The sequence below is a fragment of the Elgaria multicarinata genome, chromosome 1 (genome assembly GCF_023053635.1).
Source record: "Elgaria multicarinata webbii isolate HBS135686 ecotype San Diego chromosome 1, rElgMul1.1.pri, whole genome shotgun sequence".
Taxonomy (NCBI): domain Eukaryota; kingdom Metazoa; phylum Chordata; class Lepidosauria; order Squamata; family Anguidae; genus Elgaria; species Elgaria multicarinata.
Window position 1 is genome coordinate 178,912,060 of NC_086171.1, and position 58,521 is coordinate 178,970,580.

The following is a 58,521-nucleotide window of genomic DNA, read 5'->3' on the forward strand; positions in this document are numbered from 1 at the left end:
AGGATATTTGCTTTATCAACAAATGTTTTGCTCGAGCAATCATTAATGACAGTACTGAAAGCGGCTTATGGATAGTCTAGTGTAACTTACAGCAGAGTTGTATTATGCAAACAAAGTGTGATAACACAGCATTTATTATTAGAGGCAATAGATGCAGGCAAGAGCCAGTCTAGAAGAAGTTCCAATCAATTTAGGGTGCAATCCTATGCATGTTTAGACAGAGAAAAATCCCCAGGCTGGCTGGGAAAGCTGGGAGTTGTGGGACTTTTCTCTGTCTAAACATCAATAGGATTGTGCCTTAACTTTATTAGTGCTTTTATTCACATAACTGAAGTAGACTATCTAACACTATGCGTGAGTATAAGTAAGAAATATGGTTACTTGCTTCTATCAGGGAGAGAGCACATGTTGCCTGTTGCAGAGGCAAAGAGAAACAGAAAGGGGAGGGAATAGGAGATGAGAACTAGGGCTGTGCACCACCTTAGATCCAAACCCCAAATCTGAAGTGGATTGGGGTGGTTTGGACCCTTCCGAACCGGATCTGAGGCAGTTCAGGAGAAGGCCGAGGTGGCCCAAAGCCGAAGCCAATTGGCTCCAAAGCTTCAGACCCCGCCCCCCCCAGTCTCCTTACCTGCTGCCTCCATCTCCATCTTTCTTCTGGCAGCTTCCAGTGCTGCCAGAAATGAAAGGGAGTAGGCTGCACGATTTTAAGTTATCGTGCCGCCTACTCCCTTTCATTTCCGGCAGCAGCACCAGAAGATGGCGATGGAGACAGCAGGTAAGCCCCCTCCCCCTTTACCTGCATCCGCCGCTGGACGCAAGCTGCTGGTGATGGTGGTGGACCCAGGAAAGCCCCCCTACCCCCTTCCCTACTTACTTGGGTCCACCGCTGGCTTGCGTCCAGTGGCTTCCATTTCGAGGACGCTGAAGCCTGGAAGTAGGCCAGGTGTGGTGTCTCCCTGTCCCACTTCATGGTAAGCAAAGCCTATTTTTGTGGAAATGAGGGCACTGCCTCTTTCATCAGTGGCTTGCTGACTGCCCTCAAATGGCAGCAAGCATCGTTTTTGTTCATCCACATTCTGAAATCAGAGATCAGAAATAGGACTCGGATTTACATTTACCTCTTTTTTTATAAACAGAAAGTGATGCCCTCTGTCAGTCAGTGTATTCTACTTCTGACACAGGAGATAGGAATACAAATTGACTTGTTATGCAGGTCATACGTCTGGCTCCAAAAAAACAAAGTTTGGTTGCCTGGCAGCACTTCCATGCGTCAGACCCCTATTACAGCTCCCAGCTGTTGTCTCAGATAGTGTAGTCCATAGGAGTGAGGTGGTGATGGGTAGCTCCTTCCCGCTCCATCTGACTAGCTTGTTTCCCAAACTTGAATGGATGCATTTGAGATTCACCAGATCAAGAGAAAATACAACAGCTTTAAGGACAGACCCCACTCAGTGAAAGATTTACAAATCTTTACTAAACGTTTGGGGCTTCAAGAATTAATATATGGGTAGTGATCCCTGAAACTTCTCTCAAATCAAATAACACAAAGCAGGACCATGAAGTGTACATTTATTGCTCAAACAGTATTGGAGAATAACAAATGTTTGTAACGATGAAATGACCAAAACACATTAATACATACTATGCAATTAGGACTATTAGAAGCATAACAGAAATCGTGGCTAGCATATTCTTTTGTAAAATTAAAGTTCTATTCCTCTCAACCAACAAAGCAGTCTTCATTAAGATCTTATAGTTATCTATCTGGCAAGCATGACTTGCAGAGCTAAGGTAATCATGTTTAGTATGCTTCTCATTCTCCCAGGTTCTCTCTGGGCAATCAGATCTAACTAGGGTGACCATATGAAAAGGAGGACAGGGCTCCTGTATCTTTAACAGTTGCATAGAGAAGGGAATTTCAGCAGGTGTAATTTGTATATATGGAGAACTTGGTGAAATTCCCTCTTCATCACTACAGTTAAAGCTGCAGGAGCTATACTAGAGTGACCAGATTTAAAAGAGGGCAGGGCACCTGCAGCTTTAACTGTGGTGATGAAGAGGAAATTTCACCAGGTTCTCCATATACACAATTGACACCTGCAGCAATTCCCTTTTCAATACAACTATTAAAGATACAGGATCCCTGTCCTCCTTTTCATATGGTCACCCTAGATCTAACTCTTGCTTTTATAACACTTGTGTTGATGATGACCTCATCTTAAGTTTTAGAGGTGGTCATACCACTATTCCTATTTCTCTTGCAGCCAACTTCACTACTGACACTAGTAACACCTAGATGAAGGCATCTCTGCTAAGTGAAGCATCTTTCTGGTTCCAGTACTTGACCAACCCATTTGTGGCAACCTTGCTCTGGGCCGATCTATACCAAGCAGGATATAACACTTTTAAAACAGTATTAAAACAGTATATGTAATGTGTCCTGGGCCTGAACAGTTGTCATAACCCTTATAAATCGTTATAAGCAGTAGTGTAGATCCTGCCTCCATTTCCAGGAATGTTTTCTCTTATTTCCAAAAATGCATTCTATTACTCATAGTTATCTCACAACACACACAGAACTAATCACATCTGTTGGCACTGGCCTACTACTTTGAGATTATTATCTCGCAGGCCTGAGCAACACCAGGTATATCAGCTAGTCTCCAATAAACGGCAGTCTTTGAGGATTACATCCTGTACACTACAAGGCTCTTGCGGAGTACTTTTGAAATAGATGCAATTTTCAGAGCATGCATCTTAGAAACACGATCCCACGAGATTTAGAAAACATCAGTAAAAGCAGACATCCCTCTATGAGTCAGTAATGACTCAAGTGCTTGCACGAGAGGTTCCTTTCCTTTCCAAACACCTATATGAATGAGTGTAGAGATTGTGAAGTGTGTGTTTCACCTACCTTATAGCAGGCTCATAGATGTCTCCTCCTCCCCCAAATCCTGATAGGAACATAGAAAGCTGCTTGTTCATCTAGACCAGTGTTATCAACACTGACTGGCAGCATCTCTCCAAGGTTTCAGGCAGGAATAATTTCCAGCCCTACCTGGAGACACCAGGATTGAACCTGGGACGTTCTGCATGCAAAACAACTGCTTTACCACTGAGCTATGGCCCTTCTCCATATACACTGACTTCTGGCCATGGGTGCCTTAATGGGAGTGATGGGATCAGACATCTTCCCTACAGTATGGACCAGAAGCCAAAAAAGCCAAAGGCAAAGAGGTGAAAACAAAGATGTAGTTTTATTACAAATAATTACCGACACATTTCAAACTCTAAGATCCTTCCTCAGGGTAGTCTAGAAGAAATAGATATATACCAGAATATTTCAGAATAATCAGGATATCCAGGGTTGCTTTTAGAATGGGATAACCAGGGAAAGGCATGGTAGACATGCAGGAGGTTGACGACATCATCTAAAGAACCTGAAAACTTCAGTGCATGGCCAGACATGAATATGCCATATACTGTTGGTGTAGAGATACTCTATAACTGAAAGTGATATCCTGCTGTATCATATTTCAGGGCAGTCATAGAACAGACAGGGGACATATATATGCAAGAAAGGTTTAGGCTGCAATCCTATATACATACATAGTTGAGAGTAAATCCCATTGAAGTCAATGGGGTTTACTACTGAGTAGACATGTAGAGGGTAGCCCTGTTCTACTAGAAAATCAGGCTGTGTCATAGAATATAGAGTTGGAAGCAAATTCAGAAGACATGTTGTCAAATACCTGCTCTATGCAGGATGCAATTACCTAAGAGATGGCTGTCCAGGCTCTGGTTAAATATCTACGATGAATGAGACATTTCAGATGACTCAGACTAAACCACCCAAACAATCCAAGTCACGTTTTTAATTTCAAAATATAAATATATTCTCACGCTCTAATATACTCCTTGAACTGAAGTACAAGGTCTGTTTTGATTTTCTTGAAGTTTGTTCTTTGTGAGATCTCATACTTGTATTCCTAATTGTTGATTCCTGCATCCCTTCAGCAGCTGTTAAATAGTTCTCACAAGACATCCATCACATAGCAAGAAACTTGTCCAAGCAGCCACTGACATTTTATTTTCCCCCTACAGGTTATTTTTAATGGTAAGTACCGTTTCCCGCTCTCATTTCCTCATGAATGTTTGCATTAGGTCTAACACATCCACATAATAGGTTTTTACATGTCAGTCATCAGGGTAAAATTAATTCCCAACAGAAATTATTTCCAGAGAAGACTATGTAACTTGTAGCAACTATATACCTTTGTGTCCTATGCTCAACGTTTTGAATTAACAGGTTTTATAATAAGTGTGAATATACAGTATTCTTACCTCTCTTCAAAAGAAGCTGGCTATTTGGGTTATACCAGCATTAAATATAATCTTTGTGGCCCAAGTCACTGTTGGTAAATAAACGTATGCTGTCTCTCCTATTTGTCTGCTGGAAGGAAATAATAAAATAATTCTCTGATTGCAGAATCACATGCATATTTACTGAGAAGTACAGTTAGTACATTACGGCTTACTCATGTATAGCATGGCTGTGCAATTGGGGGGGTCAGGGGGGCTTTCCAATGCAACCCCCTCCCCCCCACAAACCTTTCCCCAGAGACTACACTCTTGCCATTGCTGACATGGCAATGGCAAAACTTTTTGGCATTGTGCTATTGAAATTCAGCTACAAACTGCTACAGAGCCTTGGAGAGGCCAGGTTTAGCTTGTTTTCAATACCCCCCCCCCCCCGCTGCCATGCTGTTGAATTCAGTGGTGGCAGCATCCACAGAGTACAGGGGGGCCACATGCGGCCCACACACCATATATTGCTCACCCCTGGTGTATAGGATTACAATCTGAGATGTGGTGTTAAGCAACCTGGGCATGAGCAAAGTTTACCTTCAGCTTTGTTTGGAAATTATGGAAAGGAAATGGTAGAAGTATGGTAAAATAATAATAATGCAGCATTTTATTTGGGTAGGTTTTACTTTGGTATAATATTTATTTATATTAAAATTTATAGGCTGCTCTAAAAGGCCCCTCAAGGCTGCGAACAAGAACAAAATACAATCAAAAACCAATTGATGCAATACATAGAATCAATCAATCAAAATAATCATGAAAAGCAGCATATGCTGAAATTACCCAGAAGGGGTTTCTACCCAGAGAACATCACAAAATAGTGTGATCTGCTACAGAGCTAAAATTATGCAAATAATAATAATAATAATCAAGCACATTTTAATGACTGTTTAGTCATATTTGTTGCTATAGGAACTGCTTTCTGCATTTTCCCAACTTAACTTTGTGGATGTATTTTCTAGTTAATCTGTTCCTGTATCTCAAGGCATGTATTGGCAGCACAGAAGAAAAATCAGGAAGTTGAGCCCTAGGAGTAGTTCCATGAATACTACTGAGTTAGTGAGTTATCTAACAGTGACCCATGTGAACATTTTTGTTTCAAAGAATACCATTTGACTCCAACCATCTCCACAATCCAGTCAGATTCAAGAGAATAATCCCATTAAAGTAAATGGGTATCAGTTGGCTTGAAGCCTACTGTTTCAGCTGTACTGCACTATGAGTTATGTTATTAATAACTAAGATGTATGCAAAAGCGTATTCCCGAAATGCTGAGAACAGACTAGAATGCACTGTCTTACTACAACGATGATCTTCCAAATGATGGAGCCTGTCAGATTGCCCAAGCTCACACCTGCCATCATTGTTCACAAGTGAGGTAAGTGCGCAATTGTGTGTCATACGCATAATGAGAAGCTTCTCGGTTTATGAGTCCACCTGCTGGGTATTCAAGAGACTGACTCAGCCTGCCCTGAATGAATGTCAGGACGACACTAAGCCTGAAAATGCTACTTCTCAGAGCACAAGAGACTTACAAAGCGATGCTCGAAGGTGGCCTCGCATTATGCAGCATCTGCAGTCAAGATCAGTGAACATTTCTCATGATCTTTTCAATTTTGCATTGTTCTTTGTCATTAATGGGGGGAAAGGGGGAGAGAAGAGAACACGCAACACCCCCACCCCCCTGGCAAGGGATAAGAGTTCAAGCAGAAGGGAGACCTGAGGTGGATTGTGTGTACCAATCTGAAAGCGCCCTTTGATTCTTCAAAGGTGATGTGTCTTGTGAAACTCGGATGACTAAAAATAGCATGGTTTGGTAAAGGATGGTTTATGGGTGACATTTCAACTTTGTAGAGTAAAGGTAAAAGTTCTTAAAGGTTTGTTGTGTTGTATTTTCTCCAAAGTCCAGCATAATAACACATTTGTCACACATCGTCTTGAAAAAAATATCCCAATAAGTTAGGCTTGACAACCAAAACATTGACAGTGGTTTGTGTACTGGGCTCTAGGTAGGAACACCTTGGATAGCTCCCTTAGAGTTTTTCTGGCTGATTCTGACTGAAAGAACATAAGAGCATAAGTGGAGCCATGCTGGCTCAGGCCAAGGATCCATCTAGCCCAGCCCTCCATTCACACCCTGGCCAACCAGCTGTTGACCAAGAACCCACAAGCAGGACATGAGTGCAACAGCACCCTCCCACCCGTATTCTCCAGTAACTGCTGTATATAGTCTTACTGCCTATGATACTAGTGGTAGCACATAGCTATCAGGACTAGTAGCCACTGATAGCCTTCTCCAGGAATTTATCTAACCCCCCTTTAAAGTCATCCTAATTGGTGGCCATCACTGACATTGGAGCCACCAGCCTCCACTGGTTCTATGGGCCTACAGAGCACCATAGTAGCTTCCCAAGGATTCTTCAAAGAGAACTGCAATGGCAGGGAAGCCTTCATGAAAGACAGGTTGCCGACCACTAGTCTTGCTTGCCTGCACAATCCTCACCTGCAATATGAAGTCACATTGCAGAGAGTATTGGATGTGTTACCAGGGGGATGTCTATATGCTTTGAAAGCCCCATGGTGGCTGTGCGGTGGCGCTGCATCGGTTATATGATGCAGCAGCCACCTCACAGCCATTGTGGGGCTTTCACGCGAAGCTGTGAATTTAAAAAGTTGGGGACTTAACCTGACTTTTTTTTGCTGGAGCGAGGCAAGTATGGTGCATCCACCATCCAACCTCACTCCAGCATCGCGGTGAGGCATTCCCAGGTGAATAGCAACCCGATTGGTTGCCATCCGCCCAGGCAGGGGGCAGCCCAGCCACCAGAAAGCATGTGCCCTCCCTCTGCGTCAGGATTATCTGCTGTCATGCCACAGCAGAGAAAGCGCAGGGTTTCCTTAAATGTGATGGCAAGGTATGTTCTCACTCTGTATGGGGCAAGAGTGAGACCTGATTGGCCCCTAGCCAATGCCCTACATAAACTAACTGTACACCCAAGAACCATCACAGGGGTTCCATGACAGACCTACAGGGATATCTTGGGAGACAAGCCAATGTGGGAAAACTTCTCAACAGAAGATAGAACATTTGAAAACCACTGCAATTAGAGTTATCAGGTTCTTGACATAAGGATATCAAGAACCTGAAGTTATTTCAGATGGGGTTCGTAGTGCTGCTCAATGGTATAAGGAATCGTGGCTGCTGTATATTGACAACATAGCACAATTCTCCTGCTCTAATTTTGAGCTTCTCAGGTCAACTTTTAAAGATGTGCTACATGTCTCACAGGGATCTCATGTTTGTTCATAGGGAGATATTTAGCCTTGATGCCTGAAGACATTTAATACCTGCTTCCCTACAACATACAAAACCCCCTGCTGTCTTGACTATCTGGACCGTTGTTGGTATATATTAAAATATACATCCAAATTAAATGTAAAATAATTAATAGTTATTGAGCCTGTGCTGAAATGTATTTAAGAAAGCAACAACTTAACAACATAAAGTCACTGGGTTTTATCCAAAGAAGCTAGGCTCGAACCCTTTGACATTTAAGACCCCTATCCACTGCTTTCTCAAGCTACAGCAAAGTTGCTGGCTGTTTCTTAACTGAGTCACTGGAGATGAACATATATCAAATCAAATGAAACACCTGTTGGGGTGTTAGAGAAGAATTAGAACATATGCCCAGGAAATTAAGCACTGATTCAATTAAGCATGCCCAGGAAATTATGTACGGGGTGGGTGAGAGTCTACACACTGTAAGCTTCATAGGAAAATCAGCAGGCAGGTTAAAAGAAATGATTCCTTGTTTTTTACTCCATCAGGAACAATGCTTGGCCACAGGGTCAGGAGAACCATCTTGTTCAGCCCATCAACGTGGGACCTATCAGTACCAACACTGCTACAGGCACTCCTGCTGCCATTTGGCTCCTGTAGCCCAGCAAAGTTCAAACACCACACAAGGCAACTGTGCAAAATCAGTGGTGCAAACACACCCTAACAGTGGACTCTTTCCTAAACCCTTTTCCACACTCAGATCTGATAGCATTAAAGAGAAGTATCCCAAATGACTGTATTAGTATGCTGCCATCACTTTCACCAGCAAGAGAGGCTCAGTACTGGATCCTCACTTATGATGCAACCAGACTCCTGATTCTGATGTTGCAGAACTAAAAATCCCATACTCTCCTAATAAACTTAAACTTAATAAAGCTATCATATGCTTTAGTAAATATATCTTAAGATCGCTCCTGTTTGCTAAAACGTTCTCCAAGTTCAGTATTCTCACATTACTTCCAAGCCTCCCTCCATTTGGCAAAAAAGCTAATAGCTCTCTTTGCAATTTCATTATACCCTCTATATTATTTACTTACTGCATGATGATGGGTGATGTATAGATTTCAAGCTACTTTTAGTCCACAAAAGATTACGCAACAATAAATCTGTTATTCTTTAGAGATGCCACATGTCTCTTTATTGTTTACTGGCATGTGTGCTATGTGAGGATGCCTTTGAAGATGGTTCAGAAGCTGCAGCTTGTGCAAAATGCAGCAGCCAGATTGATAACGGGGACCAGAAGGTACAAACATAAAAGACCGATTCTGCCCCACTTGCACTGGCTGCCTGTATGTTTCCAAGCCAATTCAAGGTGTGGATTTTAACCTAAACAACCTTACATGGCTCAAGACCATGTACCTAACAGAGCACCTCTCCTGACACAAACTTATCTGTACACTATGTTCAACATCTAAGGTCCTCCTCCGGGTGCCTCCACTGAGGGAGGCTTGGGAGACAGCAACAAAGGAGAGGGACGTCTTGGTGGTGTCCCCCCAACCATGCAATGATCTCCTTGATGAGACCAACCTGGCACCAAGATGGTTATCTTATTGGTGCCAGGTCTAGACTTTTCTCTTTTCGCAGGCATTTGGCAGCATATGATAAGTTTTAATTGATCCTGGATTTGTCTTGCAGTTTGGCTGATTGCTCAAAGTTGTTTTAGTATGTTGTTTCTGTGTGTATCGGCTGTCTGTGGGTTGTTGTTGTTTTTATGTTTTAAAACTTTGTAAACCGCCCAGAGAGCTTCGGCTATGGAGTGGTATAGAAATGAAATAATAAATAAATAAATGTTTTTCTTGCAGCAGACTAACACAGCTATCCCTCTGGAATATATATTTTCATTTTTTAAGAGAAGTTTGCTGTTCTTCATATTTCAAGGTATTTTGTCTTGGCTGCTTCTCATTTTTACTGGATGCTCCCCATAATAAACCTATTGCTGTGGCTTTAGATGTGCAATCAGGTCCGTGCGTCATGTGGCCCAGAGCTACCCCCCCCCCCACGCACGCATTAGTCTAAACCTTTCGTCTGGGGGTGAGGAACCTTTAGCCCTCCAGATGTTTTAGGGCCACAACTCCCATAATCCCTTACCATTGGCCATGGCGGCTGGGGCTTCCGGGAGTAGAAGTCAAAACATCAGGCGGGCCAAAAGTCCCCCATCCCTGGTCTATATGGAGGAGGTGTGGAATCATGGTGCTGACAAGGCGCTTCAGCCCACACCAATAAAAAGACACACAAACATCTACCTAACACAATACATATTTGGGAGGTGGGTGGGTATTGCTTGCTTCATTTCTGGTTTAATTCCCAGCCAGCTTGAGTGGCTTTTTCTGGGGGAAGGGGGGTACAAATCAAATCAATAAAATAATTACTTTTGTTCTGACTTTTATACCGTTAGTTTTACTCTACCCTGTGCCTGTTTGGTGCATTCTCTTCCCCTTCTTATTGTTTTATTATGATTTTATTAGAATGTAAGCCTATGCGGCAGGGTTTTGCTATTTTATTGTTTTACTCTGTACAGCGCCATGTACATTGATGGTGCTATATATAAATAAATAATAATAATGAATAATGTAAAAATGCTGAACTGGAAAATGTAGAGAGAAAGGTGCAGGGCTCAAGTTTATGTGGATATTATGCACCTTAAAGTGCAATCCTATGCATGTTTACGCAGAAAAAAGTCCTACAACTCCTGGCACCTGGGAAATAGTGAAAGCAGTAGGACATCCCCGCCCCCCCGTCTAAACTTGAAAAGGATCGTACCCTTAATCCCCCAAATCAGAAGTAGAGGGGCTCACAGAGTTTACTCAAGGATGAAAACACAGTCTGCACATGCTCCCAGGCATCAGTTATCTGCTTCGGGGCCGTCATTTAATACAAAACAAAGCAGTTAAAGCCTAGCAGGCCTTGCTAAAGCCTGGCTCACGTTAAGCCCCGCTTTGGTGACGGATAGATCGCTCTGCTTACTGAGAAATGTAGGAAACTGCCCGAGGGCTGCTCCCGCGGTGTCCCACAGACCGCAGCGACTCCCGAGGAGATGCTGAATTTGCAGCTTGCAGCTGCTGGACAGCTATTCCTGGCTCCCCCACCCGCCCAGACAGGTGGGCCTACGCGGAGAGGAGAGGAGAGGAGGGGGCGGACCGCAGGGGGACCTATAAACCCCCTCCCCTTCCCCGCGGAGAACAGACGGGAGAAACTCCGGCCGAGCGGAGCAGAGGGGAAGTGCCACCCCGGGGCCACTCAGCGGCAGAATTTCCATTCGCGGAGGCTCAGCTGGAACCCGCGCAGCCCCTCCACCGTCGTCCACCACCCCGGTGCAGAGAGCGGAGCCCCCAAACTCGACTGATGTCCGACCAAGAGGCGCCGCCGTCTGAAGCCCAACCGGCTGCAGCAGAGGCTGCCCCTGCTCCCGAATCGGACGTATCAGTAGCAGCAGCCGCTGCGCTGGAGCCGGCCCCGTCTCCCCCCGCGGCACAGAGCGCCCCGCCCGCAGTTCCAGCTTCGAAGAAGCAGCCCAAAGAAGGTGAAGGCAGGCGGTGGAAGGAGGGAGGGGACGCATGCCGCGCGCGCCGCGCCTCTGTCCTCCGAGCGCGGCGGGGCCACGTGGAGAGCGTGGCGGGGCTCAGCGGGGGCGGCCTGGGGAGACCATGTCTCTGGCCGACGTTTCCGTAAGGGGTTCTCACCCATCCCTCCCCAAACGCCTGGGAACCTTCTTCCGGCAGGCTGCAGGCACTGAAAGTGGTTGGGTGAAGCGTTGGTGTCTGTGGTGTACCAGTCTTGCCTCTGGGCAAAGATGACTCTTTGGAACAAAGCTTCTTGTCATGGTGGAAGTGGATTGAGCCTATACACTATGGGCAATAAACCTCTATGAAACATGCCCGTGCCCCACTGCTCTCTGAGGAAATCACACCCACAATTGTCTGTCTTGAGCCTCAGGGACTGGTGCCTCTGTGCCAGGAGGGCAGTTAATGGGCCTGTTCACATGATACGCTAAGCCATGATTAGGCCGCTAACCCTTTTGCAGCAAATGGTTAGGGAGCGTGTTTAAACTGCGGTTATGTAGTCACCCTTGTTAGGAATGGTTCATATAACACACTAAGCCATCATGTTTAGCTCAAAATCTTAGCGTGTCAACTGAACAGGGTCAGTTAGGTGTGTGCAAGGTGTTATTTCATCTAGCATAAAGGAGGTGGGCCTTTTGGTAGTTGTTTTTCCTTTGTTTCTTTGTTTCTTTTGTTTTTAAACAAGCACCCACCCGGAACCTTACTATATTAACATAATCTCAGGCCTGTTTCTAATTTTTGAGCAAGATGTATGGTGACTTCTCAGCTCCGGGGATTTCTGGATGAGACAGATTGTCTAGATCAGTTTCAATCTGGCCTCAGGCCTGGTTATGAGAGACTGCCTTGGTCACTTTGGTGGATGATCTGCATCAGAAAATGGGGAGGGGAAGTGTGTCCCTCTGAACTCTGTTGGACCTTTTGGCAGCTTTTGGTACTATCTATGATGGTATCCTGAGGCATCTGTTTGAAGTGGGAGTAGGAGGCACTGTTACACGGTGGCTCCATTCCTTGGAGGGGCGATATCAGAATGTGCTACTGGGGGATTCCTGTTCAATGCCACGACCATTGGCCTGTGGTGTCCCTCAGGGTTCCATCTTCTCCCCCATAATGTTTACCATGTACATGAAACTGCTAGGAGAGATGGTCCAGAGTTCAGGGATTCAGTGCCATAGGTATGCCATTGACACCAAGCTCTATCCATTCCATCTAAATGTAAAGAAGCAGTTCTGGTTCTAAATTAGTGCCTGATGTCAGTAGTGGAAACTTCAGATGGTCCAGAATGCTGCAGCCACACTATTGACCAGGGCCAGTTTCAGAGAACATGTGACTCCCTTGTTACAGCAGCTTTATTGGCTACCGGTCTGTTTCTAGGCAAAATCCAAAGTGCTGGTTGTGGCCTATAACACTCTATATAGCTTGGGACAAGGCAACCTGAAAGATTGCCTTCTCCCATACAAGCCTGCCCAGTTCTTAAGATCTTCTGAAGAGGCCTTTCTTTCAAGACGTCTGTCTTCAGAGCCACATTTAGTAGCAACATGAGAGAGGACCTATTCAGTGGCTGCTCCCAGGCTATGGAACTCCCTGCCAACGGCGGCTAGGTTTTTCTCCCTTTCTCCTGATAGTTTTGGCCTGGAAGTGGGTCTATTGAGTTGGATGCTGTTGTTGTTGTTGTTTTTAAAATCCTGTAATTGTTATGTTTTTATTGTATTTTAATGTATTGCTTTATTGTTTTAATCCATTTTAATTGTGCCTGTAAGCTTTCTTGAGTGCCATTTTTTGATAGAAAGGTGGGAAACAAATAAAATAAATTAATACCTTTTCAGTGATCTGTGATATTTACCCCCAGTTTACAGGGTCAGGGCAGGCCCAAGGCATTTTGCTGGCTGAGGCAAAGGATGAGATCTCCTCCACGCATTCCATCTACAGAAGCTAACCAAATGTGCAATTGAATCTTACTTCCACACTGGTAGCAGGACAACGTCCTCCACAGTATCTGAAGGCAGCTTAGTGGGCAAAGGGCAAATCACATGGCACATCCAGTTCTATCCAGTAGATCACAAGCTGAATATGAGCCAACAGTGCGATATGGCTGCAAGAAAGGCAAATGCTATTTTGGGCTGCATTAATAGAAGTATAGCTTCCAAATCACGTGAGGTACTGGTTCCTCTCTATTCGGCCCTGGTTAGGCCTCATCTAGAGTATTGCGTCCAGTTCTGGGCTCCACAATTCAAGAAGGATGCAGACAAGCTGGAGCGTGTTCAGAAGAGGGCAACCAGGATGATCAGAGATCTAGAAACAAAGCCCTATGAAGAGAGACTGAAAGAACTGGGCATGTTTAGCCTGGAGAAGAGAAGATTGAGGGGAGACATGATAGCACTCTTCAAATACTTGAAAGGTTGTCACACAGAGGAGGGCCAGGATCTCTTCTCGATCCTCCCAGAGTGCAGGACACGGAATAACGGGCTCAAGTTAAAGGAAGCCAGATTCCGGCTGGACATCAGGAAAAACTTCCTGACTGTTAGAGCAGTGCGACAATGGAATCAGCTACCTAGGGAGGTTGTGGGCTCTCCCACACTAGAGGCATTCAAGAGGCAGCTGGACAACCATCTGTCAGGGATGCTTTAGGGTGGATTCCTGCATTGAGCAGGGGGTTGGACTCGATGGCCTTGTAGGCCCCTTCCAACTCTGCTATTCTATGATTCTATGATTCTATCCTCCCAACACTATTCCACCACTCTCCACCAACCCCAGTATCCACTGCCTCAGGCGGATGCCTCATTCTGCCCAATAATAGGACTGTTCCTGTATAGGTTTGAAAGGATTGCTGCTGAGGTACTGTTTGTGAAATTCTTTGTGTTTCTACGCAAAACACTATACCCTTGTTCAGATGAAATGTTTACATGCCAGCCACATCCTAGTTGTTTCCCACTGGCTATATTTCCCCCAGCCTGAACCTGCATGTCCAGTTGAATGTGTAAAAGGAACCTCTACATGCATAGACCTGTACATGTGTAGGGGCTTCCATGCAGTGGGAATCCCAGTGCAATTGGCGTTCCTGGTAACATAGAAATTCTTATGTGTCTTTGTGTATGTAGAGCCCCCTTCCATGCGTTGTTAACTAGCACAATCTCATTCATTGCTTATATGGTTGCTAAACATGCGAGTGCTTTGTCTGACCTGGGAATTTACATAGCTATCATGCAACAGCTAAAATATGGTTGAGACATGCATCCTCTGATTGTCTGGCTAAGCACTTCATCAAGGAGGAAAGTCCTATGGGTTAGTACAGCATAAGAAGGATTGGATTGGAGGGGATGGGAAATGCCTTATTAATGCCTTTGTATTTGTGGTGGCAGGAACACCTGGTGCTCCACTGAATCTGACACTGGATGATGTGAACGACAACTCTGTGACTCTAACATGGGATGCACCGGAGAATGTGGGCCCCTCTGGCCTGGATGGATATGTGGTTGAACACTGCAAAGATGGAAGTAGGCTTGGGCTTTACTCTCTTGTAAGCATGAAGAGCTGCATGTGTTGATGTGGAAAATAGCATAGCATAGATTGCTGATCGCTTCTCCCTCTGTAGACATACCTACAACCACAGTCTGATGGGAAGGAAAGCTGGATATTTTTCATTAACCTGGAAAACTGCTAATCAGGTGTGCGTACTATTGTTAGCACATTCCCTTCTTTGCACTTGATCAGCAGTTTACACGCTTGCTGTTGTTGGTTTGTAATGGATATACTCTGGGCTCAAGTTGAGGAAGGCTTAGCATGCAAGTCATGGGGCTGTAAACTCTAGAATTTTGATGTGAGTCTTATTCTTTAGGAGCTCTGAAGGGGGCAGATATTCCACAGGTGTAGCTTCTCCTTTTCAAAAGTTGCAGTGGTTCCAGCCAACTGCAGAGCAACAGAACTGGCATGCTGGGACAGAAAACACTGTGATTGGCTGCAGTAGAATAATTCAAACAGGGGAAGCTGCTTCCCAACTACAAAATGACAAATTTGGCCAGCATTTTCAGTGCAAGGTCATACTGGCTGTGGTGGGTGGGAATTGTAGTCCAACATACCAGTTGGAGAAAACTGATTTTGGCACTCAGGCCACATCTAGACGGGGCGATATCCCGGGGATTGCCCCGGGATCATCCCTGTGCATGCACATGACGCACAGAGGATCCTGAGAGCAGGGAGGGATGATCCCTCCCTTTCCCCAGGATATCGCCCTATAGTTGAAGCCCACTTTTTTCACAGTCTTTGGCTGATCGCAAGACCGCGGAACATTTGGGCAGGCATCACAGTTTGTCCTGGCTCCTCGCAGTTACTCGCGAGGAGCTGGGAACCACACACGGGTTGGTTGGGGTGGGTGGAGCGGGAAAAATTGTTTAAAATAAAAAAACTAACTTTTTGCACATGAGCGCTAGTGCGCTTTTCTCCTTTAAGTAAATAAAAAACAAAATGGCGGATGCAACATCCTGTTCCTCCAAGGCTGTTGCACGCCATGTGTAAACAGAGGGGGAGATCTCATGATAACAATATCGTGAGATGCTCACCCCTCCGTCGCGCTAGACCCGTAGGTCTAGCTGAGGCCTCCGACTCTTATATACAACAATAGCGGAGGTGTCTTTCTGAATTGGGAAGTAGGGAGGAATGGTATTTTCCCTTCTCTGTCTAGACTTTTGCCAGCTTGAATCCATTGTGTAGCAGTCATGGAACTTCCAAAGACATCCCTCCTGACCAATGCTTTCCTGAGCATAGCAGGTTATAGAAGGCACACTAGAGCAATATTAAGGTGGAAAAGGGTCACAGAGTCTATGAAATATACTTTTTAAAACCTGGAAACATTAGGAACTAAGAGATGACAACTGTGAGCAATTTAATTTATAGACCAGTGATGGATTGACCATGTCATACCTTGAATGGGTGATGGTGGTGTTTTGCTTTGTTTTTACAACATTTGTCTTGTACATTAATTCTGCTGTGATGATGATGGGTGAGACCTGCTAAGTTCCTCTGTCATTGGTGGCATCCCTATTGATTTGCTATGAACAATTCATGTTACCCATTTTCATTTTGAAAAGCTGATGAATGTGTTGGTTATTTGGCATATCTGGTGAGCCACAGCTGGATGAATAATTTCTCATAAATAAATTGTTTTGAGTTTAGCTTTTTTTCTCGCTTGGAGATTTCATTCTGTATTCCAAATTGTTTGTTGAATATTTAATATGGGATGGTTTCAGCTTGCACGAATGAATTCTTACATACTTCTCATTCCAATGCTGCATAACATTTCTATCCCTGATTTGTGATTAGAAGCTCTTGACCTTGAGCCAAGGAACACTTGTTGTCAGCATGACACAAATGTTCACAAAAGTTAATCAAAGCACAATTGTAGCAGAAACATGTCCAGGTATCAATAAAATAACGTTCCACTCCAATATGAATAGATTGAATGTAAGAATGAAGCTGTACATGGCCCTTTTAGACTATGGATTGTATCCAATGGGCCCTTCTGCATGTGGCCAGCCCCACAGGTCCTGACCCACAAGCAGCCCCTACTGCTTGTGTGTCGTCCAGGGACAAGTCCCAAAACAAGCAGAAATTGTTCTTTTTGGAAGGGGCAGGGCTCCAGCAACCTCCTAGCTTCCAGAAATGAGCATTTCCACTAGTTTCAGGGGCTACCCCCGGAAGTGCTATATCATGTCACGCAAGCAATAGGGGCTGCTTGTGGACCAGGACCAGTGGGGCTGGCCACATGCAGACTGGAGCCAGCAAGGCTGGCTGTGCATGGAAGAGCCTGATTAGACACTGCTCAAAGTTACTTTAGCATAAGTTCCACTTTTTTCCATCGGTCTACTTTAAGTAGGACTATCATTAGATTCAACCCATAGAAGGCTAGAATGGACATCTTGCAACCTCACATTTGGTTAGACGTGCATGTGTAAGTTAGCAAGGCATGGCTTATAATTAAATTGTTTTGAACAGCCAGATCTTATGAATGTGTATGTGGAAATATTCACAGGACTGTTGTGATCAATGGGGTTTATTCTGAAGCAAAGTGTGCTTAGGAATACAGCCTTCATCTCTTGTTCCAAAGAAAGAACTTGAGTGGGCTCTCTAGAACAGGCTTCCCCAATCAGGTGCCCTCAAATGTGTTGGACTGCAATTCCCATCATCTCCAGCCAGCATGGGATGCTGAGAGATGTAGTCCAACACATCTGTTCTAGACAGATATGTTTTAAAGGTTTTATCCTCATTGTCCACTGAATTGGTTTCAATAGTTCTTTCTCAGGGAGCTGTTTGCTTCTAATCATTTACTTTATCAATCATATATTTTTGTTCTAGCCGCAGACTGGGTGGCTGCCAACAACAAGCCCTTCCTTTCCACACGTTACGTTATCCGCAATCTAACAGCCGGAGATAAACTTCACATTCGTGTGAAAACTGTGAAAGGTGATGGAGTTAGTGACCCAGCAGTCCTGGACCAACCCATCCTCATCAGAGAGATTCTTGGTATGTATCTTCAGTGCATTTAATGTAACAGATGGTGTACATTGATGCTGATTATTCAAAGAACATGTTTTAGCAATCAGGGTAGCAGGGGCAAGAACTCCTCAAACTCCATCGAAACTACAATCATAAGTGGCCAAACTATATATTACTGGGAGTTCTCTGATGATGGTGATGATGATTTCTATTTCTATACCTCCCAATGGCTGAAGCTCTCTGGGTGGTTCATAAAAATGCACACTGCAGTACAAGATAATAAAAACAAAATATAAAATCTTTAACATGCAGAATTTAAAACAATTTAAGGAATGGTCTTGTGGCCCAGACAGCACCTGAGAGGCCAAAGGAAAGTTTGGATTCCCAGATCTTGGTCAGAGATAGCACTCCAACCTCGGAGCTGGGAATCAGAGCTCCGCCCACCTCCCCATTGCAGCTGGTGTGGGGAGAACCGCACTGGCTGCCTCTCCCAGGTCGGGAACACAACCTCAGAGAGGGGGAAAGGGGATGTTTCAGTGTTCTGGGAGGGGAGAAGACTGGAGAGGTTAGGATATGAGCTACTCTGAGGCCTCTCCAGCCACTTTTCCTCCCTCTCATTTCAAATTACAGCAAAGGTCCATATGACCTTCGCTGTGTTTGTGAGTTTGAAAGAACCTTCACCCTCCCCAAGATATAGCTTCCCTGCTTATGTGGTCAGTAAGTATTTTGTGTGGAGTGTGAAATGCCAAGACCCTGCATAACCTGGACAGAAGGATCACGCTCCAGACTAACCTAATTTCTGTTTGCACTGCAAAGAGGTCTTATATTTAGATGAACCTGTTGATGGAAAAGGATGAACACTGATGATGAACGTATTTCATCAGCCAGCCTGTAAGTGGGTTCTTTAATGCAGCATGTAACCGTGATGTCCACCAGTATGGACTCTGGCCACATTTACAGAAGAACTATCTTCCATTACTTATGCACCGCTAACAGGAGGTATAGATAGAATGAGTGGGGCATCAAGGCATCTGCCACTTCGTGCAAAATCCATAGCAGTGCTTTTTAACCTAGATCTGAATAAACCTAATGAAGGATGACATTTATTGTATTGGCAGTACATATTACCTTCATGCTGTCGGAGCTGAGCAGATGGACGATTTTAGCAAAATGCCCTAATATGAGCAAGGCATGTGCCATAGCTATATTTGATGAGCTGTTATATAAAGATGCCATTTCTTTGGTATATATAGTGCTTTACTGGGCAAGCTCTGTTTCATATTCTCACAATAATAATAATTCTGGCACCATTCCATGTAATACGGTGCATGCAATACACATTTTGACTCTGATAATGCTAATGTTTTTATTGGAACCAAATGAGAACTGGGGCTTATCTATATGCCCTGTGTACCCCGTGGTGGCTGTGCAGTGGCCCTGCATTGTTTATACAATGCAGCCGCCAACTGGCACCCACCATGGGATCCCCCCCCACCCAACTGTGCTTTTAAAAAGTTGTTGACTTACTGTGACTTTTGCCTTTACTCAGAGGTCACCATCTTCTTTGCTCTGTCTGTTGGTGGCGACCTCACTTTGAATTGAGGCTGGGGGCATTCCAGGGGTGGAGTGAGGGCCAGGGTAGGTCGGGGGACACACAAGAAGTCTGGGCAGGGGCTGAATGGCCAAGGGCACTGCATCTTTTTCGTTCGGAAAGCCCTTCTTCCCTCCTGCTGTGTAGATGTGCCATTCCCACCCTGCAGCTGCAAAGTGCTGTCGTCAAGACACACACACACACGTGACCTTGGTGAATGTTCACAGAATGTGGATGTCGTGCCATCTGATGATCCCAACTCAGGTGCAAAACTCTATTGTTCAATGGACAGGACTAAAGGATTCGAAGGTGAGAGGTCATATTATAGCTTATCTAGCTCAGCCTTCCCCAACCTGCAGCTCTCCAGATGTGTTGAACTACAACTGACATCACCCCCAGCCAGCATGGTCATAACAGTTACTGCAGCATCAAACTCACTAACTAGTGTTTAGCACAAATCAATAAATAATCAGAATCAGAATCCTGTGTTAACTTTGAAATCCATACAGATGTTGGGCAGTTCATCTCTCTTTGTTGTCACCGGTAAGTTAAATTCAAATTGGAATTGGAATTTGAATTTGAGAAAACTGTGATATTGTGGTAGGCTCTGTAGTTTAAGGGACCTATCTTTTGCACCATATAAAATCTAGGTTAGAAAGCAGTATTTAAATTGTTCTTCCATTTAATTCTGTTTAGCTAATGAGGTTGCTTTACGTACACTTTGGGGAGCAAATTCCAGCTTACATGTGTTCTTCTATAGTAACATATAGTCAAAAAGTGCTATAGCTCCTTAGACACTATTTACCCAGCTGGCTTTCTAGAGAGTTGGTGTAGTGTAGCAGTAACAGATCTCTGCTTAGCAAGCTACTCACAATTACATTGTTGGGATAATGTAATTACTGATAAAACCCCGTGCTACCTCCTAAGATTGATGTGAAGGTAAATGTTCATTTGGAACCCTCCAAGGAGAAAAGCTAGGGGAGGGGAACAATTTGGAACAATGAAGCCATACGTAGAGGAAAAATTGAAAGCCCCTCTTCCAGTTACTCCTTCGTTCTAAATTGCCTCCTCCCCAAAAGGCTTTTCACTTTAGAAAATGTCAAAAAGAGGTTTCCTTACATGCATCCATCCATAAGAAAAGCCATTTCATTACATGTGTACATATATAAGAAAAGCCATTTTGGAATATAGCAAAGGAGTGGCAGGGAAGGGGGTGTTTAACCCTTTCCCCACTTACTGGTTTTCCATTCTAAAGGGTCCCTACCAAGTGGCTCTTCGCAGTAGCAAGATTCCAAATGTGTGTTTAATCTCACATTAGTCTTGGGATACGGCTGAGAGGATCTGCATTCGTATGTCACAGCAGCAATTCCTGGGTTGTTTAACCCAGGAATTGTGGGGACAAGCAGAGCATGCGAGCCATGTGCTCGTTATTTCTGGTTTTAATTAACAACCCAGGAATGCCCTGTTCTTGGCTTCTTTTATGACATATGAACACAGAAACCCAGAATTAACCCAACAATTGCCCATGGTGGGCAAACTGGTACAATGAATGAGGAAAAGCACGGCTGGCCCTATTGCTGGGCAGAATGACGTGGCCGTCCCAAGAAGCAGATGCAGGAAGGAAGATGAGTGTCAGTGAGATCTTGGAAAACAGAGCTATGGATGACACACAATCTAATGTGTCTTCAAGTGCAGTGGCAGACACTGTCATGTTGCCAGTGTTGAAGTAAGATACTACTGCCAGTCTAGACAGCTTTTGTACATGAAATGGAAAGGTGACACCACCATATCCTTCACATGATTGCATCAGGAAACAAAATGTCTTGGGCCATCCATGAACAAGAGTTCTCAGTAATAATTAGGCCTGTGCAAGCCTCGGGCTTTGGATTTGGAAGTCCGTATCATGGAGATCATTTTATGGTGGAGATCACTAGCTTCCCTGCGAGCCACGATTGCACCAAGGAGGAGGCAGTGGTGGCGGTGAGGCCCTGGAAAGTTCAGCCCTCCCATGCACTGGATGCTGGGAATTGTAGGCTGCATGGGGGCCTACCAGCCTAGGTTTGTGCAAGGAAAATGGTGGATCCACCATAAAATGGCAGATCCACCATAAAATGGCCTCCGTGATTTGGACTTCCAAATCCAAGGCCTGAAGCTTGCACAGGCCTAGTAATAATGTAGGTCAGTATTATTCCATATTGTGTAAATTCATAGATATGGTTTAGTGAAATTGGAGGGAAGAGGAAGTAGACCCTGATGTAAACATTTAGTGCTAGAATATCTGGCCCAAATGGTGACATTGCATCTCAAGACTATCAGCACATGGAGCTTGTGGCTTGTGACCTTGTCTTTGGCACAGCAGTCGGGACACATCATCCAAAGTATGTATTTGTTGGCACAGTGAGTGTGAGAACTGGGCTATTAGTACTGCTTGTTTATTCTGCAAGGCCTTACAATATTTCATGGAACTCTCTTCTATTTGTTGTCTTCCTAGTTTAACCTGTTGCTTGCTGAGCAGCATAGTGTTTACGGGATGGCAAGGCATCAACCTTACAAAAATTTGGGATGCTAAATTAATACAGAGGGAGACCTCCAGTCAGTCACTACACATTTCACTCTTTATTTATCATATTCATATGCCATCCTTCATCCAAAGACTTCAAGGTATTATATGTAGGGGTTATCCCATTTTATTCTCATGACAATCATGTTAGAAAATTAAGGCTGTGCAACTCCACTTTGAGGACAGGTTACAATGTTTGGAGCTTTCTTGTTTAGGGGAAAAAAGGCAAGTAAGGAGGGACAGGATAGAGGTGTATAAAAGCAGACATAGGCCTTAGCTAGTCAGGGCGAAATCTTGGGACGATCCCTGGGATTGTCCCTGTGCGTTCACATGATGCACAGGGGATCCTGGGATCAGGGAGGGATGAGCCCTCCCTTGCCCCGGGATCTCGCCCTATACTTTAGGCCTGCTTTTTCCGCGGTCTCAGGATGATCCCAAGACCGCAGAACGTGTGGGCAGGCATCATGGGTTGTCCCGGTTCCTTGCAGTTCTTCGCAAGGAGCCTGGACCCGCGCATGGGACGCAGAGCTCCTCAGGAGCTCTGTGCCTATCAGGGGTGGGGTGAGGGGAGGGGGGAAAATTAAGTTTAAATTTTAAAAAACCCTACCTTTCTGTGCACGAGCATTTGTACGCTCTTCTTTAAGGAAATTTTTAAAAGATGGCAGCCACGACGTCCTCACCTTCTGACGTTGTCACGCGCTGCGTGTAAACAGAGGGGGAGATCTCGCGAGATCTTCACCCCTCCCTCCCACTAGACCGCTAGGTCTAGCTAAGGCCATAGTGTGGAGAAAGTAGAGAGGGAGAAGATTTTCTCCCTTTCTCATTACACTAGAACCCAGGATCATGTTTAGACAGAAAAAAGGTCCTGCAATGCTTATCTAAACATGCATAGGACTGCTCCTTAAGGAAAGCTGAGAGTTGATTTCAGGACCGACAAAAGACAGCAATTTTTCATAGCACACATAGTTAAACTAAGGAATTTTCTTCCACAGGATGTGGTGGTGTCCACCAATGTAGACAGCTTTAAAAGGGGATTAGATAAATTCATGGAAGATAACCGGTTATGATGACTATATACTGCCCCAGCACCAGAGGTAGCATGCTTCTGAATACTCTTGGGTGGGGAGCAACCGTGGGAGAGGGCTATTGCCTCATGTCTAACGAGAGTTCTCAAGCAGGACATCTGGTTGTTTGTTCACTGTGGGAAACAGGATTCTAGATCAGTGGTCTTTGGGATAATCTAGCAGGGCTCTTTTCATGCTCTTGGTGACTGACCCAAAGTGACCCAGTAAATGACATGGCTGATGAGGACCAAACTACATGATACAGTAATCACACTTTTTAAAAAGCATGCTTAATGCTGCCATGTTTGCTTTGAAAGCGAGGCAGCAGTGGGGCCCAAAGCCAGCACCGTGCTCCCAGTCAGTCATCCACGCATGCTTTCTGTTGAAACACACACATATACCATTTGTCTCCAAGGGCATGGCTAGACGAGGAGGGTGAAGGGGGAGGATCCCGTGATATGATGATCGTGAGATCCTCCCCCTCAGTCTACACGCGGCGTGCAACGCGCCTGGTTCCTGGCTCCTCACAGTTACTCGCAAGGAGCCAGGACGAAAACGGGATGCCCGGCCACACCTCCTGTGGTCTTGGGATGATCCCAAGACCACAGGAAAAAATGTGATAGAAGGGTAGGGCGATATCCTGGGGGCAAGGGAGGGATCATCCCTCCCTGCCCCCCGGGATCCCCTGTGCGTCATGTGGACGCACAAGGATGATCCCAGGGCGAACCTCGGGACATCCCCAGGTCTAAGTATGCCCCCAAAGTGCTGCTTGGTATAGTAGTGCTTCAAACCAAATCTCCCTGGTTTAAGTCTGGTCATTACACCACATTGAGATTAGCGTAGAAAGGATACTTGTGTGCACAGGTAAACCATTAGTATGTGCCCTTTAAAAGGCAAGCTATGCCTTGCTTGCATGCAGGGATATGAAATGTTATATAGAAATTAAGTCCTTTCCCTGGAGTATTACATTTCCCTAGACTGATACAGATAAGTGCCAGGAAGGCATTCCAAAGTCAAGTAGATGAGTGAGTGAAGATGCTGTTCTAGTTGTTGGCAGGGCCATTTGGGTCTGTCAGATCCTCCTCTGGTATATCCTAGTCCACTGCGGGTGATTTGTGAACACAGTAGATAAAGTACCTTTCAACTTCATTTTAATCCTGGATGCTCCTTCACAGGAACACTTCTGGAATGTAATCTGCTGCACATTTAAGCCTCTGATGCACACATAGCTCTTGCATTAAACCCGAACATGATTCCTTTACCACTCAGGGGACTGCTTACAAATATAGCATGCTATGGCTACACCATAGCTATTTTGATGTTAGTGAAGGCGTTGACAAGCCATTAAGCACACACAGGTTTCATTTGCATCTCACACAATGTTTCCCCAGGGAACATATAAAGGTATGTTTCCAGTGTGTTGCTGTTGGCTGCATTGCTCATGCATACACATCTTCTTGGATTACTGTTAAGTAGAAGGAACCTAGTTGTCGGTTTTTAATCTTAACATATTTCTGAATCAAATGAGAAAGTCCAAAGCAATTGCCAGTTGTAGAATATAGGGTGTGAATTCAGCTACTTGTTCAGTAAGAATGCAGTTCAGCAATGGCTGATCCTCCAGTTTATTTAGCAGATATTTAGCATATTGTTTGAAGGGATACTCTTATTACACTTATTAAATATGGGGACTATAACTTTGTCTTCAAACCAGAAAGAATACTCCTTGTTAAATTAATATCATCAAGGAGTCTCACATCGACTGGCATCCACCATCCAGTATGATATTTACAATCTTCCATCCCATGTCTACTCAGATGTAAGACTCATAGAATAGTACAATTGGAAGAGGCCTATAAAGCCATTGATTCCAACGCCCCGCTCAGTGGACGAATCCAAATTAAAGCATATCTGACAAATGGCTGTCCAGCTGCATCTTGAATGTCTCTAGTGTGGGAAAGCCCACAACCTCCCTATTATTATTATTATTATTATTTATTTATAAAGCACCATCAATGTACATGGTGCTGTACAGAGTAAAACAGTAAATTGCAAGGCCCTGCCGCATAGGCTTACAATCTAATAAAATCATAGTAAAACAATAAGGAGGGGAAGAGAATGCCAACAGGCACAGGGTAGGGTAAGCAGGCACAGGGTAGGGTAAAACTAGCAGTAATTGATTCCAGCAGTAATTGATGAAACTAGGTAATTGATTCCATTGTTGTACTGCTCTAACAGGAAGTTTTTCCTGATGTTCAGCAGGAATCTATCTTCCTGTAACTTGAGCCCATTACTCTGTGTCCTGCACTCTGGGATGATCAGGAAGAGATCTTGGCCCTCCTCTGTGATAACCTTTCAAGAACTTGAAGAGTGGTATCATGTCTTCCCTCTGTCTTCTCTTCTCAAGGCTGCACGTGCCCAGTTCTTTCAGCCTCCTCATAGGGCTTTGTTTCCAGACCCCTGATCATCCTTGTTGCCCTCCTCTGAAACCCCTCCAGCTTGTCAGCATCCTTTTTGAAGTGTGGTGCCCAGAACTGGACACAGTACTCAAGATGAGGCCTAACCAATGCTGAGTAAAGGTGAACCAGTACCTCGTGCAATTTTGAAGCTATATTCATTGAGTCTTACTTCTGGGTAAGTGGAGTAAGAGTGTATAGGGTCCAATACATCCAGATCAGAATATAGAGCAAGATCTATACTTAGAACGGCTGATGAAATAGCTGGGGTAGCAAGATGTAAAGCCAAGAGTTGCTCTGGATTTTTCATTGTTTGCATGATTTTTTTCATCTTGTACAAAATTGGACTTTCACATTTTTGCCTAGTAGATAGATGTGCAGGTTTAGGTTTAGATGAGACAGAGCAGTACAGAGACATTTGAGCTTCCTACTAAACTAGTTCCTTCATTGCATCAGAAGACAACTCCATCTCTTGAACAAAGGCTATCTCTTTCTAGCTGACTGAAATAAGCCTTCAGGCAGTGCTTAATGACATTTCAGTATAGCACAGGGATGAAAGCCATATCCACCAATTTCAACTACTTCTTCTTCTTCTTCTTCTTCTTCTTCTTCTTCTTCTTCTTCTTCTTATTATTATTATTATTATTATTATTATTTATTTATTTATATAGCACCATCAATGTACATGGTGCTGTACAGAGTAAAACAGAATTCATTGTAAGGACTTCACTGAGTCTCGTAAAAATTCTAACTCGGAGTGGCTTTGCCTGTGAGAACGTGTTAAGAGATGAACCTTGAATTAGTTCTAGGACTGAATGGTGAAAATGTGCCCATTCTCCCTTGTGCCACTCAGGGTGCTTCCAAGGCTTTCATAGTACCATTGCCTTGCCTCATGCACAGAATTTATGGGGGGGATGGGGACAGATGATGCTGTCTTCCACTCCTAACCCTCCCATGGTTTTCAACCTCTCCCCCCCCTTTTTTCCTTACCACAGAAAATCGGTTAAGGAAAAGAAGGAGAAGATGGGATAACCACACAAGGCTGCCTTTTGATTGTTGATGCTAGGAGCCCTGTGTGTGGAAGGTCCCTGAGTCATTACAGATGGCAGGATTGTGGCAAATAGGACTATCTACTTAACAGAGCAGGAAGGGATCTGTGTCAACATGATGGTGAAGATCCAGCAAGAAAAGTCTGTGGCTGCTAAGATGCACTTGACTAGCCACTGATGCTTCTTGCTGAATAGCAGAGATGAGGTTTTGGAGATGGGCAGAACTCTGGGCTCCTTAAACTGTGATACTGTGGTGATATTGGGAGAGATAGTTAAATAATGGTCTGTGTGCCTAGTATTATCATTTCTGACATCTATCCATAAAATTAGCCTTTGAAAAGCACCATGAAACTGTCCTCTCCAGTAATTTTTCTAAAAGTCATTAACCAGACCTGAAGATCTTCATGGCTTGGGACCAGTTATAAATGTGTCAGGTAGGGCATTGCCTTTTTAGTGCTGGCCAGAACTTATTCCTGTCTTGTTTCTCCAGACTGTGGTGGTAACACTAACCATTTTTTCCCTTTACATCCCTGGGTTGCATTTATGATCCTTGGAAGAAGCACTGCTGTGCTGAAGGAGAAATCTCCTTGATCTTACAGGGTTAACCTCACCGGGAAATGTCCTGTGGACAGATTACGCTATGGCAGGGGTGGACAACTTATGGCCTTCCAGAAGTTGTTGGGCTGCAACTCCCATCAGTCCTAGCCAGCATAGCCAATGGTGAGGGATGATGATGTAAGAACATAAGAAGAGCCATGCTGGATCAGACCAAGGGTCCACCTAGTCCAACACTGTTCACATAGTGACCAATCAGCTGTTGACCAGAAACTCACAAGCAGGACATGGGTGCAACAGCACCATCCCACCCATGTTCTCCAGCAACTGGTGTATAAAGTCTTTCTGCCTCTGATACTGGAGTTCATGCAGTATGTCTTCCTGGAGTGCTAAGTAGAAGTCCCCCATTCTGTTCATTTGCTTGTAAACCATTGATCTTTATGTACTGTTTTCACCAAGGAAACACTGCTTGGTCACCACCTCCCCCTGGGAAAGCCCAAGTATATAACTCCTAAGAGCAAACCCCCACCTGTGATATTCTGAGGAAGGGAGCACATGGGTAGTTAACCAAACCATGGCAAGTACTGATCCTTGCAGCACATATCAGAGATCAGTCCACTGCCTGCTGCTATGTCATTGACTTCCACTCTTCATGAATGAGACCAGTGTTACTATCCTCTCACAACTCTTTCTTGTACATGGGACTGTTGCACCCTTCTCCTTGGGATCCCTTCCCTGAGGCTATGAGTACGTTTGTTCTGTGAAAAAGATGGGGTTCTGCTTCAACCCTTTCCTTTGTACACCCTCACACATAGCTATCAGGACTAGTAGCCATTGATAGCCTTCTTCAGGAATTTATCCAACCCCCCTTTACAGCCAAACAATTTGGTGGCCATCACTACAGCTTGTGGTAGCAAATTCCAGAGTTTAACTATGTGCTGTGTGAAGAAGGACTTCCTTTTATCTGTCCTGAATCTCCCACCAATCAGCTTCATAGGATGACTCCGGGTTCTAGTAGTATGGGAGAGGGAGAAAAATGTCTCCCTATCCACGTTCTCCACACCATGCATGACATCTGGAGGGCCACACATTTCCCATCTCTGCCCTGTTATCTGAGTGACCAACCAACCTTAAAATTCCCCTGAGATTCACCTGCCCATCTACAATGGAGTTCCACAATACTAATGACAGACTGATATTATTCTGCTTTGTCCAGAGCATCCCAAGATCCGACTGCCTCGCTACTTGAGAGAATTGTACATGAGGACTGTGGGAGATGTGTTGAACCTGATGATCCCTTTTCGGGTATGTGGATCATAATTCCTATTTAATGTCTCTTTTGCCCTTCCAGCCTCTTCTGAAGATGAACCTTTGAATAAGAGTCAAGAAGTGAACTGCCCCGAGAGCTTCAGCTATTGGGCGGTATAGAAATGAAATAAATAAATAAATAAATAAGAAGTTAACAATAGTGGATAAGCCAAAGTAATAGTTACAGAAGATAGCAAAGCCAGACTAGCTCTCTAGTGAGTTTCAGTAGGCAGGTGATTTTCGCAACCAGATGATTTTAGTTATTGAGGGAGCAGGTTGAACTGGCTTTAAATGAGAATTTATCAAAGTTCTGAAATGTGGCCTGATTATTGAGGAAGAGAAAGGAAAAATAGCTCTGCAATAATGGAATTATGGAGCCTGAGAAGAGATTAAACTTGGGCCAAATGAAGGTACTTCACAAGCCAGACTATAATACAGAAAGAAGCCTAAGCTGTGTTTGGCCAGTACAAAAGCAGTTATTTGTGTATTTCAAGTCATGCCAAACCCATCACCTCTTGGCAGCCTCCTAATCTCAGATGAGAAGGGGCCTGTCTGATTTGACTTTTCCAAACGCTAAAATCTGACACTGGAATGTCTTTTTATCTTCCCTTGATTTGAAGCATTCTTACCTAACAGATCACCTCTGTGCTGCTATCTGCATTCAGAAGGCAGAAGCAATATGCTGTAGTCCAGAGCCTAAAATAGCTCTCTACCAAAAGTAGCAAGTGCAAGCCATATGGAGTGGCACAGAGGCTCAGAATAGGGTGTAGCAGTCTATGCATTTCCTTGGTTCTTGGATATTTGTAGACTGATACTACTGTGGATCTAGGCCCCTCCTGTAAAGGGGCAGCTGCCAGAAGCAACTGCATTTGACACACATTCATACTGGCTTCAGCTGTCCATAGATATTTTTGGTGGGGATGGGGTGACTTCAGAGCTCAGGGCTTTTAAGGAAATTCTCTGTATGAAAAAAAGGTATCTCTGTTCTGAATGGCAACACACACACACACCTGTCCCCCAAAATACACATGCACAAACAATGGCTGTAGTTCTATAAGAGTATACTGCTAATATTGTCCAAGACCCCGCAGAGATGGAAATACTCCTTATTCAAAGACTCCATGGGGCTGTCTTCACTGTGCTGCCTTCCCCCCAAACCCTGTAGTTTCCCTTACCTGGGGTGGTGTCGGGTAAGCCCAATGCCAAGGAGGGAGCATGGGGTTTCTGGCACTTATTTGGGTACCGGAGCTGCCCCCCCCTCTTCCTGGTTTCTAGTGACCAATTGCCGGTCGCCTTCCACCAGGACTGCCCCCCACCCTGGATCAGCCCCAGAGTGAGGTCAGAGGGTGGAAGAGCCATACTGATCTCGCTCCCACCGACAAAGTCAGGGTAAATCCCGACTTTTTCAATGCGTGGCTTTGCAGGAAAGCCCCGCGGTGGCTGCGAATCTGCATTGTCATCATATAACAAACACAGCACAGATTTACAGCCACTGCGGGGCTTTGACCATATATAGAGAGCCCCCAGAATATGGGTGATGTTAATGCTAATGTGTGTCTGCAACTTTCCGGTTCCTGAATAAAAATCTGAAAAATATGTGGGGGTTGGGAATTGATTAGATTAGATACAAGATCATACCCAGATAGAAAATGGGAGCAAATGAGCAAGAGTTTCTAGTGTAAAGTTTGGCTGCCAGACAATCATTGTGAATATGGTCTTTTCCCACAAGGTCTTCAGTCTCCGAAACTGGATCGGCTTAGATGCATGAACTAAGCAAACTTCTAAATCCATGCCACAGAAGTCCTGCTCAGTAGTGTTTTACTGAGTGGTGGTCTTCTCCAGGCCATCATGAAAGACCACTCGCTGCCTGGCATTATAGATTCCTTGTATTATTTATTTATTTATTTTATTTTATTTTATTTATATACCGCCCCATAGCCAAAGCTCTCTGGGCGGTTTACAAAATGTTAAATGTTAAAAAGTATACAAATTTTAAACCATCAAAAATATAAAAACAATAGTGTAAAACAGTATCCATTTTAAACAATGACAGTTCTGGGGTCCATTAAAAAACAAACAAACTTAGTATATGTTGTTAAATGCTGTTAAATGCCTGGGAGAAGAGAAAGGTCTTGACCCGGCGCTGAAAAGATAACAATGTTGGTGCCAGGCGAGCCTCATCGGGGAGATTATTCCATAATTGGGGGGCCACCACCGGAAAGGCCCTCTCCCTTGTTGCCATCCTCCGAGCTTCCCTCGGAGTAGCCACTCAGAGGAGGACCTTAGATGTTGAGCGCAATGTACGGGTAGGTTCATGTCGGGAGAGGCGTTTCGTCAGGTATTGCGGTCCCAAGCCGTATTTTTGTAAGCATTAGTTGCCTAGATCAGGAGTGCAGAAACTTTTTCAGCCTGAGGACCAAATTCCATTTTATAGAAGTTCTCAGGGGCCATATTTCAGTGGTGGGTGGGGTCTAGGATATTAAAGGAGGGGTGGGGGCCAAGGGTATTAATAAATACCAGCATATTTTAGCTTACAGCTCTTACTACCAATTACTAAGCCTTTAGACAGACATTTCAACCTTTGAGAATGGGGTGAGGAGGGGGGCTGCATAAAATCCAGAAAAACACCAAATGATCTCTGGTTGGGGGAAAAGGGGGTGTCACCAGGGGAAGAGGGGGCATGGCCATTTGGGGGGAACCCTACAGGACCAGATTGGGACTCCCGGTTGGGCTGGATTTGGCCCCCAGGGCCACGGTTGTGCACCCCTAGCCTAGACAAATACAACAAAACCAACCTCTGCCAATTGTTTTCCATGTACTTTTCTTAGGGAAAGCCAAAGCCGCAGGTGACATGGACCAAAGAAGGCCAACCTCTGGATCCCAAGCGAGTGGTTGTGCGCAACAGTGAAAGGGACTCTGTCTTCTTTATCCGTGAAGCACAACGCAAAGATTCTGGAAAATATGAAATGAGTGTTAAGATCTTAGATGAACTTGAAGACAAGGTCGTCATTCATCTCCAGGTGATTGGTAAGGACAATGAAACCATGTGGCCTGATTTATTATGTGAAGGGTGATGTGTACAGATGCTTCTTCCTTTGAAGCAAGATTCTCTAACTCAAGAGCCACAGAATACTATTTTCCATGTGGATAGTTAGCTGGGCCTGGCACAATTAGATATTGGATCATGTTGCATTTAGGCCACCAGGAAGGTCTTGACTGCAACAACTCTTCTGTTGTGGGCTTGACTCCATTGCATAATGAGAGAAGAGGAAGGTATATAGGTACAAAGCACTGAAAAATTAGAAGCATTGTTCTAGCATTGCTACGCTTAGGTCAAGGGGTTGAAAGGGCAGCTTATTATGGGTGAGGTATATTGTTGTAAACCGCCCAGAGAGCTTCGGCTGTGGGGCGGTATATAAACGTAATAAATCAATAAATATATCCCAACATTCTTATAGGCCATAGCTAGACGGTACGCTATCCTGGGGCTATCCTCAGGATCGTCCATGTGCGTCCACATGATGCTCAGGGGATCCCAGGAGCAGGGAGGGATGATCCCTCCCTTTCCCCAGGATCTCGCCCTACCCTTTCAGCCAACTTTTTCCATGGTCTCGGGCTGATCCCTAGACCACAGAACGTGTTGGCGAGTGTTGTGGTTTGACCTGACTCCTCGTGGTTACTCGCAAGGAGCCGGGAGCCATGCATCTGGGGTGGGGGGAGCGGGGAAAATTGTTAATTTTTTTAAAAAAACTTACCTTTTGCGCATGAGCGCTCGTGCGCTCATCTCCTTTAAGGAAAAAAACAAAACAAAATGGCGGGCACGACGTCCTCTCCCTCCAAGGCCGTCGCACGCCGCATGTAAGCAGAGGGGGAGATCTCACGATAAATATATCGCAAGATCTTACACGGTAGGTCTAGCTGAGGCCATAGTGTCTTCTTTCTGCTGGATGGCTGCTCTTTGTTATCTGATACCTCTGCCTGCATTGCTCTTTGCTGCCTGCTGGTAGGTAGCATTGCAATAGTATTGCAATACTTAACTAGTAACGTGTCCACATTGTGTGGCTCTTTTCTTTCAGAGAGGCCAGGGCCCCCTGAGAACCTGAAGCTGTTGGATGTGTGGGGCTTTAATGTGGCACTAGAGTGGAGCCCACCCAAAGATAATGGCAATGCTGAGCTCAAGGGTTACACGGTCCAAAAAGCAGACATGAAGACTAAGGTAAGAACTGGGGATGGGGAGAGATACAGCCCAGAAAAATGGAACAGCTGGGAGCTGAAGTTCTTGCAAGAATCAGTAGTGGCTCCCGTAGCCAACATCCCCGTCCATGTTCTAAAACTATTGCTGAACTCTTTGTGACATTATTTGCCTTCCTAGAGCCTTTGTCCAGAATAAGCTGAAAGTTATACCTTAATCTAGCACCTGGCATAGAGTTAATTGAAGATTGTACCTACTATCATGTAAGAAAACCAAGAAGTTTTCAAATACAAGTTTTCAAATACATTTGCAAACTATTAACACTACAGGCCTCCCCTAGCTTCCTCTTCAGTAAAGATATTTTAAGGCTTCATTTATTATCATTTCAAAAAAATAATCTGTAGTGCTTAGCAGTGTACAATGTACATCCCTTTGATTCTCACTACAACCCATCTGGTGGGTTATGGTGAGATTGAATTTGCCTAAAGCTTTTCAGTGAGATTCAGGGATCTCACAACCAATGTGTAAATACCTTTAGTGTTTGATGCCTGATCCAACACCTGGATGTACACCCTCTATACTCCATAGTGGCTGCATAGTGGCACTGCATTGTTTATATAACGCAGCTGCCAACTCACAGCCACATCAGGGGTTTATCTTCGAAACTGCACTTTCTCGCAGTGTCCTTTTACCGTGACTTTTCCATTTGCTCTGATGTCGCCACCTTGTTTCTCCTGATGGTCAGTGATGACTTCGGTTTGGGGGCGTTCCTAGGAGCAGGGTAAGCCCAGCATCGCAGGGCACTGGGCAAGAGGAGGGCTTGACAAGCGGGATAGCCTGAACTCCCTCCTGCAATCTAGAATTAGCACTCCCACCCTGCAGCAGCGAGGCTGCAGCGTTTGCGGGGGAAGCAGCTGCAAAGCATCATCGTATAGAGATTGAGCAGTAACTGATTATGGGTTTGGGTTTTTTTCTTTGGGAGCAATGCCTGGGCATGCCCAAGTTAATGTGCTCTATAGCTACAAAGTTGTCACTGCTAGGTGGCACTGTTGTGCTTGATTATATAGTCATTACATTTTTATCCCACCTTTTGACAAAGGAACTGAAGGTGCCACATATTCCTTTGCCTGTTTATCCTCATAACACAGCCTTCCTCAACCTGGGGCGCTCCAGATGTGTTGGACTGCATCTCCCAGAATGCCCCAGCCAGCTGGCTGGGGCATTCTGGGAGTTGTAGTCCAACACATCTGGAGCGCCCCAGGTTGAGGAAGGCTGTCATTACACAACCCTGTGAAGTAGTTGAGGTTGAAAAAGACTGAGTGACCCAAGGCCAAGCAGCAAGTTTCATGGTAGAGATTTGAAGCCAGGTCTCTCTTGTCCAACACTCTTACCTACCACATTGCATTGGCTCTCACGCTGGTTATAAACTCTGCCCACCCTGGAAGAACTTTGATTGTGTAGCACGATATCCTTTAGCAGCCACACCACAATCTGGAGAATGGAGTGACCCTCAGCAATACAGAATTTGGCCACAACTGGTTTAGATAGTGGAAATGTGGACAGGGATAAGAACAGCAGAACTATGGACATTGCTTGGAATATTTGTTTTATAATTTTTTTAAAATAAAATAAATTCATTGGGTAACAGTTTCTTGAATAAGAAGGTAAATCAGAGTTTAAAAAAACCATGCTCATGTATTAATTGACTAAAAAATAAACAAGTATACAACTTAAATAACTCCCTAAATATAGCCATATTTTGTCCAACAATTTTTTCCCTTGAGAACCTTTTCCTCTCTGATCCTCCATCGGTTGCATTTATTTCAGAAATGGCAGTAGGTCAGCTTAGTTTGCCTTTGTAACAGAGCTTTGTTCCTGGGGTCCTTCCAGTCATAATTCCCCTGGAAGGGTTGGCACCCTCAGCTATTTCTGGAGACCTGGAGCTACATCATGTGCCTCACATAGCTGCTCTGTAGATGTATTCCTAGCATTTCTGAGTCTGGGTTCAGATGCCCAGCGACCAGTGCCAGCTCCAGGTTTATGAAGGCCCTTGGGCAAGATGCAAGACGAGCCATGCTGGATCAGACCAAGGGTCTGTCTAGTCCAGCACTCATAGAATCATAGAATAGTAGAGTTGGAAGGGTCCTATAACGTCATCAAGTCCAACCCCCTTCTCACTCTGTTCACACTGTGACTAAACAGCTGTCGACCAGAAACCCACAAGCAGGATACAGTGCAACACCCTCAGTGGGCCCTCCTTCAGTGAGCCTGCCATTGTCAACAGCTGCTTTTGCTCCTTATCCTCTTTTCTCACAATTGTTCCCACTTGGTTGCTTGACAGGCAGATAGCTAGTGGGTTAAGGAGGCACTAGCATCTACTGCTCCTGCTTCTCGCCACCATCATTGTCTGGGCCAAAGATAGAGGCAGGTGAACTAGCAGGTTGCCATGGGGAGAAGGAGGAGGAGCAAGCAACTCCAAGGGGCTGTGTTCATTGGGGCCCTGCTGAGGTGTGGGCTTTTGGCAGTGCCCAGCCATGCCCACCCTTGACACCCGCTCTGTCAGGAAAACTTCACGTAAATGTGGGCATACGTTAAACGTTTAGAATGTACGTGCTAACAGCCTGGATCATATGTGATGGCGATGAGTCCTTTCATCCCACGTAGGAGCAGGTGCCAATCGTAGTTCTTGTGGTTATCCATGCAGTGAAAAAAGTATGTGGCTGACTGGGTTTGGACGACATGATAACCAACGGTGGGTTAAATAAGCAATGGTGGGTTAAATAGTCAACAGTGGGTTATTTTGTTGTCGATTGGGAGTTTTTCACACCATGGTTGGTTTGAAACCATGTGGAGAGAACCCTCTAGTTAATCAACTGTGGAGTTGACTGTTGACTATTGCGTTGTCTGAACGTGCCCACTGTCTCATGCTAAATGTTTAACATGTACCTTATTCATTTATCATATGAAGCAGCCACCCACCGTCTTGCTTTTCCAGCCCTCTCTTCTTAGCCATTCATGTCTCCTACCATTTTAAACTGCCTTCTCCCCAATAGAAATATCAAGCCATCTTTTAGGATAAACCCTAAAACAGGCCCTTAAGGCTCATCTGTTTACCTTTGCCTATAACTGAGTTAGAATTTTACTGGGGCCATTATATATATCACGGGTGGGGAATGCGAGGCCCTCCAGATGTTGTTGCACTGCAGCGTCCATCAGCCCTAGCCAGCATAGCCAATGGTGAGGGAAACTGGGAGTGCAGTTCAACAACATCTAGAGGGCCAAATGTTCAACAACATCTGGAGGGCCACTATGACATCAAGTCATAGACTTGATGTCTATGATACTGTCTGGTTTTACTTGTTAATTCTGAGTTTATCGTTGTTTTTATTATTATTTGCATTATTATGTTTTGTGGCTATGGGTTTTGCTGTACACTGCTTTGGGAGGGTTTACCCTAAAAGGCAGGATATATGTCTTTCAAATACATAATAAAGTAAAACACTCTGTGTCTTTCCTTTCAAGCTGAGGACTCATTCAAATGTTCAGAAATACAAACATACACATGGTATAGGTCCTTCTGGGAATAAACCATTTCAGAATGTGTGTGTGTGTGTGTGTGTGTGTGTGTGTGTGTGTGTTTGAATGTAGGTACATCATAATTACCAGATATGCAAGAATTCTCCTCCATGTCTAAGAATCAAGGGCATTGCTACAAGGTCCAAGATGTCATGTGTGCAAATATGTAAGAACTGCAGTGTATTATAAATTCTTAGCATAGCACATATGTTTTAAGTAAGCAGGAGAATGTGCTAGATGACTGGAGTGAGTCTGCTTTACGGATACTATTGCCCACACTGAATAGGGTGACCATATGAAAAGGAGAGCAGGGCTCCTGCAGCTTTAACTGTTGTGATGAAAAGGGAATTTCACCAGGTGCTGCATGCATAGAAATGACAGCTGCTGAAATTCCCTTTTCTATACAACTATTAAAGATACAGGAGCCCTGTCCTCCTTTTCAGATGGTCACCCTAACACTGAAGAGTCGTTTGTTGTGCAAAGGGGAATTCCAGTCATGACTCTCCACCCCAGTGCAATATAAATGCCTGCAGCAACAGAATGTTTGGTAGGGAGGCTTTCTTCACCTCCCCCTTCTTTCTCAGTTTACCCAATTGGATTGAGGGCTGTTTCTCTCCTCTGATGACCCCTCTGGGAAATTTGATGGAATGAAAATAGCAGGACTAAATTACAACTTAGGTTAAATGCATAGTTTGGGAAGGATGAAGACTGCAGTATGTGGCGGGACTCTTTCCTCTTGCACTTTTAGTCATCTCTCTCTCTCTCTCTCTCTCTCTCTCTCTCTCTCTCACACACACACACACACACACACACTGCTATTTGGCATGGGAAGGAAGCTCCCATTAATGCCACCATCTGCCCTCCGTCAACCCCCACCCAACAAAAATCCCTCACACATCAACATTCCAGAGCAGATTGTTGGGCTGCAGATGTCAACCAGCTCTTCCATTAGTCTTGGCTTGGGGAGGTTTTGGTCCTGCTGCTGACATAATTCAGCAGGCAAGGCCCTGGGGAGGCTAAGAGGGCAGCCTTGTGCCCTTTTGATGTTTCAAGGTTGGTCTTCCCTGCTTTCTAGCAATGGTTCACAGTTCTGGCACACTGCAACCGCACCAGCTGCACGGTGTCCGATCTCATCATTGGCAACAGCTACTCCTTCCGAGTCTTCTCAGAGAACCCCTGTGGCCTCAGTGAGAAACCTGCTGTCACCAAGGATGTGGCACACATAAAGAAATCAGGTAGGGGCCAGAGAGGTACGGTAGGAAAGAACCCCATCCCTTCTCTTGCAGGGATGATGGCCAGGTGGTTGAAAGGTCCAGCGCGGGAGGCAGCCACGGCAGGCAGGCTGTTCCAGCCAGATCACCTAAGGCCAGGCAACTGTAGGCAATGGCGGTGAGGGAGGTAGAGTCAGGATTAGCGGTGCAGTCGGCAAAAGAATGGGGACGTCGCCTTGCTGCCTCTCATGGAGACATCAATTAGAAATGTATACATGCGGCTAGAGACAGGAATTGCTGCTCTTGCTATACAGGTTTTGTCTGAGAAACAGGTTTTGCACTTCTTTGGGGTATACGTTCAAAATGTTTCGAGGCTGGCTCTTCCTCTTATTTACAGTTATATCTATCTGCCCCCTTTCCCCAGCGGCCATGTACAAGTCAGAGCCGTTCAACAGCCGGGATTTGTCTGAACCTCCAAAATTCACCCAGCCTTTGACTGACAGAACCACCACTCGGGGTTACAGTACCCAGCTGGTCTGCTGTGTCCGAGGCTTCCCAAAGGTGAGTTGCACTGTGGGTTGGGAACTCACTGGATGTTGACATCTGCAGTAAGACAGGATCCCAGAGCAGGTGCAGGAAGAGTGATGGATGAGAGGTCTGGCTCACCTCTTTCTCCATTAAGGGGGGAATGGGTTAATTAGAGATGGATAAATCTGTCTATTTCCAGCCCACTTTTGCATGTGTTAATTATATTCCATCCTATTTCCAAATTAGTTTGTGGGATTTTTTTAATCTGCTTGAAAATTCACAAATTTTGTTATTTATTTAAATATGTGTTTAAATGTATTTTTTCTCAAAATACATATTTCTAAATGTATTTTATCTCAAAATATGCCTTTCGATCAATACTACTTTTTTTGGAGCAAAGAACTCCATCAAAATGTTCAGAGAAGTAGAAAATCCACTGGCTAGCTGCATCCTGTTCCATACATTTTATTTTATTATACAGATATAATTACGTACCAACCTGTATCTAACAAGTTTCCCAAGCACTAAACAATAAAAAGAAAGAAAAAAAGTATAAAAAAAACCATTAGTTTGGGAGGTTCAGATGATGTCAATTTGTAAAGTTCAAATTCCTCAAGCGTCTCTGTAGAGTCATCATGGCTTTCTTTGCCCCCATGAGCTAATCGCCATAGCTAGACGGGGTGATATCCCAGGGATCGCCCCGGGATTGTCCCTATGCATTCACATGACACACAGGGGATCCTGGGAGCAGGGAGGGATGATCCCTCTCTTTCCCCAGGATCTCGCCCTACACTTGTAGCCCACTTTTTCCGTATTCTGAGGCTGATCCCAAGACCGCAGAACGTGTGGGCGGATGTCACGGTTTGTCCTGCCTCTTTGCGAGTAACCGCAAGGAGCTAGGAGCCAGGGACAGGGCACAGAGCTCCTCAGGAGCTCTGTGCCCATCGGGGGTGGGTTGGGGGGATGTGTACCATTTTGCGCACGAACACTCGTGTGCTCCGTCTCCCTTTAAAAAAACCCAACAAAGTGGTGGGTGCAGCGTCCTTTTCCTTCCTGAATGCCACATGTAGATGAGGGCGATGATCTCGCAATCATAAAATTGCGAGATTGTCGCCCTCTGACCTCCTCGTCTAACTGAGGCCTATATTTGGTTGTGCTGAAAGAGATGTGCCCTGCTTCCTAATCACAAATACTGCATCCCTCAGCAGAGGGATGAAAAATGTACATTCAAATAAATGGAGCCAGGAAACTGGATCCTAATCCTAGGTCTTCCATGGTCTCGCTGTGTAACCTCTGGGATATCGCTGACCCTCTCTGCCTGTTTCTCCGTTGCTGAAATGGAAAGAAATTACTGCCCTGGCTTCTATACGAAGCACACTCAAGGGACAAATACACATCATTTCTCAACCTATGTATACTTGCATAGTGATGGTTGTGCCATTATAACTAACTAGCCCATTTCGTCCACAATGAGGGCCTTTACTACAAGAAAAGACATTTTCTACCAGCTCCCTGGATGTTCATCAGTTTCTCAGAAACTGGCAGAGATGCTCATAAACAATAGAATACAGATGGGAACATTCATGAATGCCACAGATGGGCACTCATGGATGGTTCAGGAAACATGCAATGAGTGTTGCAACTTATGACAACCCCGGGAGATTGTCAATGACATCATACGAATAAAGAAGTCCCAGTGAGTCTGCAAACAAGGGGGATAAGGGTACGAGAGTAATGAAGGGCAGAGGTTGTTGAGATACCAGTCACTAACTCAGGGGAGCTACTGCCCACCTGGGTCCAATGAGTATCCCCTTCCCCCTTTTTTGCAGATCTGTTCTTTTCTGCTATTTCAGTACCTTTATTCTGTTTCAGCCCAAAGTGATCTGGATGAAAAACCAAATGGAGATTCGAGAAGACCCAAAATATCTAGCCGTCATGAACCAAGGGGTTTGCTCTCTAGAAATCCGCAAGCCCAGCCCCTTTGATGGTGGCGTCTACACCTGCAAAGCTGTGAACGCTTTGGGGGAAGCCTCGGTAGACTGCAGGCTGAATGTAAAAGGTATGTATGTGTGAATATAGTGTTTGGGCTGTTCGCTGAGCATTATCTCTTTTAATGCAATTTCTAATATTTTCACAGGGAATTTAGTGGCAGTTCTGGGTGAATCCCACTGAGGCTTTGACCCTTTCTACACCTCCTGGCCTTCCGGGAGGGAGTGGGGAGGATCTCGGACCAGTTGTGCAAGAGCAAGGCCCCACTCCATTGGAAATGTGAGGGTCTTTTAATTAAAAAAGAACCCCAAAATGCTCCACAAATCCCCTCCCTGCCATCCCAGGGGTGGTGAAATTGCTGCCACCCCCTCCTCTGATGGGCACGGAGCTGCACCATGCAGCTACATGCCCATTTCTGGTGCCACGCTTACTCGCAAGTAAGCGTGGCACCAGGCGGGATGGATGCCCACACCTTCCACAGTCTCAGGACAATCCCAAGACTGCAGGAAGAATTGGGTTTTCCCAGGGTTTGTTTATCCCTGGGAAAACCCGTGCCCATCCCCCACTGCCCCCGGGAGTCCCCGTGCATCATTTGGACACACAGGGACTCAGCCGTGACCAGCCCAGACAATCAGGCTGGTGTGGAAATGGCCTTGGAGCCCTTTGTACCTCTATGGGAATTCCAGCAATAATCATGTCATGAATTGGCTCTGCATTTCAGCCCCTGCAGAGAAGTGATTGACAGCTATGGTGTGTTTGCTAGATGTAGTTGAAGGCTGGTGTTCTGCCATCCATTTGCTTGGATTGCTGGCAGCCATTTCCATCTGGGACATTCCCAGAATCACTTTCATACATTGTTAATGCTGCTTTCCAGGACTGATGGTCTTTCGCACAAAACGTCTTTCTTAATTTCCCAAGGAAACACTACTCAGCAAGAAGTAGTTACTTAGGACCTTGCCAAATGCTGCTTATTCTGCTTTGATTCATGAAGATTAATTAAGAAGGTGGCTCAGTCCAGGGAAGTGCAGTGATATCAACCCTTGTATAGGGCAGAAGAGATGCCATTTGCTGAAAACTAGCTTAGTAACAATACTTAGCATTTCTGTAGCTCTCGAGAGTATGCTTTCAAAGTACTTCACATACATTATTTGGTTGCAGTCCTTACAACAACCCTGCAAGATAGGTCAGTATTATTATCTCCATAATGCAGGAGGGGTTGTGGATTAACTGAGGGAGTGTGGATTGTCTAAGGCCACCTGGCAGAAGTAAACCAGGGACGTGTTCAGTCTCTTACGCAGTGTGCCACAGAGGGCCAGTGCAAGATGTCCCCATGCCTGATGCAGGAGGACCTGCTTCCTTCTCCTCCTCCTCCACAACCCACCACCACCACCATGTTAGTGGAAGCAACACAGACAATCTTACTTGCTCCATGTCTAACTCAGAACTTACTTTAAACAGTATTTGCCACTGTCACGGCCGTGCTGGAAGTTTCCAGTCCACCTTAGTCACGCTGCATCACTCTGAGGAACGCTCTGGTGAGCCCTACTGGCCACCTCCCCGCTGTGGCATTGCAAGCAGTGGGGGTAGCACTCCCTAGTGGGCAGGCATCGGTGGCAGTATCAGCAATCGCTGCCCGGTGGGGAAATGCAGTTGCAGGGGTAGTGGGTGGCAGGTGGCCCTCTGGCAGAGGCGGCTCTGTATTAGAGGCAAATGGGGCAGCGAGTCCACCTGCCCACTAGTAGCCGAGAGCTCTCCTTACAGTCAAGGACATTTGCATGGTGAGCAGCTGCCGAGTGCCACGCCTGATCTTCTGCTGCCCTCTTCCATCAGTCTCAGTAGAACATGGAGCTGCTGCCCTGCTTCCCGCCCCACTGGTCCCAATGGGCACCAACCACCACCACCCTCTAGTCAGGTGATGAGGGAACGTGATCCGCCACCCCTCCTGAGCCACCACCTGATCCACAAGGCTCAATGTGGCTCGTGGCAGGGCTGGCCCTGATGCCACACCAGCTTGGCCTGTGGTTTTGAACTAGAGGAAAAGTAGATCTTGATTCAGTGTTATGAAATCCTGCCTAAGACCAGTGAAATGAGCAGGCTATGAAAGAATGCGGACTCTGTTCCTTGGAGTTTTTCAAGAAAGGGACAGACCAGCATGTGTTGACAAGGGTTTAGGTTTATATTGCTTTGTGCCAGCATTCCCTGTAGCTGCAGGTCCCAAATCAACAATTCTTTTAAAACAGAGAGAGAAACATTGAAAAAACAAGCTAAGAGAGAGAAGGAGAGAGTGCGTATGTCTCCCTGTTGGCAAACCTAGCGATTGAAATGATGAAATACCATATGTTGCACCCGATCAGGTTTCCATGCTCTGGAATCTTTCCCTAATAGGACCCCTTTAAGCTTACTCCCCAAGTAAGTGGGGAGGGGAGCTTACCTGGCTCCCCTGTCCGCCGCTGCCACGGTCCATGCAGTGGCGGCGGCAGAGCCAGGTAAGTGGGGAACGTGGGAGGGGGGCTTACCTGGCGTCCGCCACCATCCGTGCTGTGGTGGATGGGTAAGGGGGAGGGGATTCGGCCCCCATTTTGTCCCCCTTCCCCACTTACCTGTCTCTGCCGCCCGCTGAGGAGGCAAGTAAGTGGGGAGGGGGGGGGCAAAATGTCGTCCGAATATCGATCCAGACCTCCGGATCTCGCTCTGGTTCTGGAGCGGATCGGGGGAAGTCCAGATCGACCCAAAGCGGTTTGGGCCTGATCCGGAAGGTCCGTATCGGGATCTGAAGCAGTTCAGGGAGGGCGTGCACAGCCCTAATCTGAAATGGTTAACAAAAGTGCACACGCACCATAGAATCACAGAATAGTAGAGTTGGAAGGGGCCTATAAGGCCATCGAATCCGATCCCCTGCTCAATGCAGGAATCCACCTTAAAGTATCCCTGACAGACGGCTGTCCAGCTGCCTCTTGAAGGCCTCTAATGTGGGAGAGCCCACCAAACCACAGATAAACACGTATTATTGTGTTTGTATGAAACAACCAATTCCATGAAATTCATGTGAACATGGTATATACAAATTTCTTATAAATAAGCTGTTTATGCAGTATACCTGCTAATTGTTGGTTTATATGAGGTTTGGTGCGTGTGCCCTTTTGTTGGGTTTTGTTGTTCCAACCACTGTCTCCAATTATATTGTATCTAAAATGGTTGGCATTTACCCAGTAAAGTTGTCAACTTCTCAGACAGAGTTAAATGCAATTTATTTCTTTAGTAAATACATACCATTTGGCTTAGGATAAAGGCCCCATCTGCATGAATGGGAGCGTTTTGATAAGCCTAATTTCAATATGGAGGCCAGGAGGGGAGGCTGCAAGCCAGATCCGAAGGCACCACTGGCTGGAGGCTCGCCACCTCTTGCCTTACGAAAATCAATAGTAAAATCTGAACCAAGTAGGATCCTTTTTATCAGTGTCTGGATTCTATATAGTAATCTGCCTTTGAAATTGTTACATCTTTTCTGTATTTGTAAAGAAAGCATTACCTAGAATCAAGGCTAGGAAAAACAAGCTACCTTCTTCCTTTCCCTGGAAAAGCCATGTGGCACATCTTTCATGAATGAACATGAGGAGCCTCTTCAGACGTGAGGGATGGGGGGTGTTGGGTTTCCCTCCCGTTGCTTTGCCTCGTGCTCCTGCCCCACAGTAGGGATGAACAAGAAAGAGGAAGCAAACAGGATATAAAAGGCAGGAGCCAGACTACTGCTTTATAGCAGTATTGAAGTGCACTGACAACTGTTGGGGCCCATCGACACAAACCATATACTGCTTTTATTCCACTATATCGTGCTTGGTGTGGCTTCTGCCTTTTATATGCTGCTTTGATAGTGCTATATCCTGCTTGGTGTGGCTCCTGCCTTTTATATACCGCTTTCATACCGCTTTCATAGTGCAACATCCTGCTTGGTGTAGATTAGGCCCTAGTGGCCCATTCAGGGGGTGTTTTTATCACACAGCTTTCCCTGCACATAGCAGGAAATGGTGGCACATTTCGCTGTAGAAGAAAAACTCCGATTTTCAAGGGTCTTTTTTTTTAATGGGAAAACAACCAGAAGGAGCGGAAGGCGCCTTGAAGATGGACGGCGTCATGAAAAGGACCTGTGAAAATCTGAGTGCCCAGTAATGAGTGTGCTACAAAATGTTTGTCTGATGACGCTCTAGAAACAAAGCCAGAAGGGGATTCCAGAATGTTTTAGCATGTGCTTAAACACCGTACTTTCCAGGAGTGGAAATCTCCAAAACAAAAAGCAATTGACATTCACACTGCAGAAGCAAAATACAGCATAGCATCTGGGGATAGAAAAACTAAGAAACATGAGCTTTGCAAGCATTTCATGTAACAAATATAGTGCACTGTCTCTAAAACACCTCCCTGGAGACTTGAGTCAGCTAAGCAGCTCTCTGTGCTTTGTATTCTGTTCTTGTGGAGCATATAAAGAAATGTTTTCATAAGCCTGAGTAGCTCCCTGATATTGCACTGCAGCTGATCGCAATTGCGTCCCAAGGAACCCAAGTCTCAATACAGTCCTTCCTGGTATATTAAACCGAAGTTCTTGCCAATGTCAGTTATAGCAGGTTTTCACCATAGAGAAACAGGAAGTCAAAGCATCTTTCTGTTTAGTATCAGAAGTTCTGGCTGACAGGCTGTGGGGTTTTTCAGTCTTTTTTTTTCCTTTCCTCTCTCTCTCTGGCAAAAGAAAAAGTGTCACCATTCATGGTGCCAAGACCAAAGAGATGCATGTTGCATGAAAGGATGCCTGGGAACTAATTTTGCATCCTGGTTCTAAACATATTTTGTGTTTTCGCAGTCCCAGAATGACAATGATTTGAGAGTCAGATGAAGAGCAAGGTGGGTTTGACTGCAGCTCCGTCCACTAGAGATCATCACAACTTAAGCCTCACCCAGAATATATTGTATTCAAGATCCCATATCTGACCTTGGAAACAACATGTGTACCAGACCCAGTGCCATCTGGCATTTCAGCTAGTGCATTTAGCTGTGCGATGCAGAAACAGAGATGTAGTGAAAGGAAGATGCACAGTGAGCATATTACCCAATGAAATTAGGATGGAGGCTTCTGCTGCCTCTGGCTCTAATGCCCAACCAATCTCTGAAACATAATTGAAAGCCACAAGATCTGGACCAGTAAGCAATTCATTTATCATTAAGTGAAAAGCCTTCATAATCTGACATAAATCATATACAAATTACATTCAGTAATGACAATTAAAGTGAAAAACAAAAAAAGGAGGGGAGATGCAGAAGGGGGGGAGACACATTAAAGGAAAAGGTTCTGATCCATAACCCTCCCATCTCCTACATTCCTATCCACCAAATTCTTTCTACGTTTAGCTGGCAAAACAGCAAACTGGGCCATTGTAAAAGTAACATTTATCCACATCATTACAACAATGGTGAGCCTGCCATTGTGGTGAAAAGAAAAGAGGGGAAAAGATCTAATCATTTCTCTTTAGGTTCAAAACTCTATATAATAAGCAAACCCCTCAATAGCCCACGAACCACATGGGCAAAACCCTGCTCTATACGGTGAATTATAATGCCACCCTAATTTAAATGAAAATGTATCAAGGCAGATAAAGGATTTCTTTTTAATTAAAAGATATCAGATCCAATATGTAACCAGCTGTATTTGGCAATTGTTTGAATGTGTTATAGTATGAATAGAGCTTGGAGAGGGCTGGAAGGTTCTCTTATCACAGGGATGGGGAATGTGTGGCCCTCCAGATGATGTTGGATTGCATATTGTCTATGCTGGGAGTTGTTTTATTACTGTGATCGTCATTATGGTTTTAATTTCTATACAGCCCAATAGCTAAAGCTCTCTGGGCAGTTTACAACAATTCATCCGATAATAAAATACAACATAAAATATAAATATGCAAAATTTAAAACAATTTGGATAACTGAAAACAGTTTTGAACAGAATACTAGACCTGGTTAGATGACTAGCCTAAATGACCCATCGTATTCTATTAAATGCTTGAGAGTAGAGGATAGAATTAACCTGGCACCAAAAAGATGATGGTGTTGGCGCCAGGCTGACCTGAGTGGGGAGCTCATAGTTGGGGGGTCACCACTGAAAAAGCCCTCTCCACTGTCGCCACCTTCCAAGCCTTGACATTTATATTACTTTAAATATTATATCCTGCCCTTTTTCCTCTTGCAAGGAACCCAAGGCGGCATACAGGATCCTCATCTCCATTTTATCCTTACAACTACAACAACCCTGAGAGGTCAGTTGGGCTGAGAGTCTGTGACCGGCCCAAGGTCACCCAATCAGCTTCCATGGCCAAGTGGGAATGGAACCTGGACCACCTGAGTCTCAGTCCAGCACTCCCACTGCTACACCACAGTGGCTCTCAAGTTGCAATCCAACAACATCTGGAGGGCCACATGTTCCCCACCCTTATCAGATCTGAGAAGCTGGCTTACTCTGTGCGGTGTATGGAGAGGGAGGGAGAAGAACGATATTCCAGTTACATGAGAGGAGTGAGTGGTTGAGGGCAGGGGAGAAGTGATGTTTTGTAATGATGAGCCTCAGCCAGGTGACAGTGAGCCCCAAACTTGAGTAAAATAGGGTTCTGTCCTGAGTGCCTAGTCTCAATGCCTTCCACTGACTCTGCACTTATCTCTGTTTCAGTGTTTTCTGTGGAAGGGCAGGCAGGCCCTTTACAAAATTCCCTCTTGGTCTCCCTGCTCTGGAATGGTGCCTTATTCTCAGACTCAGTGTGGTGGTTCCAAGGAGGGATCTGCCGCTTGGAAGTGAAGTTGCTGCTGCTGCGCCTTTTCAAAAAAACCAGAAGCTTCGCAGAAGACAGAACTTGCTGCTGGGTTAGCTCTACCAAGAACACTCCCATGACTTGGAGGCTGTCATTTATGCATTTATGGTCTTTGGCCCTGCAATACAGTCGTTTTGGGTCCTTAATAAAGGTGCATTCAGCATGACCGTTAAATCCTTCCTATGGAGAATCTGGGAGGACCTTCTAACTCGGCCTTTCCCCTATCTGTTGGGCTGCAACACCCATTATTACCAGCCAGCCTGGCTACGAGAAGGTGGGGATGGCACCAGGTTAGGGAAGGGTTTGAAAAATACACAAATTTTGCTGAAAACAAAATTCAAAACTATTTTTAAAAATGCACAATTTCACACTTTAGTTCAATCTTCCCCAACCTGGCACCTTCCAAATGTGTCAGGGCTGCAACTCCCATATTTCCCAGCCAGCAGGCTAGGCAGTGCTGGGAGCTGGCTGGGGAATGCTGGGAATTGTAGGACTTCTGACTATCTAAACATGTATAGGATTGCACCCTAAGAAAACGTCTTCTGATCCACCCATCACTCTCACCTGCATTCCCATGGCATCCTCAAAGTGTCCATCTCGAGAAAGTGCATTCTCATAGTTTTGGCCACCAGATGGCACCATAGCACCAATTTCCTTCTGTGGGCAGAGCTGGGTCGGCTGCCACTGCTACCAACACCTAACATATTTGCACACTTTGCAATCTGCCAGTTTTCAGAGAAGATTAGACACAAAAATAATGGATCTGACTTCAAACATTTTTAAAAAAATAATAATGCATTATTCTATTCATTGCTTTTTAACACCTCACTATTCACCAAGTAGCATGTCACTTTTTGCTACAAGCTTCATTCTAGAAATCACACATTTTGGGTGTAAAAGGATTCTTTTTCCATCTCAGGGTCTGGTGCTGCTGAGCTTTAATAATCCACAGCAGATTCTGTAGGAACTATCTATAGAAAATCCAGTTTCCTTCTTCCATCACTGAGTGGTGCTGAACTTTCAATGTGATGATGTGTCCATGTCATGTGCGCATGCACATTGAAAGGAGCAGAAAGACCAAAAAATCTGTACCCGTCTTGTCTTTTCCACCACCACTTCTGTCTTTTTTCTTACTGGAAAAAAAAATCTGTAAGGAAAGGTGGGAATAGCTGCAGAGTTGCTTTTGATTGCTAGGGCTAGAAGCCATCCATCTGGAAGCACCTTCTGTCTTGGTAAGTGCCCCTGAATATTAGGGGTGTGCTTTGGATTCTGAGCTGAATCTGGCTGATTCACACATGTTCAGGAGATGTCCAAACTGAAGTGGTACTCCTCCAAAGTAGACCAAATCTGAATATGTCATAAAAAAAATGGATAATTCCTCCCCAAGCTCTCTGTGCAAGGAAAGTAGGCTGTAATCCGCCCAGAGAACATTGGTTATTGGGTGGATTAGAAATGTACTAAATAAATGAATATAATAACATCAGGGTGGGGAGAGGGGAGAGGAGGGGGTGTTGCTTTATGAGTGGAAGCTCTAGCTCCCAATCACAGTGAAAGGTTTTGCTAGTGCTCTCAAATTCCATGTTTTGGGGTAGAGATGTTGAAGTGATATATATCAAAGGACTGAGCCAGTGTTCACTGCTCATTGCTAGTTCACTCTCCCAGAAGCAGGGATATTAAGAGAGGTTTGGGAGGGTGTGTGCAACCCGAGAGGGTGTAGCATTGGCTGCTTGAAAAAAAAATCCTAGGTGTTCATCCTTCTGCTTCTGTTGCAGTATGCTCCACATCCATTATCCACCCCTGTCCTTTCTGTGACTTTGGTGGCTAATTGAGCAGAAAACAAAACAAAGTCTTCAACTGTTTTTCATCCATACTAACTTCCTAGCCCCTGCACCTATCCTTCTGAAATGTTGCAAGTTTCTTGCCTAGGGACACCTCTCTTGCACATCCCATTTTCATGCAATTGCACCCCCCCCCAAAAAAAAACAACCACCATGGAGGGGAATAAGGAGAAGTGAATCCCTCCCTCTCCATTTGAACATTATACTTTCCCCTCCCCCAAAATGATTCACCTATCCTTTAGAAATGTTCAAGTTTCTTAACCTGGGTCACCTCTGTACTGAATGTCATTTCTATAACAATGACCCACCAGAAACATAGGGGGATAAGCACTTTTTTGGGGGGATCCCCAAACTGTAGACTGGTTATGCATGCAGATCCATGACCTATTCATCTGAAACTTGGCCAGTTTGATTGCCTCAAAAGGGGCAAAATTATATCCGATGCTGCCGAGAGAGAAAAAAGTTTAAAGGCACACAGCAGAAACCTGTGCACCTATTTGTCTGAAATTTGGTAGTCATAATCCCTTAATAAGGAACTACTATAAGGGACTGGAAGAGAAGGCTATGAATGGCTACTAGTCCTAGCGGCTATGTGCTACCTCCAGTATATACAGTAAGCCTATATACACCTGTTGCTGGGGAACATAGGTGGGAGGGTGTTGTTGCACCGCGTCCTGATTGTGAGTCCCTAGTTGACAGCTGGTTGGTCACTGTGTGAACAGGGTGCTAGACTAGATTAGACCCTTGGTCTGATCCAGCATGGCTCTTCTTACGTTCTTATCTAATGTACTATGCATGCAAATTTCATCCAGTTCTCACAACAGAAACATTATATATATATTGGTTGATTTTCATGGATAATCAATAGGAAGCACAAAGGTTTGGATTTCCAAATCAAGATTTGGATCTGAGCAAAAGCAGGAGGCTTCTGAATCAGTCGGAGCTGAATTGGGCATGAATTGGGGTACTTTTCGAATCCTGGGGATGATGCTCACTCCTATTAAGTATCCCTTTGAATGACTTCCTTTCAATATATGGTAGTTCCTCTCTTCTCCTACTGAAGTCAACACCCTCATGTTATATACATGAGTAGCAGGCTGAAATAAGAGTCAAGGGCCCCGATCTGATCTTCCCCAAATAGAGTAGAATTCCCTCAAGAGTCACCTCTACACAACAAGGTCCAGGGGGAAAAAAATTGGCTGAACTTTGCTGAGAACATTAGTGAGAACAACTTTTAATTTATGGGCATCCCAGCCCTGAGACCTCTGAACACCTTTGCAGATTCCAGCTTGTATGTTATTTACACAGCCAATAGGGCACATTCCACAAGCACTGTTTATAATGGAAGTCCAAATGCCTTGTGGGCTGCCCAGAGGGGAGCAAATTCCCCAAGGTGGCTCTTTGAAGAGGAAGGGCTGCCCCTTGGCCTCTCCAGATTGTTCCCAGGCAAACAGTGGGTGATACAGTGCAGCACTTGTAGCTATATTTGCTCTTTTGAAATGGCATTGTTAAATCAGAGCACACATACACGGAAATCCCACATGTTGAGTCTGTGACCGATGTGCCCAGATCAATGCTTAGAAGGAGACAAAGTCTAGGCTGATGGTCTCAGCCCCATCTTTGCATTTACCCAAAGGTCTGGACAGCCTCAAATACAAATTGTTCCAGAGTCCCAGATTGTACTTACAGAGCATGCACGCAATCAACCTCCCTCGACCTGGTGCCTGTCAGATACGTTGGACAGCATCTCCCATCATTCCCAGACAACATGGCCATTGAGTTTTCTCTTCAAATGAGTTCTTGTTCCACATAAATGAGCTTTTACTTATGCGAAGTATCAGAGTGCATCGTGGGAGCTGTACTTTGGAAACCATAGTGTGTCATGACATCACACATCACCATGTTATATGTTCTCTTCCTTATTGGTAATTTTAGTGTGCCCTCTCACAGAAACACGCCACACACCATCACTACATTTGTTTACTGAGCAAAATAAAAGAAAGTGGTGTACAATTATTATTATTATTATTATTATTATTATTATTATTATTATTATTATTATTATGTATTTATATAGCACCATCAATGTACATGGTGCTGTACAGTGACCCCAATGCCATTCAATAAGAGTACGAGAGAGATGTCACATTATCATGGTTTACTGTAAATAAGGGAAGGGTTAATCCAATCAACTCAGTGCATGCATGGAAATAGCACTGTTTAGATATAGGCTTCACATACTCAGAAGTTTGAGATCAATTCAGAACTTAATAGTTTATCAAATGCTGGTCCAAGTTCGTCAAAGAGGTGAGCGTTACAAATTGGCAAAGTCTGACCAGCAAGGTGACTAAATACAAAATTTGGCAGTAGCACTATATGACAGTGTTTTGATTCATGCCCACCAGCTTTTGACAAATTAAAATAAGGATATGATTGTGTGTATAAATAGGGTGGGTGATGGGTAAAGCCTGGAAGCTCAGTGTGGCTAGGAAGACAATGGCAGGGCAAACACAATACAGATACAAATGGGCCACAAGCATAAAGTGGAATCTGACATGCAGCTAAGCAGTGGTCTCCAGACAGGGCTGGTCCACTATATTCTGCTGCCTTATGTGAAGAATAAGATGGCACCTCATCCACTTCTGAGTACAAAAGTCGACCAGAATGACAGATAAATCTCTCTTAAGAACATAAGAAGAGCCATGTTGGATCAGACGAAGGATCCATCTAGTCCAGCGTTCTGTTCACATAGTGGCCAACCAGCTGTCGACCAGAGACTCACAATCAGGACAAGGTGCAACAACACCCTCCCACCTATGCTCCCCAGTAACAGGTCTATATAGGCTTACTGCCTCTGGGGCATCAGAACTAGTAACCACTGACAGGCTCCTCCTCCAGGAATTTATCCAACCCCCTTTTAAAGCCATCCAAATTGGTGGCCATCAGTACGTCTTGTGGTAGCGAATTCCATAGTTTGACTATGTGCTGTGTGAAGAAGTGCTTCCTTTTATCTGTCCTGAATCTCCCACCACTTCAGCTTCATGGGATGACCCCAGGTTCCAGTATTACGGGAGAGGAAGAAAAGTGTCTGTTTACATTCTCCACCCCACGCATAACTTTGTACACCTCCGCCATGTATAACTGATGATGAAACAGCATCCTCCTGAAAGCAGCAGTCAAACTTAGGGACTGCAGAGTAGGCTGCATGATACAAAGTTCTCTACTCCAACATCTTGCTGATACGCCTAGCTTCTCCCACCTATGGGAGAAGGTGGGATGTCTTAATCTTAATGTCTCACTATGTCTTAATATAGGGCCAGCCCTGGCTCCAGGTGAGAAAAGCAGGAAGCTAAACCACACGTTGCACCACAAGTCAAGTACATATGATGCACATAGATGCACTCTTTTGCTTTTATACCATTCAGAGGATGCTGGTCACATTTTACAGATAAGGAACACTGAGGCACAGCAATACATGAAGACTACCTCAAGATCTATCAGTGAATCCACGGCACAGAATTCTTATGCAGAGATAACAAGTAGTTAAAAGAGTACCTCTGAGCATATGTAGAGTGCTTTGCCCTCACCACTGAGAATTCTAGCCTCCCCACACTATTAGAAGAAGCAGAATTTACAGAGATTGAAGTCCTAGAACTTCTCTAGAAATTAAGTGCTGACCCACCTCTGTTGCTAGAAAATTATGAATGGAAAACACATATATTTCATCCCCTTCCACTAAAAAAAAACATTTGTTTCCCCCCCTCCTCCAGCAATTCTTCATTTAAAAAATGTTATTTTTTTAGAAGTACACACACACACACACACACACACTGCTGTAATTGTTTTAGGCAAGCTATCCCTGTCTGTTCCTCCCACCTCTCCCGTTCCTCCCCAAAGACCTCATCCCTGAATTAGTTTTCAACACAACGTCAGAGTCTTGAAATGTAGGAAGAAAAGTTATCTCTGAGCACGTGCAGAGTGTGTTAACCTCTGTTGTGCACAGAACCAAATACATATGGTATGGGGGCTGGGATGTAAATAACAGTGTTAAAGGGCCATGAAACACAAGAGGTATGGTCTGTGACATTTCTATGCAAAGCTCAAATATGTAACTTTGCATAGAAACTTGAGCTTTGCATAGAAATGTTACAGTCTCCGCTCCTTGCATTTCATGGCCTTTTGGCCCAACTGTTTCCAAATTGTTGTGTATCTCTCTGTGTGTTTACTAGCTCAGGATATACACTTTATGCATTTGATGAAGTGAGCTTAAACCAACAACGATGCCACAATAAATATTTTAATTTTTAACGTGCCACAAGTCTCAATCCCACCCCCTTTATTATTTAGACTGGCCTGTTAGTAAAGTTCACCTTACACTTGCTTACACTGAACCGCATCTGCCGTTTGGATGCCCACTCTCCCAGGTTGGAGAGATCCCTTTGTGTTTTAACGACCTTAAATAATCTGGTGTTGTTGGCAAACTTGGCCACTTCACTACTCACTCCTAATTCCAGATCATTGATGAATAAGCTGAAAAGAATTGGTCCCAATACTGATCCCTTTTGGACCCCACTATTTACTTCCCTCCATCGGGAGAATGGACCATTTATTCCTACTCCCTGTTTTCTGTTATCTAACCAGTTTATTGATCCATAAGAGGACCTCTCCTCTTATTCCATGCCTGCTAAGTTTGCTCAGGAGACTTTGGTGGGGGACATTATCAAAAGCCTTTTGGAAGTCCAAATAAACAATGTCCACCAGATCACCCCTGTCTACATGTTTGCTGACACTCACAAAAAATTCTAGTAGATTAGTGAGACAGGATTTGCCTTTGCGGAAGCCGTGTTGATTCTTCTTCAGCAGGACCTGCCCTTCTATATGCTTATTAATTTTGCCTTTAATAATGCTTTCAACTAATTTACCTGGAACAGATATTTGCTGTATATTTTCCTGCGGGTTTTTGTTTGTTTGTTTGTTTGTTTTTTGTAGTAGTAGTTTTATTTTGTAAACTGCCTTATTTTTTATGAGAAAAGGTGAGTCTCCCCAATGAGGCTCGCCTGGCGTCAACCTTGTTACCTTTTCAGCATCAGGTTAACACCTTCCTCCTCTCTCAGGCATTGGGTTATATATGATATGGCCTAATCTACACCAAGCAGGATATTGCACTATGAAAGCAATATGAAAGTGGTATATAACAGGCAGGAGCCACACCAAGCAAGATATAGCACTATGAAAGTGCTATACGGTGTGTGTCAATGGGCCCCAACAGTTGTCAGTGCACTTCAATACCACTATAAAGCAGTAGTGTGGCTCCTACCTTTTATATACCACTTTCATAGTGCAATATCCTGCTTGGTGTAGATTTGTTGTTTATTCGTTCAGTCGTTTCCGACTCTTCGTGACTTCATGGACCAGCCCACGCCAGAGCTTTCTGTCGGCCGTTGCCACCCCTAGCTCCCCCAAGGTCAAGTCTGTCACCTCCAAAATATCATCCATCCATCTTGCCCTTGGTCGGCCCCTCTTCCTTTTGCCTTCCACTTTCCCTAGCATCAGCCTCTTCTCCAGGGTATCCTGTCTTCTCATTATGTGGCCAAAGTACTTCAGTTTTGCCTTTAATGCCATTCCCTCAAGTGAGCAGTCTGGCTTTATTTCCTGGATGGTTTTCATCAGGTCCTAGATTTTTCTTATCATTGATTATTTAAAATTGTTTTAGATATATGTCTGTCTTCATGTGTGCTGTTAACATTTGTATGTAAATGGTTTTTATAATGCATTTTAAGGTTTTTATCTTTGTAAGACACCCAGAGAGCTTTGGCTATATTGAGCAGTATAGAAATGTAATAGATGAAATGAAGGGAAATGGTGGTATATAAATAATTTTGAAAATAAACAAATTTACCTCAGACATGTGATTGATCCTGCATTCTCTTCTTTGCATTTTCTTTTAGTCGTTACTTATTTCCCCATCCAGCCCTCACACACATGCTTTATGACAAATTTAATAGGTAAAGTTAGGCACGGTTTTAACTTAAGCACCATTTTAATTTTAAGCACCATTTTTTTATTTTAATAGAGATTTTTGCTGAAAGCAACCAAACCAACCATTTTTTTCACTGGGATTTAGAAGTACTTTACTTTGACTGGACTATATTCGCCCCCTTTAGCAATTCCATATGTTGTTAAGAGTAAATATATTCATGCTACAGACTCAGTTCATTCCCACTCTCACCTGGTCCCTGACTGACTGGAAGCTATTTGGACCAATGGAAGGGTTTTGTGGGGGTGTTGTTGTTTTTTAATTATTAACTGTGTGAGAAAAAGAAGAGTGTATATGGCCTTCATCTGTCAGAGCTAGCTCCAAATGAGAAGGTAGCAGCAAAGACCCTCTGATCTTCTGTAGCTAAGGGGATGTTCCAACTTGAAATTTAAAATGGTCACGTATGTCTTGTATTTATCCTTTTCCTGCCAGGTGTCCTACTTTACAAAGGACAGTCCTCCCTTCTGGAGATCTGGCAGAGGACAATTCCCTATTTGAAAGTGTCCTGTAATTGAAGTGCTGTTGAGGCTGAAGATAAAGAAACCCAAGAAGGGTGAGCCAGGGGCCTTGAAGGTGAGACAGGAGCCTTCATTCGAACTGGTATATTTATCACACAGCATGTGAACAGACATTGTTTGTAATGAAGTCCAAATGTTTTGAGGAGCAAATTCCTCATGGTGGCTCTTTGAAGAGGAAGGGCTGCCCATTGGTCTCTCCAGATTGTTCCCAGGCAAGCAGTGAGTGATACTATGCAGCAGTTGTAGCTATATTTGCTCTTCTGGAATGGCATTGTTCAATTGGATCAACCCCCACAAAAAACAAACCAAAAAACAACAACCATGTTGAGTCTGTGACAGATATGCCCAGATTAATGCTTAGAAGGGAGACTAAGGCCATAGCTAGACCTAAGGTTTATCCCTGGATCGTCCAGGGGTCAAACTTGTTCATCTAGGTGACACACAGGGGATCCGGTGCTCAGGCAGGGGCGAACCCTGGATGATCCCAGGATAAACCTTAGGTCCAGCTGTGGCCTAATACCTCAGCTAGACCTACAGGTCTATTGTGACAAAGGGGTGAGGATCTCGCGATATTGTTAGCGCAAGATCTCCCCCTCTGTTTACACATGGCATGTGACAACCTCGGAGGGAGAGGACGTTGTGCCCGCCATTTTGTTTTTTAAAAGAAAACAGAAGCAGCGCTCGTGCGCTCAAAGGTAGGGGTTTTTTGAAAAAAATAATAACTTCCCCATCTCCCCCTACCCTACCCCCGATGGGTGCAGAGCTCCTGAGGAGCTCTACACCCCGTGCACAGTTCACAGCTCCTCGCAAGTAACCACGAGGAGCTGGGACAAACCGCAACGCCAGCCCACACGTTCTGTGGTCCCAGGATCATCCCAAGACCATGGAAAAAGCGGGCTGAAAAAGTAGGGTGATTTCCCGGGGAAAGGGAGGGATCATTCCTCCCTGCTCCCAGGATCCCCTGTGTGCCATGTGGATGCACAGGGACGATCCCGGGGATCAGCCTGGGATATTGCCCCATCTAGCTATGGTCCAGGTCTAGGCAGATGGTCCCAGCCCCCATCCTTGCATCTACCCAAAGGTTCTAATGGCCTCCGTGAGTACAAATTGGTCCTGGATTGTGCTTACAGAGCATGCGAACAGACAATGAGTACATCAACCTGGCGCCCTCCGGATGTCTTGGACTCTCGCTTCAATCATTCCCAGCCAACATGGCCAATGAGGCTTGATTGCACCATCCTTCCTCCCTTGCCCTTGTTCTGATCAAGCCGTGCCTGCTACCCAAGCAGGACTAAGAAACAAAGCTGAAGTGTTGACTGTGTGGCATTAAACAACCACATGTTTCTGGGGCTTTTGTGTAGCTGAGTGCGCATGTTTGATTGTAAATATAATTACAGGTGCTATTTTAGAACCACAGAAAGGAGGTGGTTGTAAAACCAATTCCTGGGAAGAAAAAGCTTCAAAATCACTCCTTCCAACAGCACAGGCTTGGAGGAAGGGGGTGGGGATGGGGGCAGGATCATCTTGTCCCTGGGCTTTGTCACTTTTAAGGGAGCACGAAAAGCATTGCATAAGATTGGAAAATATGTTTTAAACATATTTTCCTGGAGCTGAAAATGATCCTGTTTGATTAATATCCCTTTCCAGAGCATTAGCACATTATTTGGTTCAGAGTCTCTGCAGTCGAATGACAACAGCGCACTCCAACTGTTTGGTTTCATTTAATGGTGCCTGTTGGGGGAGGGGGAATAACAACATTGCTTAATTTCACCGCCACATGGAGCTGCAACTCTGCATCCTGCCATATAGAAGGATCTGCAAAGGTTCCACCTTCTGTGAGAGGACTGGCTCTGCTTGTGTGGGTCCCTCTGCCCCCCTTCCCTCGTTATCGTAGCTCACCCCATTCATCAGGGTCTCCTGACTCCCTGTGTAGCATTTTCAAGGCAGGGAGCAGGGAATTCCACTTCTACCATCACTGTTGATCCAGAGTAAATGTGGATCCAACCCTTCATCTGCTTTGATGAACAAGGAGATGCTTAACAATGTTGGCACTGAAAATCTGGATTAACGGTAGGCGGGCGAGACCCTGCTGAGACGCATCAAATATTTCACAGGTCAAAGCTATTATTGTGGATTTTCTGCAAATGCAGTCAGACATCTGAGCATTGGTTGAACTCATTCCATATTCTTTACACTCCAAATACCTTGAAGCAGGGAGCATTTATTAATGGATAATATTTCCAAAGCAGGTTTACAAACAAGTCACTAAAAAGGAAGTCCAGAGTGAATAGCCCCCACAATCCTTGTGTTTAATCAGCTGCAAAGAGCAGAGCACTTATGGCAGTAATGCGAGTCTCTGGCCACATGGATGCCTCTTGTAACACTGGGCCTGTCACTGATCCTAAGTCATCAGAAGATATAAATGTAGAAATGGGCGAACATATCCTGGGTGAATTCATTATTTCCTCGGATAATAAACTCATCCATGTTATCTTGGACACGAGTTCTCTGTGGTGTTACACCCCACAAGTCAGTTCCCAAATGTATGTCTGCAGTTTGTAAGTCTGTGGGTTTTAGAATGTTGGCTTGAGTGGGCGGAGTTAGAATGTCTTGGGAGGGGGGAGGAGTGATATATAAAGGAATGACTTAGGGGATTGTGGGGGACTTTTTAGGTACTCTTAGAATCTTTAGTGCTTTCTGTGTTTAGGGTACTTAAATTCTGGGAAATTTGAGGGTCAGTGTAAAGAGTAGTGTCTTTAGAGTGTGGTGTGGACGTAGTTGATGTATATTAATCAATACTGATAAGAAAGAAAGTTCAAGATTGATTGTGTGAGAAAAAGGAAAGCGCGTATGTGAATGAGTGAAAGGATTGGATGAAAGGTTTCAAAAAGGTTTTTAAATGTTGTTATTTGAAACAAAGCTTGTGAACTTTTAAAAATAAATTTTGATTGTTTTGTTTTTAAACAACCACAAAAATCCCACGTGTCTGTTTGGCATTTATCATCTAAAGTTTACTTATTTAACACCCACTCTGACAATCATTCACCTCAGCACATATAACTCACAGTGTTTTATTTTATATATTAAAATCCTTCTCCATTTTAACCCCTTTCTCCACATGGTTTGGAGGAAGGTGGGTTTTTATCCCTTGCCTCAGGCGTATCAAGCAGTGGTGCTTGGCTTGAGCAGGGAGTAGCTGCGGCCAGGTCTGTTGTTCAGAGCCTGTGTCGTGGCATTCTCTCTTAAAATGAACTCTTGTTCCACGCAAATGAGCTCTTGCACATGAGCAATACCAAAGTGCATGTTGGGAGCTGTAGTTTGGAAATGCATAGTGTGTTATGACATCATGCGTAATCACATTATGTGCCATCTTTCTGATTGATTATTTTATCCTGGTCTCTCACAGAAATAATCCATCCACCACAGGCATATTTACCTACTGAGCAAAAT

The 58,521-nt window shown here is 44.7% G+C and overlaps 1 protein-coding gene across 1 annotated transcript; it reads left to right on the plus strand.

Annotated features, from left to right (window-relative positions):
- The first annotated feature begins 11,038 nt into the window (after positions 1-11,038).
- On the plus strand, positions 11,039-46,844 carry MYBPH (myosin binding protein H). Its single transcript, XM_063119752.1, has 11 exons — positions 11,039-11,231; positions 14,628-14,762; positions 17,617-17,784; positions 28,246-28,334; positions 31,166-31,364; positions 32,414-32,553; positions 37,181-37,340; positions 37,741-37,877; positions 39,717-39,903; positions 44,686-44,726; positions 46,540-46,844. The coding sequence occupies exons 1-10, from the start codon at positions 11,054-11,056 to the stop codon at positions 44,694-44,696; spliced, it is 1,404 nt and encodes a 467-aa protein (XP_062975822.1). The 5' UTR covers positions 11,039-11,053; the 3' UTR covers positions 44,697-44,726; positions 46,540-46,844.
- Positions 46,845-58,521: the final 11,677 nt, after the last annotated feature.

Coding starts and splice junctions, on each gene's coding strand:
- MYBPH (XM_063119752.1), top strand. CDS start 11,054: ATGTCCGACCAAGAGGCGCCGCCGTCTGAAGCCCAACCGGCTGCAGCA. Junction 28,335..31,165: donor ACCTGATGATCCCTTTTCGG/GTATGTGGATCA, acceptor TACTTTTCTTAG/GGAAAGCCAAAGCCGCAGGT. Junction 31,365..32,413: donor CATTCATCTCCAGGTGATTG/GTAAGGACAATG, acceptor CTTTTCTTTCAG/AGAGGCCAGGGCCCCCTGAG.